The sequence below is a fragment of the Gossypium arboreum genome, chromosome 7 (assembly GCF_025698485.1).
Source record: "Gossypium arboreum isolate Shixiya-1 chromosome 7, ASM2569848v2, whole genome shotgun sequence".
In the NCBI taxonomy this organism is placed as follows: domain Eukaryota; kingdom Viridiplantae; phylum Streptophyta; class Magnoliopsida; order Malvales; family Malvaceae; genus Gossypium; species Gossypium arboreum.
In genome coordinates this window covers 105,726,298-105,798,386 of record NC_069076.1, presented here as the reverse complement: position 1 = coordinate 105,798,386, position 72,089 = coordinate 105,726,298, and the positions used below count along the sequence as shown (strand labels likewise).

The window sequence follows — 72,089 nt, the reverse complement described above, 5'->3', positions numbered from 1 at the left end:
GAAAATTGACATCAAACCACTCATAAATAAAAAGAATTATAAATGAATATATGATAAAATTGCACTTTGACCTCTAAAATGAAAAAAAATTAATCCCTTTAAAATAATAAAATTATAAATTAATAAATAATAAAATTACATTTTGACCTTTCAAAATTTATAATTTAATTTTAATCTCCCTAAAAGAATAATTTCTAGATTCGCTTGTATATAAATAGTATATTAATCTTAGTATTTTACATTAAACTAGCCCTATAAAATTATAAATATGTATACACATATAGTAGACCTGGCATTGATCCCACTTGTATATCGATTAGCTATTAAGTATCCAAGGCAATGCAACTTTGTTTATTGGTTTCGAAAGTTGCATAATTGCGCTATAATGGAGTGCATGGAATTCAGCAGAGAGAAAAGAAATATCATACATATTTGACTCTTAAGGAAGGAATATATCTGTAATGTGATTAAATTAAGGGGAAAAAAAGGGTTAAAAGAAAAAAAACCCTGGGAATCTTCTGCTACTAACTTTAATGAAAGTGGTTAGGAAGGTAACAAATATTCTCTCCCAAATTACAACATGTTTTCTCTGCAAACTTAGGGATATTATGACAAGGAGCATCACTTGAAAACGATAACAAATGGCTTTTTTTTTTTTAAACATTACATGAAAGTAAAAAAAAAAAAAAAGACAAGCTCATGTCATGTGTTGTGAGAGACGACTGCATCGAATTCCCTTAATGATGGGTATTGCTCTCTTTCTAAAAGAACCCCCAAAAATTAATATCTAGAAGCAACATCTCTTCTGGTACAAGACTCCAATCCATGCCCTTTTTTTCTCTTATCTGCACTGCACATTCCCCCACCTCTTTTAGTCTTTTAATTTCACTCTGATTTTTTTTTATTAAAAAAAGCAAAGCGTAGAGGAAAGAAGATTCTCCTTGTGACACGTGTTTTTCATATTCTTTCATATCCTCTCGTTTTGAATATTCCTTTTTGTTATACTTTTATTTTAAGTTCCATTCATGTTAGAATACATGGGAAGTTTAGAAGACACTTAAACAGAAAATCTGTCACCAGCATATCAGAAAATCACTTGTAAAATCATCCTCTCTAGAAGATTACCACTTAAACAACGGATGGTGTAGACCTCGTTTAAAATACGAAGTCATTTACTAAATATCATGTGAGTTCAATTGTTTTATCCCATCAAAGGTAAAATGAATAGTGAGATCTGTCATGTTACAAATATCCTTGTCCCATCAAAAATATTCCTCCAACGTACTCTATAATGATGGCTAGATAACAAGTTTAATACGTTAACACTTGTTATGTTACATCATGTACTCCGTAATGATCGCTTGGTAATAATGTATAATGATATAAATTGTAATGAACCTTAATTTAATAAAATAATTTTAATAGGGTTAATAATTGGACTTAAATTTTGAAATATAAAAATAGAGACTAAATTCTGAAATAAAAGTATAAAGATTAAATTTCAAATTTGTAATTTAACTTTTTAGTATTTTATTTAGCGCTCTAAATGACTATTTGGATTATACTGATTTTAAATTTAAGATAATTTCAAGTGAAAAAAATTTAATACGAACTTATTTTGAGATTATTGTGTTTAAGTTGATCAAATTTATTAATCAAGATATGCAAATATTGATAGGTAGTTTAGTGGAATTGTTGTGTGTAGAAGCACTCGATTGCTATCCATTAATTGTGGATATTTAAAAGCCTAAAATGTTGAATTAATTGAGGCTTTTCCATTGAATTATCAACAATCCCTTTCGAGGTTTGACCATATATGAGAATATATAGAGGGACAGTGGAGAATGTCTTTGTCGGCCTCTTACCAAAAACAGAAAAAGCAGGGAATTAGAGTGTGAAGGAAGACAGGAATTTTTGGTTTCATTTTATTATGTAATTTTGTTTATCTTTGTCAACGGAAAGTACACTTTTTAATTATTATCCTACTTCTATGTTACCTCCTAAGTATATGCTGTACTAATACCAAAATTATCTACTGCTACTACGCACCAAGTAGAGTCAATTAAGCTTTCCTATAGCTTACACCCTTTTTCATCTTTCATACATGAGTTCACACCTCATCCAAATATCCCATCACACCCTTTTTCTAGTGAATTCACTAGATTCATCATACATATATAGAAAAGTCTCTTCAAATTAATTCTAATAATATTGATATTTATCATTTACCGGTATCTTTGTGATTAGAGAACTCAATGAATATCGAACTATCTATCAATCTCCCTCTATAAATAGTTCTAAGCACAAAGGCAAATGAAGATATACAAGTAGCCCATATAATTTATATTCTCTTAAAACTCAAGCCTAACTTTTCATACCACCATCTATAGTGTGAACCTCCACCTCCTCTATTCTAGCAGCCTTTTGCATTCTTTATGATGCGACCCACCTTGTTATATCGTTTTCATTTTGGTGCAACTTAATTGTTACAATAATTTTATTAATAAATCAAATAATATAGTTTTATTTTTTTTTTAAATTGAAACATTGGTACACGAACCATAAATCATATAAATATATACATTCCATGAAACATAGTTGTAATAAAGACAAGAAATTTGTTAATGTAGTTCGAATTCATCAATTTTACTTTGTCGAGCCTTACTTAGTGAATGAGTTTATTCAACAATCAATCCAATAACTTATTGGCCTAAGCAATGTAGTTGGCTCTACACCGGTTCCAGTTGCACTGGCACCATTCCAGTATTAAGCCAGAACGAACACTTTTCTTTTCCGCACCAGTGTAAATTTTAGTCCGTACCGATTGCACTGGCTCGTTTCGGTCAATTCCGGTTGTACCAACCAGAATTTTGCACACTGATCAATGCATGAATAATGTTAAAAAATAGATAATATTATTTTTTTCCCAACTTTAAAATTTTTTATTAACCAAATTTAACATTTTTATTAGAGCTAAAATGTAAATTTACCATTTTAATAGCTTACTTTTTTTAGTTTTTAAAGAACTAAATCAAAATGTTATGGTTTTGGTGTGCAAAGTATAATTTTACCATATACTAACTTAAAATTTCATAAATTTTAAAGGGACAAAAATGAGATTTCTCATTTGGGGGTGCCAACCCCTTGTGTCCGTTTGACAGCATATAGAGACTAATTTTTTTGGGGTTTATAGTTGTCCCTTCTAATAATGTCGTATTTAAAGTTTGAACTCGAGTTATTCCCTTAGAGTGTAATATTCTTTAAAATTGAATCCAATACTCATTCGAGGAAATCTGTTTTTGGTCCAACTCCTTAGTGGAATTTAACATATAAAAGGTTATAATCTTGAAATATTGATATCTTAATCTTGAAATATTGACATCTTAACTTGTATGGAACTATAGTTAAAGTTCTGGATATTCAAAAGATAAATAATCTCACATTCATTATTGATTAATTCAGATTGTTACGAGTATTTCATAAACGGTTTCGTAGTTAAAGTCTGTTGAAAGTAGTAACGGTTATCTGTTAGCTGTTAAAGATCAGTTATAGGCTGCATGTATTAAATACGTGAGGATTCCTCTCTCTTATTCAAAAAGAAAGAAAGAAGTTGTTTGTTAAGTTTATTCTATACTTCAACATAAACAGGACAAACAAAGGATAATATTAGAAATGCTGTAATAATGCAAACGACATATCTGCTTACCCTTTGGAGACTTCTATGCTTCTGGTGTTTCTTGTTCTGCTGTATGTACACTATAATTGCACATAAAACAGGAGCAGCAACCGGAGAAAGGGTTAGACTTGTTGAGCTTAAACTTGAGAAATCAAATCTTCCCACTCTGGTATATATAGTAGGATCCATTAAGTAGTCAAAATAGAGCACAAGCAACCTTACTGTGGTTAATCCAAGGTAATAGCCTTCCCTCAAGCACTTAACAGGCATTGCCATCAGTCTATTGCTAATAATCTGAGGAAGCAGAAAGAAATCTTGAAAAACATAAACAAGATACACCATTACATCCATCCAAATCTGCCATACATGCCCATTTTGTTTATCAACAGCAACAAGCAAAATAAGAACTCCATAAGCGTATATGGCCATGGCCATGGTAGTCAACATAACCCTTTTCTCTCTAGGAGCATCAGACATGGTCTTGCTTCTAGATTCTACTACCATATGGACAAGTCTTGCAATAAGTAGTAACATGACCAGCAAAAGAGCCTGTTCAAAACTTTGAACAAATTTCAACATTCCATTTGCTGGAGGAGGCCATTCATAATCTTTAGGTACCATTGATTTCAACACGACTTTGGCATTACAGATCAGTGGAAGGCTATATCCAAGGAACTGAAAAGCAAGCATGGTAGTAGATATGTATGGAACAATGTCTGCATTTACCTTCATGTATAACAGCTGGTTCCATATGATTGCAATCGACATGGTGAGCACTAGACTGCCTAAGATTGCCTCGAAGTATGCTCGTTGAGTATCTGCTTCGAAATAATCTAGATAATAACTCAAATGAACATGAATGTTGATCAAGTTAAAGTAGAGGGGATCACCGACTTTCCTTTGGCTGTTGATGGTGATCTTAGCAGTTGGTTTTTTCCACAATTGTAAATTCAGTGGTGGATACTGAATTTTCACTGATATAAGACAATCTTGGCCTCGTTCTATGCCCATACTCCCGACCAAAGCCTTCCTACATCCGACCAAATGCATCTCACCCAAACTAGGATCATATACGCCTTCCAGGGACAATTCTGAAACATCTTTATATATTGTTTTCTTGAGTTCTTCCTCGGTTTTGAATGCGAGATGCATCGATACATTCCAGAACCGGCAGCTAGTAAGCTCATCTTTTGTAATGACTGTTTTGTTTCTAAGATTTCCGTCCATTAATAATGGACCTAAAGAAAGCACCTTGATCTGAACGAGGGCTCGAGATTTCGGTCCAGCAATCAACTGATCATCTGGAACTACTACAGAGCCATCTGAAGCAAGTTTTCTGGTCAGTTGGTTTAACTGAGCAAGTGGTTCTTCTGCATCCTTTAGAGCTGGATACTTGAAGAGCCATTGCTTGGCAATGCTTAAAACTTGATAAGGTATTGTTCTCCTCTCAAATGCATTGACCAACTTGATCATGGAATAATTATAAGATAAATATTCAGTGAAATCTCCGGTGTTTATGCCTCGCATTGCATTAAAATATAAAGGATTGTCCAAACCTGTATCCTTTTTCACGTTGGATATGGTTCCAAACAGGAAGCTTCTCTGCTTAATGGAAAGTGAACGTGGGAAGTACATTGAGATCACATAATCACATCCTTCGGGTCCGGAGTCCACCGTCCCTTGACATCCAACCATGGAAAGCTGTCCAGAAGAAGAATTCCATATACCCTCAACAGCTAATGTCGACCCTGAAAGGCCAGTTCGTAATCTTTCCAAGTGTTGGAAACTTGTTTTGGCAACTGATCTCAGCACTGCAGTCACCTTTGCACTGCCGGTTCTGTTTGTATCTTGCTCGCATTTGACATGCTGGAAAATGAGCTTAACCTCATCAATACTCAAAATACCAGTAGCCTGCATCTCCTTCTCGATAACGAAAGGGCCGAATTTGCCATGGATCTGGTTCTTATCGCTGCTGTTGAACCTGTAATTTGGAGCAATGCTTAAACATATTTCTCGATACTCATGGTGAAGTACTCGGCAGAACTCTCTACCAGTAAGCATAAGGACACCATCTTCCATCAACTCATCTTGGTAAGGGGGTGGATCAAAAGTTGTGGATTGGACCAATTCCGAACTAAATTGATATTTCGAGTGGCCACTCAACTGAGAAGATATATGAACTTTACTGAAGTACCTTTGCCCTCCTTGTTCATTTAGACTTGTCATTTCTCCATAGATTGCTCTTTGTGTCAAGTTGAAGCTTTTAGGATAGCGTAAAACAAGCAAAACTTGATCATCTTGTAAGAAACGAATATGGCGGTGATTATAAGTGGGAACATCGCCGGTTTGAAGCGCCCAGAACACATCATTGTCACATGTGTCGGTACAAGGCAAGGTTGAAGTTGAACTTCCTACCAAGCACATCAAACGTTCTTCTCCATCATCTTCTACCTCCATATAAACCCCTTCGAAAACAATCTTCACGACCGATGAGCCTGGATTCATATTAGGCTCTATGCCACCATAAGAAAATGACCAGTCTTTGGATATGCCTACAGATAGAACCCCTCCAAGACTTACTGTGTTTTGAAGTTGCTGGATGGAGTTGACATCCCTTACCTCAAAGGAAGCTAACTTAAATAGGGAAGTTGGAGGTTGACTGCTCTCAAGGTTGCCATTGTCATCAAATTGTATCAATGGTGCCTCATCAGTTTCCTGCTCCCAATCACCAAGATAGAAGGAGAGTTCATTCTTGAGCCTACTTCCCCTGTTGACATCAGGTTTTAGTTCAGAAGCTAAGGTTAGAAAAGAGCTGCAATGCTTTTCGATATCGGTAGACCGGTTGTATGCAATGATGACCGAAGAATCAGGCAGGGTCGGTTCGGATTCGTAAGGTGGCATAAAACTAGTTATTAACACAGGCAATTCAACAAATATCCAGAGGAGAAGAACAACAAAGAGTTGAACCTTCATTGTAGGATATTTCATTAGCACTGCACCCCAAGGTACCCCTTAGTATGCTTAAATAATGGTGCCAATTTCCAAAAGTCAAATGTTAGAAATAAATTGTTTAATGCATCAGTTATGGATGGTACTGACAAGCTACCAGCAAATGTTATCAAAGAAGAGTCGAAATGTTCAAAGGAAGCATCTTTTATGGTGGCAAGTTTGAATATAATACATAACAGCTTACATGGCCATGTTGTTTTGGTAAGAGACAATCCCAAAGTCAACATTGGTATTAAGCCATATTAGCTGGTAAATAATCTAATAATTGCAAACTACATTGGGTTATCTAAAAAACTATGAAAAGGCAAGGAAAACTGTTATTTTTTTAGAAGCAAGTTTAGTTAGCCACACCAACCTGCTGATAAAACCAAACACAGGCACAAGCCTGTCTACCTATGGGCAACCAACCATTAGATATGCCTTGCAATGTTACAAATGCATCCATAGTTATATAAACACAAATGAAAGATGAAAAGGAGAAATAAAAACGTTTATTGGGTCGAGTGATAAGAAATTCAATGCTTTTTAAATAAAATTTTGAGTTTAAATATTGTGAATAAAGAAAATAGTGCTGAAAGAATTTTGTCCACTATTTAAAATTTAATTCAATTTAATTTCAAATTTAACTGAATATAATATAATTATTGAATACTAAAAATTTTCAACCATATTTTTAAAAATTTGAAATTATAGCATTTTTAGAGAAAAATAAATAAAAGGAATACCATCATGTAAAAGGTTTTAGCCGTTATTTATGCCATACATACATAGTCTATAAATGAGCTTACTATTTGATATGGGCCACAATCCCTAGACCACCTATTAGGGCCAATAGTCTACTGCTATATTTGATGGAATGCAGTGAATCAATTTTTTAATTTTAAAAACTTTTAATATAATTATATTAATTAAATTATATTATATTATTTATTTACTAAAATTGTTGTAACAATTAAATTATAATAATAAAAAACACGAATAGAGTGGTTGACATCATAAAAAATGTGAAAAGCTACTAAAGTAAAAGTGGTCGATACGGTAGATGATATGGAAAACCGTTAAAATGATGGTTTGGGAAGTCAAGCCTGAGTTTTAGCAAAATAGAGACAATGTGGGCTACTTGTATATCCTCATTTGCCCTAGTGCCGAGAATAGTATTTATAAAGATAGGCCTACTGGGTGTAGGTCCCTATTATTCAGCTCTCTATCCATAAGTATAGTGGTAAAGTAACAGATGTCAATTAAAGGTATTATTGAAGTTAATTTGAAGGCACTAGCTATACTATGTGTTTGTCATATTAAAGGCATGATGTATTAACTATTGCTGTCAATAACTCTTTCTCATATATCTTTGTGAATCGTGTGAGTTCACTTGATGTTTGAGTAAAGCATGCTACTCTTTTGATCATGTATGAAGTTAATTTGTATTAGATATTATGAGAACAGTAAAATCAGCTTTTGGTAGGAAAAGAAAGAAAGAATATGAAGAGAAAAAGGGTCCAAGCTATAGGAAAGCTTAATTAATTGGCTCTGCTGAATCGAGTCTACTTGGTACGTAGTAGTAGTAGATAATTTTGGTATCAATACAGCATCTACTTACGAGGTAACATAGAATTAAGGTACGGAAATTTTTTTTTTTATACTTAAGAGTGTACTTTCCGTTGACAATTATAAATTTATAATATAACACAAAACAGCTCAAACTTTTCTAAGGCTTTAGCTACTTTCCTAGTTAATTAATAATACAGTGCCGATGGCCATCTATCACTCACCTAAATATATAATATGATTAGCATCTGTCAATGGTTGCTAAAGTACCAACATATAAATCTGCCGTTTGGGGCCACTTATGCATATACATACATAATACGTAGAGATATTACTCGATCCGTAGCAGAACTAGCTGCAAAAGTTTTGGGAATACCCCCGGTATAGGGTTTTGATGATTGCTTAGAATAGCTTATCTCATCATGCAGCTGGAGCATAGTCATAGTCTCCATCACCATCATCACCATTTCCTTCTATGAATGACGTTGCTGGAGCAAGACCATACCCATCATCATCATCATCTGCATGTTTCTTGTACCATGAGACAACAACTTTGGAAACAGGAGACATTTTGTCGAATTGTCAGCTGATCTAACTGTGGCTTTGTTTTGCGATAGAATCAGTGAACATGGAATATGAATAAATAGAGGGAGATGTCAGATGTTGATATAGAGTTGGTGGAATTGGATAGCCATTATATACCACAAGGCAAGCACGGGGAGAGCGTGAGTTTGAAAACATATCCATGATGACGATGTGCTTCATCATCATTATCATGCATGATGGTCTATTTTTTAATAATAATACTATTAATATTATTATCACCACCATGCATGGTGATACGTGAGTTTGAGCGGCTCATGATTGGAAGGTGGTAAGTGTGAAAAGTTTTTTACTCTTGTCGTTGGCTTGAAGGGGAAGACAAGTAATAAAATTAGGAGGTTTTGGTTTAGTTGAGGAAATTTAATAAGAAAGGATGAGGATTTATATTGGGATAAAAACATGTGGAGGGTCGCGGGTGATCGTGTGAAGCTTGTGACCAAAATGTGCCACGTAATATCCTATATCAAGAATATTATTATGTTTTGAATAAAGCACAACAAAAGGATAGTTGTGTTTTCGGTTTTTTATTATTGTTGTTGATTTAGTGAAAGCCACTTGATGTTTTTAGTCTCTAAATATTCTTTAGGGTAGTGGTGGGGGAATGGTGCCTAACAACTATATATTTGTGAATCCAAATTTGCCCTAATTTTTCTTCAATTTCATTGCAAGTAATTCTAAAAGAAAATTATATTCCATACAATAGTTCTATATACACTAATGTGAAGTAGTCATTAACATATTATTTAAAAATTAAATTTAGTAGTACAAAGACAAAACAATTATAATAAATATAAAATTACAAATATATACCCAATCAACTATAATAGAAAATACACGACGAATCAAATATCAAACAAAAACCAACCTAATCGAATTAGGCCCAACTACTACACTCTTTCTTGGATGAAGAAATAAATTTTTGGGTTGAATTCAGGCTTGCATCTTAAATCATTCTTGGCCCATTTTTAGCCTAACTATTACACTACCCAAATTTTGAAACTTTTGAAAATACAGATTATACCACAATTACATAAAAATATATTTATTAAAAATTAAATAAAATTTTGATTGAAATAGTAAAATTAAACATCTAAAAATCATGGTGTTTTAAGTATAAAAGTATCCTCATAATAATATATCTTATTTTATAAATCACTCTTTATAACAACTAAATTTATTGTACAATTTTTTATGTTTTATTTTTGTCACTTATAATAGGGTCTCTTATTCGAATTTGGAAAAATATTTTATACACCACTTATGAGCCTAGAAAACTCCACAAGTAGATTAAGGGTGTGACAAGTGTATTGTAGGGTGTAATAAAAAAACCTATTAATCATATTTTGTTATATGAAAATATTTTTTATAAATAAAATTTTATTTGTAAATTATATTTAAGATATTATCTTAACTCATTGAGTAATAATATTATTAATTTATTTTAGTTTTTAATTTGAAAATTTAAAAAAATCACATATAATTTAAATCTCAAATGTTATTATAAGTGTATAATATGCACCTCTTTATAACATCCAAAATTTTAACAAACAAATAAGGCTATTAGTAGAAGTTTGATTATATAAAAAAATATTTATCCCATTAATAAAATGTGACATTATAATTATCCATAGTATAAAAATCACCCATCAATAATTATATTTATATTCGATTAAATCTGAAATTAAGTTGAATTAGATTTTTTATAGAGGGAGAAAATTGTTTCAACACTATATTCTCTATTCATAATATCTAAATTCAAAACTTTATTCAAAAAATTATTGAATTCATTATCACTCAACTCAATAAGCATATTCATTTCTCCCTTTCATTTGTATTTATATAACTATGGGTGCATTTGTAACATTGCAAGGCATATCGAATGGTTGGTTGCCCAAAGGTAGACAGGTTTTTGCTTGTGTTTTGTTTTATCAGCATGTTGGTGTGGCTAACAACACTTGCTTCTAAAAAAATAATAGTTGCCCTTGCCTTTCCATAGTTCTTGAGATAACCCAATGTAGTTTGCAATTATTAGATTATTTACCAGCGAATATGGCTTAATACCAATGTTGACTTCGGGATTGTCTCTTACCAACAACATGGCCATGCAAGCTGTTATGTATTATATTCAAACTTGCCACCATAAAAGATGCTTCCTTTGAATATTTCGACTCTTCCTTGATAACATTTGCTGGTAGCTTGTCAGTACCATCCATAACTAATGCATTAAACAAATTGGCACCATTATTTAAGCATACTAAGGGGTACCTTGGGGTGCAGTGCTAATGAAATATCCTACAATGAAGGTTCAACTCTTTGTTGTTCTTCTCCTCTGGATATTTGTTGAATTGCCTGTGTTAATAACTAGTTTTATGCCACCTTACGAATTCGACCCGACCCTACCGGATTCTTCAATCGTCATTGCATACAACCGGTCTACCGATATCGAAAAGCATTGCAGCTCTTTTCTAACCTTAGCTCTGAACTAAAACCTGATGTCAACAGGGGAAGTAGGCTCAAGAATGAACTCTCCTTCTATCTTAGTGATTGGGAGCAGGAAACTGATAAGGCACCATTGATACAATTTGATGACAATGGCAACCTTGAAAGCAGTCAACCTCCAACTTCCCTACTTAAGTTAGCTTCCTTTGAGGTAAAGGATGCCAACTCCATCCAGCAACTTCAAAACACAGTAAATCTTGGAGGAGCTCTATCTGTAGGCATATCCAAGGACTGGTCATTTTCTTATGGTGGAATAGAGTATAATATGAATCCAGGCTCATCGGTCGTGAAGATTGTTTTCGAAGGGGTTTATATGGAGATAGAAGATAATGGAGAAGAACGTTTGATGTGCTTGGTAGGAAGTTTAACTTCAACCTTGCCTTGTACTGACACATGTGACAACGATGTGTTCTGGGCGCTTCAAACTGGCCATGTTCCCATTTATAATCACCGCAATATTTGTTTCTTGCAAGATGATCAAGTTTTGCTTGTTTTACGCTATCCTAAAATCTTCAACTTGACACAAAAAGCAATCTATGGAGAAATGACAAGTCTAAATGAACAAGGAGGGCAAAGGTAGTTCAGTAAAGTTCATATATCTTCTCAGTTGAGTGGCCGCTCGAAATATCAATTTAGTTCGGAATTGGTCCAATCCACAACTTTTGATCTACCCCGTTACCAAGATGAATTGATGGAAGATGGTGTCCATATGCTTACTGGTAGAGAGTTCTGCTGAGTACTTCACCATGAGTATTGAGAAATATGTTTAAGCATTGCTCTAAATTACAGGTTCAACAGTAGCGATAAGAACCAGATCCATGGCAAATTAGGCTCTTTCGTTCTCGAGAAGGAGATGCAGGCTACTGGTAATTAGAGTCTTGATGAGGTTAAGCTCATTTTCCAGCATGTCAAATGCAAGCAAGATACAAACAGAACCGGCAGTGCAAAGGTGACTGCAGTGCTGAGATCAGTTACCAAAACAAGTTCCCGAAAATTAGAAATTTTACGAATTGGCTTTCAGGGTCGACTTTAGCTGTTGAGGGTATATGGAATTCTTCTTCTGGACAGCTTTCCATGGTTGGATGTCAAGAGACGGTCGACTCAAGACTCGAAGGATGTAATTATATGATCTCAATGTACTTCCCATGTTCATTTTCCATTAAGCAGAGAAGCTTCCTGTTTGGAACCATATCCAATGTGAAAAAAGATACAGGTTTGGACAATCCTTTATATTTTAGTGCAATGCAGAGGATAAACACCAGAGATTTCATTAAATATTTATCTTATAATTATTCCATGATCAAGTTGGTCGATACATTTTAGAGGAGAACAATACCTCATCAAATTTTAAACATTGCCAAGTGTTAATTTGTTTGAATTGGTTATGTCTGATGTGTGGGGCCCGACTGTGGTTCCATATGAAGGGAATTTGTATTACGTTTCTTTCGTTGATATGACTAGTCGATTTACTTGGGTGTATCTAATAAATCACAAATCTTAGGCTGTAGAATGTTTCGGTCAATTTCAGAAGATGGTTTGCACTCAGTTCGGGAAGTGTATTAAGAAATTTCAAAGCGATTGGGGCGTTGAGTTTCGCATTTTTTCTTCGGTGCTAGCTCGTCAAGGAATTCTTTATCGTGTTTCCTATCCTTACACGTCTGAGCAGAATGGTGTCGCTGAGCGTAAACATAGACATATTGTGGAGACTGGTATTGCTCTTCTAGCCTAGGCTAATCTACCTATGAAGTACTAGGGTTATGCGTTCTGTAGTGTCGTCCATCTTATCAATCGTTTGCCTACTCCCGTCTTGGCTAGACAATCTCCGTATCAACATTTGTTTGGTCATGAACCTATTTATGATCATCTCAGAGTGTTTGGTTGTTATTTTTTTCCACATTTACGCCCGTTTGGTAAACACAAGCTTAAGTTTCTGTCCCAACCATCTACATTTCTGGGGTATAGTGCACATCATAAAGGTTATTTTTGTCTAACACCTGATGATAAGGTTATTGTTTCTCGGCATGTTGTGTTTGATGAAACTCGATTTCTGTTTTCGCCCCCGTCTCCTACTAGTGCTCAGCCGTCCCCAGGTAATCCTACGTATTTCCTATTGTTCGATCATTTACTACTACGGACACTGGTTTGCCTTCTACACCTCCACCGGAGGGTGCTCTAGGAAGTCCTGCTAGTAACTCTGCTGTGCGTGATTCTTCTGCTCTATATGATGCTTCTCCTCATAGTTCTGTAAATTTGCTAGATGATTCAGTGACTGCTGTTCAAGAAGCGGCTCCTTCAGGGACTGGTGTTCGAGACGAGGCTACCGCTACTTCAGTTGTTTCTGCTGAGCGTGTTTCTCTTCTTTCTGTTTCTACTACCAATACCCATGGTATGATTTCTCGGTCTAAAGCTGGTATTTTTAAACCCAAAGCTTTGTGTGCCGATAATATTAACCTTGAGCCAAGTTCTGTTGAGGAGGCTCTTGTTCATCCAGATTGGCGGTCGGCTGTTCAAGCTGAATATGATGTTTTGATAGCTAACTCTACGTGAGAGCTTTGTTCTCTCCCTCCTGATCGAAAGGCGATTGGTTGTAAGTGGTTGTTTAAAATAAAAAAAAATTTCGATGGCACAATTAATCGCCGTAAGGCGCGATTAGTGGCCAAAGGCTGTTCACAGGTGCCTGGCTGTGGTTTTACAGAAACATTTAGTTCGGTGGTCAAACCTGCTACCATTCGTGTTATTCTCTCTGTTGCTGTAACCAAGGGCTGGCCACTCTGGCAAGTCGATGTCAATAATGCCTTTCTGAATGGTGATCTAGTTGATGACGTGTACATACAGCAGCCTCCCGATTTTGTGCAACATGGCTCTAGTGGTGAGACGCTGGTGTGTCATCTGACTAAAGCTTTATATAGTTTACAACAAGCTCCTCGTGCCTGGTTTGAGAAGTTAAAACAGTTTTTTGTTTCTACTGGTTTTACATTGTCCAAATCAAATGCCTCGTTGTTTGTTCGTTCTGCCTCTGATTACACTTTGTATGTGCTTGTCTATGTGGATGATATTGTTATTACTGGTAGTTCATCTGATGGAATAGATTGTTTTGTCCAGGAGCCACACAACAAGTTCGCTCTAAAGGATATGGGTGACCTTCATTATTTTTTGAGGCTTGAGGTCAGTCGATCTTCCTCTGGTAGTCTTCACTTATGTCAGCGCAAATACATTCGAGAGTTTCTTGCCCGGAGTTCTATGTCTACTGCCAAAAGTGTTCATACCCCGATGGTCAACTATTCCATGTTATCAAAGGATGAGGGTGATTATATTGCTAATCCAACTGAATATCATAGTTTAGCTGGTGCTCTTCAGTATATTGTGTTAACTCGGCCTAATATTGCCTATGCTGTTAATAGGGTGTGTCAATTAATGCATGCTCCCACTAATCTCCACATGGTGGCATTAAAACTTATTCTTCGGTATTTGAGTGGTACTCTTTCTTATGGCTTACTTTTTCGGAGGTCTGAGCAACTTTCGTTGGTCGATTATGCCGATGCTAATTGGGGGCTTGATTTTGATGATCGTCGATCCACTACGGGATTCTGTGTGTACTATGGTCATACATCTATATCTTGGTGTTCCAAGAAACAACAAGTTATCTCTCGGTCTACTGCCGAGGCTGAATATCGTAGTTTAGCTGCTGCCACTAGTGATGTTGCTTGGCTGACTTCTCTCTTAACAGAGTTAAAACTAAGTTTTGTTGATCCTCCGACAGTATGGTGTGATAATTCTAGTGCCGTTGCTGTTGCAGCCGATCTAGTTCTGCACTCCAAGTTTAAACATGTTGAACTTGATCTGTTTTTTGTCCGGGAAAAGGTGGCTAGTGGAGAGTTGGTTGTTGGTGAAGTTCCTGCCTGTGACCAAGTGGCCGATATTCTCACTAAACCATTATCTATGTCGTTCTTTACTCGATTTCGTAATTCTCTTCGGGTCGTCCCACTTGAGGAAGTTGGATGAATGTTATAGTATCAAATACACATGTGATTAGTATGTAAATAGCTTAGTGGTTAGGCAGACTGTTACAAAGCTGGTATTTGTTATATTTCTGTTAGTAGCAGTTTAGACTTCATTTTTCTATATAAGCTTGTATTGTAAACAGATTAAAGCAGAGTTAAAATTCTTTACCTTGAGAATATTTCTTCTTCTTTTCTATAGTTCTATCTTGCTATTCTCCAGTATTCTATCACCAAGCAATGGCTTTTCAAGTATCCAGCTCTAAAAGATGCAGAAGAGCCACTCTCTCAGTTATACCAACTGGCCAGTAATCTTGCTTTATATGGCTCTGTAGTCCCTGATGATCAACTGATTGTAGGACCAGAATCTCGAGTCCTTATTCATATCGAGGTGCTTTCTTTAGGTCCATTATCTGGATGGTCTGAACCCAATTTAGTGAAGGGAAATCTCAGCCACAAACCAGTCATTACAAAAGATGAGTCACAAGTTACCGGTTATGGAACGTATCGATGCATCTCGCATTCAAAACTAAGAAAGAACACAAGCAAACAACATATAAAGATGTTTCAGAATTGTCCTTAGAAGGTGTATATAATCCTAGCTTCGGTGAGATGCATTTGGTCGGATGTAGGAAGGCTTTAGTCAAGAGTATCGACATAGAACGAGGCCAAGATTGTCTTATATCAGTGAAAATTCAGTATCCACCACTGAATTTACAATGGTGGAAAAAATCAATTACTAAGATTACCATCAACAGCCAAAGGAAAGTAGATGATCCCCTCTACTTTAACTTGATCAACATTCATGTTCATTCGAGTTATTATCTAGATTATTTCGAAGCAGATACTCAACGAGTATACTTCGAGACGATCATAGACAGTTTACTGTTCACCATGTCAATTGCAATCATATGGAACCAGCTGTTTTACATGAAGGTAAATTCAGACATTGTTCCTTACATTTCTACTACTATGCTTGCTTCTCAGTTCCTTGGATATAGCCTTCCATTGATCTGTAATGCCAAAGTAATGTTGAAATCAATGGGATCTTAATATTATGATTTACCTACTAAACATCCATCATATGGAATGTTGAAACTTGTTCAAAGTTTCGAAAAGGCTCTTTTACTGGTCATGTTACTACTTATTACAAGACTTGTCTATATGGTAATAGAATCTAGAAGCAAGACCATGTCTGAAGGGTCATCTAAACTAAGATATGTTCCTAGAGAGAAAAGGGTTATGTCGACTTCCATGGCCATATAGGCTTCTGGATTTCTTATTTTGCTTGTTGGACATGAGTGGCAAACTTGGATGGCTGTGATGGTCGATCTTGTTTATTTCCTACAAGACTTCTTTTTGGCTCCTCAGATTATTAGCAATGGACTTATAGCAAGTGCTTGAAAGAAGGCTATTACCTTGGATTGACTTCAGTAAAGCTGTTTGTGCTCTATTTTGACTACATAATGGATCTCAAAGTAGAAAGATTTGATTTTTCAAGTTTAAGCTCAATATATGCAAGGTTTTCCCTAGTGGCTAGTCTGGTTATATTTGCAATTACTGTGTATATACAGCAGAACAAGAAACACCAGAAGCATAAGTAAGTCTCCAAATTTTAAGTTGATATGTAGTTTGTATTATTAAAGCATTTAATATTATTCATTAGCTGTCTTGTTTATCTAACTTCATGTCAGAATCAATAATGATTGTGAGATTTTTCATCTTTTGAATCTGCTTATAACCTTTTTGTTTTTTTAAAGTTGGGTAAATTACATTCAAGGTCACCACACTATTAATAAGTTTACGTTTTGGTTACTCAACTTCAAAATGTTGGAGAATTAACAATCCTAAAAAAAAAAATTACCACTCACCAACATTCCAACTTTATAACTCTTTATACGTCAAATTCCACTAACAAGTATAGAGTGTAACGGTAAGGTATATTAGACTCTCAATGGAAGAATTCGAGTTCATATCTTGAAGGTAACATTATTGAAAAGGGTAACCATGAATTCCGAAAAAATTAGTCTCCATAAATGATAAAACAAACATAGAGGATAACTTGGTTCTACAAAAAATAAAATTGTACTAGATCCAAATTGAATTTAAATAATTTTACTTCTTTATAACCTTTAAATAAAAGGATAATACGTGACACACATCTTAATTGTTGCAAGTGTCAATTGAACTAAAATTTTGTCTGTAATTGAAAGTCAATTTTGATTTATAATTGAATAATTTAATTTCATTCATATTTTCTCAATTTTTACATATATTTAAGATAAAAAAGGTCTTGTTTATAATTTACAAATATGTGTTACTTAAAAAGCAATTGTCTTGTTAAGAAGTGTTGTATTTAGTGGTAAGATACATTAATGCACTTTTAAGGAAAAATGTAGGTTACAAATATGTCTCTATACATTAGATCAAAAAGTGAATTAGTCCATTCTATTAAAATTTTAATTTATTTATACAATTAAAAATTGGCGTGCCAGACGGAATAATCAAACAGTGACATGTGATGTGTCACATGTACATTATGTTAACATACAAAGACTAGTTTCAAACAGTAAAAATAGATGAAATTTTTAACAGCATTTTGATCTAATGTACAGAGACTAATTTTTCTATTTTTAGTAAAATGGACAAAATAACATCTGACTCCTATTACAAGAATCTCCATACTACTTTTACGTAATATAAATATAAAATTTTATATAAAAAAATTAAAAATAAATGCATATATATTTTTAATAAAGTGAAGTAAAAATATGTAAGTAAGAACAAATTTACATATTATGGATGAATCAAATTACAAAAGTGGATACAGCTAAGACAAAGCAGCTTGTAATAAATGATGTAATCCGAACAAGATTTTCTGAAATCACAAAATTCATCCCCTTAATACTAAAAATTGGACAAAAGTATGCAGGGAGGTAATTAAGTTCAACCAACCCTAAAGTTTTCATTAAGAGAAATATCTACATATTAACAAAAGCATCTAGATTTAATACATGCATCCATGTCAACAATATTTTAGTATTTTTAAATTTTAAAATAGAAATATCACTTCAATATTAGCTTGGTTGGTTGAAGATTTTTTACGCCTAATATTTACTAAATTTTTGGCAATATGTTTATTTTGTAAGGGCTCAAATCTCATTAATTATTATCGAAATTTTTATAATTTTGTAAATGAAATCTTTTGCTTAGAGTTAAAGTGCAATTGAAAAGAATACTTTTCAAGATAATTTTTTTACAGTAAATGTTAACTCTATTATAATTTGGACTTATTTGAATCTTTTTAATAGATATAGAGACTAAATTGAACCATTTAATAACAGGGAGATTAGTTTGATCTAGTCTTAAAAATACAGAGACCTCACAGGTAATTTAACCAAATAATTTTGCAACTGAATTGATGCACAAGCGTTAGGATTTTTAAGGTAAGTTAATAAAAAATTGTATTTGGAAAAAAAGGAAATGAATAAAAGTGGTACAAAATTACCAAAGAAAGTTCATGCAAAGGATATATAACAAATGCATAAAAGCGGCACAAAATCCATGCTGTAATTAAATGCAGATACTCTTTTTTCTTTCAAACAAAACACATCCCAAAATCTCCATATACGAACTTTTTTTTTCTTTTAATTCCTCCTTATAGCGGAGAAAATTAGAACAAAAAGTAACGTATATGTTGACAACGAGATCCTTTTGTCTTGGTTTCATCTATTTGTGTTTTTAGGACGGACAGAGAGAAATATGTCGATGGAAATAGGACATTACAGGACATGTTCGACCATGTCAGGCAGCAGAGTGCAAGAAGAAGACGATGAAGAAGCACTGAAATGGGCAGCTCTCGAACGACTCCCCACCTACGACCGTGCTCGGAAAGGAGTTTTGCATGGGGTTTTGGGTGACTTGAAAGAGATTGATCTTCGAAAACTTGGGTTCCAAGAAAGTAAAGAGTTGCTTAATAGGTTTATAAAGGATGCTGATAAACATGAAGAGTTCTTGAAGAACATCAAACAACGAATCGACAGGTTACCATTCTAACACCCCTTTTCTTACATTTTTTTTCCGGGTCTAGGGTCAAAGCATATCACCAGCTTCTTAGACGCTGAAAATGGTACTTATAAATCACTTGTGAAATGTGAGACTTGGATCTTAGTACTTACTGAAATACGAATGAATATTCAACTCGACCCATATTGACCCATTTTCTTCCTATTAAATACGCTTAAAAATATTTTTTTTAAATCGGATGAATTAGGGTTTCTTTGAATTTGCCAACAATAGAAGTTCGATTCGAAGACATAAACGTACAAGGAGAAGCCTATGTCGGTAGTAGGGCTTTGCCAACAATCTCCAACTCACTTTTCAATATTATAGAGGTATACCGAGCATGTTTATATATTTATATATAATCTCTTCTTTTTTTTTTTCTTTTAAGATACACTTTCCATGTATGCAAGAATATATATATATATATCATTCATATAACAGTTCATATTTGTCGATGATGGTATTATGATAAGGAAAAAAAACTATGGTTTATTTGTACGTGGTATAGGGTGTTGGGCATTACCTTCATATACTCTCAAGTCACAAGAAAAAGTTCTCAATTTTACGAGATGTGAGTGGGATTATCAAGCCAGGCAGGTAATTAAATTGATTTTTGGTTTTAGTTTTGGGTTAATATTTGTTTAATAGAGTTTATATTGTTTAAAAATTTTATTATTCTACAGATAACATTAAATGATAATTTTGTTATATTAGTCTTTTTTATTCTTTTATTAGTTTATAATAAAGAGTGAAATGATTGTATGAATCAAAGATATCATCTATTTCTAATACTTTAATGCCTCGACAGTAATTTCATCTTGAATTTCAGGACTTTCATTTGAATTTAATTTTTTTCAGGATGAAAATACTTATGTGCATTTAAACTATTGGAAACAGAATACAGATGACATAGTATTACTATTTCATACTTTAACCTATCATAGTGATTTTTTTTTTCTGAAATGAATTCTTTAAAGTATTGTGATTAAACCTCGAATTTGAATATAGTAGAAGGACCAAAACCAACATTAGACCAAGTTAATACAGATTTTATTTTATTTTAATTTATTTTCAGGTTAACTCTACTTTTAGGCCCACCAGGTTCAGGAAAGACCACCCTACTTCAAGCATTGACCGGTAAACTTGACCCACTAGTCAAGGTAACTGCAACATTCTTTCTTTGTTTATATTATTTTTCATTTATTGACTTAGAATCAGTTATATTGACTATGAGTTTGTGTTTTTTTTTTTTTTTTTGAATACTATAGTTTTCTGGGAAAGTAACGTATAATGGTCACGAAATGCATGAATTTGTTCCCCAAAGAACATCAGCTTATATCAGCCAATATGATATCCATTTACCTCAACTGACTGTTAGAGAAACTATGGCTTTCTCTGCCAAATGTCAAGGCGTTGGCACTGGTTATGGTAAGTAATTCATATATATACACATAAACATATATTATATAATTTTGGTATATGATATTCATTTGGGTGCTTGTTTTGGCATTGTTCAGATATGCTTACTGAGCTCCTTAGAAGAGAAAAGGAGTTGAATATTAGACCAGATCCTTATATCGATGCCTTAATGAAGGTGAAATTAATGAAAACTGTCAAAGTAGAGGGATCAAAAGCGAATTTGACCAACATTTTATGCATCTTTTGTCATGCAGGCATCAGTTCTGAAAGGACATAAGGAAGAAATTGTTACAGACTATGCTCTCAAGGTAGTATCAAGCTATCTTTATATTATAATGTAAACTACACTTAATGTATCTAAATTAGTTTATGTTTTTTTCATTTAACTTAAAAGAGTTACAAAACGGTAAGTGATGAAAATTTTTCATTTAAGCAACTAGGCGGTTAAGGTTTTTCTTTTTAAAAGTTCAGCAAATGAACACTAAGCGATGATTCAAATATCAGTACGATAAATTAGTATCCATCAATAAATAGAAGAACATGCCTGACAGTTGTCAGAAATTTGAGAAGAAAACTGATTGAATTTTTATTCTTAAATTTGTGACGTTTAAAGCTGTTTTATGAAAAAAAAAACTTAACTATCAAAGAAAAAGTGAAAAAAAAAATTTATTTTGTAGGTGGTGCAAACAAATAAGCCCATATAACAGCAATTTAAACAAATAATTGGCTTAAATGAACATTTTTTAATAGTTTAGTAATTATTTTGTAACTTTTTGAAGTTAAGTGACCAAAACGTAAATTTACTAATAGTTTAGTAACCTCGGGTATAATTTACCCTATATTATATAACCAAATTTTATTCATTAAAAGTTTGCTAAATTTTCATTTTCTTTTTGTTTTGCCCCAACAGATTTTAGGACTGGAAGTTTGTGCTGACACCATAGTAGGTGATGCAATGATGAGAGGTGTTTCTGGTGGACAAAAGAAACGTGTAACTACAGGTATAAATGCAAACTTATAACATGTTTTAAAGGTAAAAATACTGTGGAAGTCACCAGAAGTTGAATTGCATTTTGTTTTTTTTATTTAAAATAAATAGGTAAAATAGTTCTTGTAAGTTAGAACAAAGAGTAAATTGATCATTTTTGTTAAGTTATCCATTTTCTCAGTAGAGAAGGTAAAATATAATCTAACTCTTAGTACAGGGCCTCTGTGATACTTTTAACTGTTTTAAAACATGATAAAGATTCAATGTTGGTGATTTGAATGTTTGTGTCACTGGCAGGGGAGATGCTTGTTGGTCCTGTAGGAGCACTTTTTATGGACAATATATCAACAGGTCTTGATAGTTCCACAACTTACCAAATTGTCAACTGTATCAAACAATCAATCCACATTTTCAACAAAACTGCTATAATCTCACTTCTTCAGCCCCCACCTGAAACTTTTGAGCTTTTTGATGACATTATCCTTCTTTCAGAAGGACGAATAGTTTACCAGGGCCCTCGAGAATACGTTCTTAATTTCTTCGAATCCATGGGGTTCAAATGTCCTGAAAGAAAAGGCGTTGCGGATTACTTACAAGAAGTAAGTACATGTTATGAATCATGTTTTGTTTTATATTCATTCCATTGAAATAACTATAAACCAACCCTGTTAACAGGTTACATCAAGAAAAGATCAAGGACAATACTGGTTTCGTCACGAAACACCGTATCGTTTTGTTTCGGTTAATGAATTTGCTGAAGCCTTCGAGTCGTTTCATATTGGATTAGACATCAAAAACCAGCTTGCTGTTCCATTTGACAGGTCAAAGAATCACCCTGCAGCTTTGACAAAAACTAGATATGGAGCTAACAAAATGGAATTGATGAAAGCTTGTTTGTCAAGAGAAGTTATTTTGATGAAAAGAAATGTGTTCTTACATGGTTTCAAGATATTTCAGTTGGAACTCGGTGCAGTTATCGTTGCTACCGTTTTCGTTGAAGCTAGAAAGCATCATAGTACAATTGCAGATGGAACAGTTTACTTAGGGGCTCTCTTTTTTGTCCTAAACACGATTAACTTCACCGGGTTTTTTGAACTTCCATTAACGATCGATAAGCTTCCGGTCTTTTACAAACAAAGAGACCGTCTGTTTTATCCATCATGGGCATTTTCATTACCAACAGCAGTTCTTGGTATCTTTATATCAATGTTTGAAGTTGCTGTTTGGATTGCTATAACTTACTACGTAATAGGATTTGATCCCAACATTACAAGGTCAGTATCAAACAAAATATCACTACTCATTTCTTACATTTACTTTCTTAACCCCTTCATATTTGTGTTGCCACAGGATGTTAAAACAATATCTTGTCCTTGTCATGAGTGGACAAATGTCTTATGCACTGTTTAGATGCCTTGCTGCATTAACTAGAGATCACGTTGTTGCTAACACAGCTGGTTGTCTTTCAGTGATGTGGCTTTTAATATTTGGTGGATTTATTTTATCAAGAGGTATTATTAACAGATCTGATATATACAGTGTGACATATATGGCTTTTAATATGAGCCTCCACCTTGCAGAAAATATGCCCAACTGGTTGATATGGGGATATTGGACATCGCCTCTTATGTATGTTCAAACTGCCATTTCAGTAAATGAATTCCTAGGCCATGCTTGGAATAAAGTAAGTTTCGCTTTTATCTTAAGTTTTGAGCTTCAAAGTGTATATATAAAAATGTGAATGTGGACATGAATACAGGCACTTAACGGAACAAAAGAGACGGTTGGAGTAGCGGTCTTGAAAGCTCGTGGGGTATTCACTAATCCAAATTGGTATTGGATTAGTATTGTTGCATTGATTGGCTTTATATTCCTCTTCAATGCCATATCCGCTCTGGCTTTTGCTTACCTTGATGGTAATGTAACCTCACTTTTTAAATCACTTTTTTCCCCCGTTTTTCGAGTAACATTTTCATTTTCGATGAATGCCTGCAGAATATGGGAAATCGCAGGCAGTGTTTTTGAGTGAAGAATCTACTAAAGAAGACACTACCATGGCAAGTGAAGGTGACGGAACATTGTTAAACAAAAGCAACTCAAAGACTAAGAGAGCATCTAGAAGTAAGCCCTTTAAGAGCTCTCATTTTCTATATGTATTGCCTCAGATTCAACCTCATTGACAAGTACATGCACTTGCAGATGCCGTGGCGGTTCATAATTATCAAGAGAAAGGAATGCTTCTTCCTTTTACACCACTCTCAGTTACCTTCGAGAACATCACGTATTCGGTTGATATGCCAAAGGTAATTAATCAACATACAATGCTTGAGATGTTCTTGAAATCCTATCACATGACATGAAGTTACCATTTTTTTAGGGAATGAGATCCCAAGGCGTGTTGGATGATAGATTGATGCTTTTAAATCAAGTGAGTGGAGCATTCAGACCAGGTGTTTTAACAGCTTTAATGGGTGTTAGTGGAGCTGGTAAGACTACACTGCTTGATGTGTTAGCAGGGAGGAAAAACAGTGGATATACAGAAGGAAACATCACTGTTTCAGGCTATCAAAAGAAACAAGATACTTTTGCTCGAGTTACCGGTTATTGCGAGCAAAACGACATTCATTCTCCTCTTGTAACTGTCTATGAAACTTTACTATACTCGGCGTGGCTTCGGTTGCCTCATGACATTGATCCTGAAAGTAGAGAGCTTTTTGTTGAGGAAGTTATGGAATTGATTGAGTTGAAGTCATTGAGAGATGCATTGGTTGGATTTCCTAACGTGAACGGACTATCCATCGAGCAGCGTAAACGGTTAACCATTGCAGTCGAGCTTGTTGCTAACCCTTCAATAATTTTCATGGATGAACCAACCTCAGGTCTTGATGCAAGAGCAGCAGCTATTGTGATGAGAACCGTGAGAAACACGGTGGATACGGGAAGAACCGTGGTATGCACAATTCACCAACCCAGTATCGATATATTCGAATCTTTTGATGAGGTAAGAGATTTTAAAAACTTACTCTTATATGTCTTTTTGAGAAAACTTTAGTGCCAAGAAATCTCTAATGTCATCTATATAGCTCTTCCTATTAACACGCGGAGGTGAAGAAATATATTTCGGTCCTCTAGGCCGTATGTCAAGCCATTTGATCAAGTACTTTGAGGATATCAATGGAGTAAGCAAGATAAAAGAAGGCTATAACCCGGCAACCTGGGTGTTGGAAGTGACAACACGACCTCAAGAAGAGATTCTAGGAGTAAAATTTGCCGACGTGTACAAAAGATCCGATCTTTATAGGTTGATTATCTCATATATATATAATGTAATCATAATCTTTGCTACTTCTTAAAACTTATACTCTAAGCTAATATTGCAGAAGAAACAAGGCCTTGATTTCGGAGTTGAGCACTCCACCTCCTGGTTCACACGATCTCCATTTTCCGACCAAGTATGCACAACCCTACCTTACACAATTCATAGCTTGTTTATGGAAACAACACAGATCATATTGGAGGAACACATCATACAATGCAGTGAGGATTTATTTCAGTACTGCAATGAGCATTATTTTCGGAGTTTTATTCTGGAACCTTGGAAGCAAAAGGTAAACATTTTAAGCTCAAGCTTGAATCGAAGAAAAGATACTAACTTTGATTATTACAGGGGAACAAAACAGGATCTTTTCAACGCAATGGGTGCAATGTACACTGCAATTACATTCATGGGAACACAAAGTGCTGCTTCAGTGAGACCTGTTATAATAGCTGAAAGAACAGTTTTTTACAGAGAAAGAGCTGCTGGATTTTATTCTGCATTGCCTTATGCTTTTGCACAGGTACGTAATTAATCTTTACCATTTGGTTTGCCTTGCTCACCAAGTAACAATTTTTTTCCCCATTTTCAGGTTGCTATTGAAATCCCATATACCATAGCTCAAGTTGCTATATATGGGATTATAGTTTATGCAATGATGGGGTTTCAATGGACAGCATCCAAGTTCTTCTTAAACACATTCATCATGTTCATCACAGTTCTTCTCTACATATACTATGGAATCATGGTTGTATCTGCAAGTCCTAATCAACCAACTGCTGCTGTACTTTCTGGTATCTTTTATACAATGTGGAGTCTCTTCTCCGGTTTCATAATTCCGCGACCGGTAAGCTCTACTTTCATCTCTTTCCATCTTTTTTTTATTAAGATTCTCTATATATATATATATATACATGATGATTGTATGGAATTTTTACAAATTTGTAGAGGATTGTTGTGTGGTGGAGATGGTATGCTTGGGTGTGTCCGGTTTCATGGTCCATGTGGGGAATGACAACTTCACAGTATGGTGACTTGCAGAACAAGTTAGAGACAGGAGAAACAGTGGCTCAGTTCGTGGAAGATTACTTTGGCTTCAGACATGACTGGTTATGGATAGTCTGTCTTGTCCTAATTGGGTTTACTTTGTTGTTTGCTTCTGTATTTGCTTTCTCCATGAAATTCTTCAACTTCCAAAAGAGATGAACATTTTTCATTTTATTATAACTATGATGTAATCCGATTTAATTGTAAGACATTAGTTTTTAAAATTTATTAATTTGTTTATAAATTATATACAAATTTGGTGGTTAGGGGTTTAACTCCTTCCAGAAAAATTTCTAAAGTATCATTTGTTAGGCGATTGATAAATGCATAATTTCTCAATTTATTTGTAATATTTCTTCTATTAAATTATGTTATTTATGTTCTTAATTATATTATTTATATTAATATTATTTGATTTAAAGAATAATTGGTGAAAAGTGAGCTTAAAGTTTATTTTGACAAATTTTTGTATTTCAACATGGTGCAGTTTTAATATACCAATTCGAAAGGAACTAAAAAATCTAAATAAAGTTATTTCACAACTCAAGCCCATACACATAAGGATAGCTTCCAAAGATGGCCTAAAAGTCTGATGGGAAAATTGTCAAAATATCTTGAAAATTTCTGCTTTATGTACTTTAGGACACTTTTGAATTTTCTTTTTAATATATTATTTTTGCCACATTGATTTTATTTTATTTTATTTTACTTTACAGCCTCTTTTTACTTTGTTTTAATTTTAATTTAAGCCCCTTTATTATTATTAATGAAATAAAATTATAAGTGGTTTCTATAAATGTAACCTTATTTGTTCTTATCTATTAATCTTATATATTCAAGTAGGTTTTTATTTTTATCAGTCTCGACAATAAATCCTTAACAATCGAAAGTATTGTCCTAAGCCTGAGATGTTTTAGGTTTATCTCCTAACTCCGCAAAGAGCCCTAATAGTTCACAGAGTGAGAGCACCTCGATTGTTGGAGGAAGTACATAACTAAAGAATGTACAAATAATTAACTATAAAAATTACGTACACTACGGATCAAACTATCAACCAAGATATAAATAGCCTTTTTAATGAGACGTGGTACCACTTCACTAGCTCAAGTAACAAGTAATTATTAAGAGAAACAATAGCTTCTCGAAGAGGTAAAATCAACGAAGGGATTAGAGTTACAGTCTTGCCGGGCTAAAGACACTTGCTCCAGCCAAGAACAAATGTAAGAGACAATTTAAAAATAGATTAAAAACAATAGGTAGAAAAGTAGTATCCAATCGCACATAAACTGTATTAATTAAAATTAAAATTCCTATTCACTAAAATATTATAATTTTCTGATATTATTAAACATATATATTCAATTATTTACATTTAATAATATAATAAATTATTTAAAATTACAATTTTATTTTAATAATAAATTTTAAATAATATTATTCATATATTATTATTTAATATTAATATTTTAATAATAAATATATATATTATAATTATAAATATATTAATAAATTTTTTTAGTATAAAGGTTAAAATATGCCATAAGTCCATATATTCTTCACAAATTTGACTTTCAGTCCCTCTATTTTTATATTTGAAAATCAAGTCCAATTGTTAATAGTGTTAAAAAAATTTGACAATTTTGTTTTTGTCATATTTTTAGATAAAAATACTCACTTAGTAATCATGTAATTAAAAAACGATATTGTAATGAACTTGAATTTAATAAAATATATTTAATAGTTCTAACAATTTGAACTTGAATTTTAATATTTAAAAAGTACAACTAAATTCCCAAAAGTAGAATTACAATAACTAAATTTCAAATTTACAAAGAGTATAAAGACTTATGACATATTCTAACCTAGTATGAAATTAATTATATAAATATGAGTATTTGTTTAAATAATGCTTAGTTTCATTTATCCCTTACAACTCTAATGTGTCAACATGTACTCTCATATATGATATCAATTATTACAAAATATTATCTTATTATATTAATTGTCAAAAAGAAATTGTACTACAATATTTTATAACAAATATATTTTAGGTTGTGTTTGTTTCACAAAGCACAACTTTTAGAAATTTATTTTAAGAAAATTCATCAAACAACATAAAATATTTTATATAAAATCATCTAAACATCAGAAAATATCAACTATTCTAAAAATCAATCCATTTTCTAAAAATCTATTTTCTAGAAATTGAAAGAAAAAATTAAAAAAACTTTTAAGGTGGATATAGATAATGGATTTTTAAAATATATTGCATAACATGTATTATAATATAATATACAAAACTATCCATTAAACTGACTATATTTAGGTTGTTAAGTCAATTGGTCATTTCTACTCCATTGCCTCCACCATCTTCCAAAATCAATTCAAAATCCCCCTAATCTAATTGCAAAATTATATTATGATATGCAAATAAACTCAAAGAAACGAAATAAAAATTAAAAATAACAAAATAAGACACAAACACAAATTTGAGGCAATTCTTCTTCCTTCACATTATGCTTTTAAGGTGTGGCGGATGTAGGTGGAGTCCTTGATTCGGTAGGCGGAGTATTAGCATCAGATGGCTGTGGTAATCCGTCATCGATTTCAGCTCTATTCAGATCTTCAATCATGCGTACCACATCTACCATGGCAGGTCTTTGATCAGGTACCACCGATACACAAGTCATTGCAATCTGTAACAGTTGCACCATTTCCTCCTCAATATTGTGATATCTCATCAACTCCGCGTCGAAAACCTCAGCTGTCCATTCCTCACGAACCACCGATTGGACCCAACGAGGAAGATCAATCCCTTCTTCCCCTAATGATGCTTGGCTAGGTGATTTACCTGTTAACAACTCTAGCAACAAAACTCCAAAACTATAAACATCTGACTTGAACGTAACATTACGTGTTTCAAGCACTTCAGGTGCTCGGTAGCCCGTAACACGACTAGGCGGAGTGGTGTTGCCAAAGAGCGGGTTAAGACCGTAGTCGGAGATGCAAGCTTCGCGGTTTGGTCCAAGAAGGATATTGGACGACTTGATGTTGCCGTGAGCGACCTCAGAAAGATGGAGGTATGATAGACCCTTAGCGGTGCTTAATGCTATCTTAATCCGATTGCCCCAATCCAACGGTGTATGGCCCGCGCCTCTACTACCTGCAATATAATTCCATGTATGTAAATTTGATGAAAACATGTTTTACTGATGTGACATACCATTAAACATGGTGGGAGAAGAAGTGCATAATGCAATGGTAGTGGCAGAAATAAGAACAAAAATACCAAAAAGAAAAGACAAATATTACTTTTGTTTTAAACTTAAAATTCAAAGAAAGTTGAGGAATGATGCAAATGAATCCATTCCCCCAAAGGGAAAAAAATGTCTTAAATGATTTATCAATTCTTCTTCCACCATGAAATCCCCCACTATAACCTAAACAAATTAACATAATATCATCCATAAATATTAATGTAGAAAAAGGGAAAAGAAACATAAATGTAACAAGTGGAGACCCATTGTTGTCAATATCGACTTTTCAATTTGACCAAAAAGGGAAACCCAACTTGACAAGTCATATTCAAACCAACATATATTTTATTATTCATGACTTCTAAAATATTATGTATAAAACATGTTATCAAATTTTAAAATTAAATTCTATATTGTTAAATGGTCATTTTAATACTTTATATTTTTATAACTTTTATGAGACTAAATAAAATTTTATAAATTATGAAGGGTTTAAAGGTATTTTTCCTTCTAGTAGGGCTATGGGTAGAAGATGATATTGTATGTAGGTTGAAGCTCTTCAAACAATAGATATAGATGCATTTAAAATTTAATCCACGTCTATTCCATGTCAGAACTGAATTAACATTTAACATTCTAATTTACGGCTACACTAAAAAAAATACCTAATTGATACAATATATAATTTCAAGACTCGATTAAAATGTTTTGAAGTTTAAAGATTGATTTAAAATTTAAATTATAAATGAAGGACCTCTAATGCAATTAACCCTAATAATGTAAGCCAATTTTTGCATGCTTATGAATTCAAATAAAAAAGATAACTCACCGTGAAGCAGAGCAGACAAGCTACCGTTAGGCATGAACTCGTAAACAAGCAATTTTTCATCTTTGGAGTAGTAAAACGCCCTCAAAGGAACCACTTTTTCATGCTTGATTTTACCCAACTTTTCCATTTGCATTTCGAATTCCCTTTTACTAGCCGCCACGTCTTTCAACCGTTTCACTACCACCGCCGTCCCTTCTTCCAGCACCGCCTTGTACGACGTTCCTACGCTGCCTTTTCCCAACACTTCAGCTGAAGCCCTCAACAAGTCCTCCAAGTCGAAGCTGTAAACCCCACTTTCAAAAAACACCAGCTTATTCCTTTCCCTTTCAATTGACCCACCGGTCACTTCATCTTTAGAAGACGAAGTCCCCGCTTCCGCCGGCGGAGCTGCCCGTGTCTCTTCCGTAACTGGCTTCTCCTTTTTATCCGGCCGTCTTTGCTGTTTACGAAGAAAAAGAATGAGGCATAGTAGGAACAATAATGCAACGAGTACAGACCCAAGGACGATGGCAACAATGGCGCCGGTGGAAAGCCCGGAACTTTTACGGTAAGTTGGGTTACATGCCCGGAGTGGAGCCCCACAAAGTCCGATATTTCCGGCGAATGAAGATGCCGGGAATTTAGATAAGGTATAGGGAATTGAACCGGTAAGGTTGTTATTAGAAACATCGAAATCGTCTAAACCGTCAGAGTTGATAGCCGGAATAGAACCGGAAAACGTGTTGTTTTGCAAGAAAAGACCAGTCAAATGAGTCAAATTGTTGACTCCGACAGGAATTGGACCGGTGAAATTGTTAGAAGAAAGATCAAGCCGTACCAAACGAATTAAACGAGTCAAGCTAGACGGAAACGAACCGGTGAACCGATTCTCTTGCAAATAAAGACTCCGCAACAGAGTCAAATTGGAAAAATCGGCGGGAACAGTACCGGATAAACGGTTCGCCCTTAAACTTAAGACCCGGAGTCGGTTCAAAAGACCGATGGTTTTAGGTGGAATGGAACCGATGAGTCCCACACCAGGTAACCGGAGAGTGAAAACAAAAGACCGTGTAGCATCACATTCGACACCGACCCAATCACAAGCTGAAGTTGATGAGTTCCATTGAACCCGGTTCTCATGTTTGACCATTGAAAGGAACGTAAGTAAAGCTTGCTTGTCTTGAACCGGTTCTGAGTTGACTCCATAACTCAGTATTAAAACTGAAACTAAAATTACAGAGCTGAAACTTAACACCATTGTGGGATTTACAGATGAGAAACGAAACACAAAGAAATAATTGTCGGCGGCTCGTAAGAAGTGATTAAGACAGCAAAAAACAAATGTCTGGTAAGAATCCATAAATAAATAAGTAAAAAGAAAAAGAGAGGTATCTCGATGTTCGAAAAAAGTGCAAAAAAAAAAAAAAAAAAAGCAGAGTTAAAACGGATGGAGAGCGGGTGTAGCAATGGCAATAATTATAATGGGGGATGCGTTTTTTCTTTCTTTCTTTTGGTCAATATAGAGGAACCGTTTTTTTTTTTTCTTTTTCTTTGGGTTAATTTCACCCCACTTTAATTTTTAAATTCATCACAAATTTCGTATAAATTAGGTCCTCTCTACAATTTAGTCCTTACCTTACACCTTATATGTTACCTTAAATATCTATAACATATGAATCAAATTGTAAACATCAACTTAACTTGTTAAAAATTAACCCTTTAAACAATTGTGGATGTGGCATTACATTTTGGGGTCTAATTAATTTTTTTAAATTGGGATGTACAATTAAATTTTCAAAAAATAGGGGTTTAATTAAACTTTTAGGAAATATTTTGAAAATTTTAGACAATTCAATTAAAAAGTTTTAAATATTTGAAGGCGTTAAGGATTTTTTTTTTTTAGGGGCAAGGCCCCTCTAGCTTTTTCTAAGTTCTGTCCTTACTCTTAATTTATTGAGAGTTTCCCCAAACATGCCAAATTCTAATTATTCACACATTAAATATACCTTTTAAATTTGAACCGAAATTTAACACCTAGTTAATAATTAAACTAATAGAAGGATTTGATTGATATAATATTCTTACTATATTTTGATACTCAATTAAAACATTTTAAATTTTAAAACCAATTTAAAATTTAAGTGATAAACTAATACATTTTGTGCAATTAACCCTTTTTTTTCATTAAAACAAGGCTTAATTGAATAAGCAACCCTCAAATTATAATGCTTTTTAGAGTTAAGCACCTAAACTTTTTTTTGTTGAATCAAATACTTAAACTATAATTTTGTAACCGTTATATTGGTCCCTATCATTATCTCCATTAAAGAAAAAATTCAATTAGTAAAAACCTACCACGTGTCATTTTTTTTTGTCTACATCATCATTTACATGAAATTAAAAATATATATTAAAATTGTTTATGTGCTTGAGGTCTTATGTTCAAATCCCTCTCCTTAAACTTTTATTATTTTTGTCTCAACCCTTAACTTCAACATCTAACTTATCTTTAAATTCTGGAAATTTGCTGACAAAAATGAATATGTTAGTTTAGTGGTAAGGATTCAATCCAATTTTGAGAAATCTTATAATGGTTAGTTAAGGGATTTAGTGAGATATGGGTAGTTTTCTTTTTCTTTTTTTTTTTTTTTGGGGGTGGGAATTATCCCAAAAAAAGATCTCTCCCCAAAACTTTCCCAATTCTTCTATGCGATGTTGTCCAACGTGTAGAGTATATTTTATTTTTTTGGTGAATTATAATAATAGAGCAAAGCCCGAGCAATCAATGCGATTAGCATGACTCGAACTCAGGCCACACTTAAAGTTGTGAACACCTTTAACCATCAGGACATCACATAAGATTCCGAGTAGAGTGTATTTCAATCTTGGTGTAAGTACTGATGTACATTTTCTTTAATAAGGTTTTAACTCTTTCTCTTGAGCAAGGTAAGTATTTTTAATTGCGTTTAAATTCTCGCCTTTAATCGTTTTGGGTTTTTCTAAGTGATGATTGTGGGATTTCAAATTCCCTGGAGGTTTAAGTGCTATTAAAAGTTGCTGTTTTGTCAAGGGTAAGTATTCAATACTAATTTAGGGGTTATTCTTGTTAAGTGCGTAAATGTCGAATTGAAGTTTCGATTTTGGTTTTTTTGTGCTAAATGGGTTGGTTGTGGTTAGTCATTTTTAGGTACTAAATTTGTTGTTGTGTTGATGTCGAAAATTAGTAAGGTGTGTACCTTTTGTCTCGAAAAATAACAAACGTGTGAAACTGACAAATTTACTGTCGACGCCACACAACCGTCTACCAAATCATGTGAGTCACACGCTTGTGTGTCAGGCCATGTGAGCCACACAAGCTAGGTCAAGTAGGCCATGTGAGTCACACAAGCGTGTGGATCCATTTTCAGTAAAATTCAGTAGAGCTGTGTTTGATGCGCGCTTTGAGGTTAGCTACTTCGTAAGATTTACTTTGTGATATGTGTGACATATATATAAATAAAATTTGATATTCCATTTTTATATGTACGATTTCTGAAAGCATATTAGTATGTTCTGATATGCATAGCATGTATGATTTGTGTGCATCTAGATATATGATTAGTGATTGCATGTGCATTGGAGTGAGATAATTATGTGATAGACGAAGTGTTGACAATTTAATGATTTGTCTTATCTAATGATTTAACCACATATCTATTCTAGTAGCTTGACTGCAATTTTGGTGGATTGACTACACTTATCTAATTCTGACAGATTACCGTATGGCAATTTCAAATTAAAATATTTTTATTTTCATTCTCTGTCTTCTCCACTCTACTTCTTCAAACCACGTATAATTTTCTTTTGTTTATTTCTTTCCCTATTTTTCATGTTCTTTTTTCATTGTTTCTTTTTGTTTTCTACTGTTCCTCACCCCACCCCCACAAAATTTTCACATTCTTCTTTTCTTTTTATTTTTCTTTAAATTTGGGGTTTTTCACATTTTTCTTCCCCACAATTTTTTTTCTTTTTCCATTTTTTCTGCTGGGGAGATAGAAAGGTGACAAAGAGAAATAACATTAAATAATAATTTACTTTAATATAATTTTTATACTATTTAAAATGTATGTTACATGCCAACTTTTGATTGAATGAAAGTTTTTTTTTTTTTAAATAGAGATAACAGTAAAGGTCAATAATGGTTGCAGAATTATAAGTTAGGTCAAAAAAAGGGTATAGCTTAAGGATTGGCCAGTGAAGTAAGCCTAACAGCAACAACAATGCTTTTCCTAGTTGACAGCAAAACTCAATGAAGGAAACACATGCTTGTTTGCTTAGACTTGTCTGCTTCAATTGTACTCATTTTTTAACCTTTTCTGTACCTAAACTATTATATTGGCTCCAGTTTAATTGAAAAATAAAAAGCAACATAACTAATTTTTAGTATAAAAGGAAACAAAATTATAGTTTAGGTATTAAAGTATAAACAAGAGTCAAATCTACAAGTATAATCAATTCTCAATTTGTAACTTAACCATTTAACATAATAATAAATTTATATTTTTTTCAATTTCACCTTTATTCTTTTTTAACTAAATTTTACCTTCAACTTCTTAAAATAAAATTCAAATGTGACTATCTACTTCTCAAAAGAGTAAAACGTTAATTTTTAACGAAAATATTAATTAAAATATTAATTTTTTAAAATGGAAACATTCGTGGCAATAATGTGTACTTCATGGGTTTTTTTTAAATTTTGTGGATTTTCTTTTAAATTTTTAATTTATTTGTTGATGCAATATACAAGACAAACAGTGTCATGTCAGAAGTACACTTAGACTATCTTACGGGTTGCCACGCCAACATTGTTAACAAAATTAATACTTTAGTCAACATTTCTGTCAAAAAGCAATTTGTATCTTTTTTAAAAGGTTCGTAGTCAATTTTAGCTCCAAAAAAATTATAATTTAATTAACAAAAGATATAAATGTTGAAGGATAAGTTTATTTTATGATTTTTTTAAAAAAAAACCAATGTATAATTGTATATTCCATTTTCATTCTTTTTTTTTTTTTAGGTTCATCGGTCACTACTCTTAACAAAAAGATTTGAACTTAAATTCTTTCTTTGAAAATATAATGTTTCGTATTACTAAGTCTAACAATTGTTTTTTTTTTCTCTAGAATATTTTGGGATTGTGAGAGTGATGTGATAAAACTGAGAATTGGGGTTTAAGAACTTCCTTGTTTCAGTATCATTAATGTTGATAAAGAATTAGGAGAATAATTGGAAATGGTGAATAGGTGTGGGGATCCAGGCTCCTCTTCTTTTAACATGTGCTATACCATCATTATTATTCTAACGGACAGCTCTACCTTTTTCTCTATTGTGTTGGCAATGGCAATGCATCAGAATCATAATCTATTTTTCTTCATTTTCTGCTGAAACAAATGGGGAAGAATAAAACCAAGGCATATAAGTCCTTTATTCCAATGGAATGTTTAATTTCAAACTTCAACTCCCATGTGTGAGTTATGTTCTACATTTTAATGATTTTTTATTTCATGTTTAGATGATTATACCTTTCAATAATGTAGTCTTTTAAGATTCAAATCTATATTCTCCATTTGAGAGTACAATGTTTCTTATCATTACACCCTACATTTATCAATAAATTTCAAAATATAATTAACTTAATGATTTGATTCTAATTATAAGTAACTTAAATGTGTATTATTTGTGATTTTAATTCTAAATGTGTTTTTAACTAAAAATTTGTATTAGATGGAAGGCATGCATGTAAATTTTAAAATAGGTTAAAATATGTTATATATACTACTCTTCACAAATTTAGAATTTGATTCCTATTTTTTATTTGTATAAAATTAGACTTAGAATTTAAAATCCAAGTCCAATTAACACTATTAATTTTATTTTATTTTTGGATAAATTTGTTGGTGATATTTTTAAATAAAAAAATCACTTGGTTTCAATGTAATTAAAAGAAATGATGATGTAATGAATCTGAATTTAACAAAATAATCTAACAATATTAACAGTTGGGCTTGAATTTTGAAATTTGAAAAGTAAAGAGACCAAATTCCTAGAAATAAAAGTATAAAGACTAAATTCTAAATTTATGAAAAGTAAAGGGACTTATGGCATATTTTAATTTTTGTTGAGATAGTTTAAGGACCTAAACAAGGAAAAAGGGCTTGAGCCCATTACCCCGTATTAGCCCTAAAACCCAAAAAGGCCCATATCCATAGCCATTATATAACAAATCTTTCCACCATTTTCTTCCAACCAATTTCTCTTTCTCCCCTACCAAACAAAGGTTATTAAATTATAAAACTAATCTTTTTATTTTTTAACTTTTTAATTCAATCATTAAAATATCAATATCCTTTTGTCAACCTACTTATTAGCTTAGAGATTAAGTGGTAGCATAAAGTATACATCAATACTTGGATAAAATTTTCAACATATTTATACCTATCTTTAGATTTGATATATTAAAAAAAAAAAATAGTCCTCTTCTTTAACAATCAACCATGAACTAGGTTTCATGTGTTTTTTATTGCAGAGTTTCCATGACGCTTGTTTTAAAAAGGTCTTGTCACGTTTTATTTGATTGATTCTATGCTCCTCCTTCTATTAACAAGAAAAAAAAATCATAGCTCTCTTAAGTTTTAATATACTTTTTTTTTAACCCCTTTTAAGGTGCTTTACTTTCAAAAGTACATTATCTTTTTAATATATTAAATTTAAGTTATTTATGCAATTAAGTATACAAATTTAAAATTTAATTTATCTATTTTAATATACCTCACATCATATTCGAGCTAGCATTTAATATCCAAACTAATAGTATACTAATGAGAAGATCTAATTGATATAATATTGAAACGTTGATAATTCAATTGAGAACATGTTGAAGCTTATAAATTAAATTAGATTTAAAAAACCAACAAGTGATTAAAAAAGGTGAATGTGAAATTCTTACTTAAATATTTAGACCAAATTTGAACCTTAAAAGCCTTCATTGATAGTAAGATTTTACTTCAATACTATCCAGCTTCAACAAGAATGGTCTCTTATGATTATAAAATAAAAACAATAAGACCTTGGATTCTTGAATGAAATGCCAAAATGATACAGACGGTGACAAATTAAAGATTTTGATTTAAAGTATAGTAGATAATAGAAGTGTCGTAACCATTTTTTGAAAAAACGGGTATCGACTTGGAGAAGAAAAAAAAATGAAAACAGGAGTCGCCACCAATCTTTTTAGGTGTGATCGGATCACCTTAAGTTAATCATTTTAATAAAAGTTAAGATTTACTAAAACGATAATTTTTGGTCTACGAAAATCAGAAAATGAGTTCGGGAGTCGGTTACGCACGAGGAAGGATTAGCACCCTCGATACGCCCAAAATTGGTACCTAGTTGATTAATTAGTGTCTTAGTGTCGAAAATTTGAAAACTTGAAAGAATTTAAAATACGATCCCTCTTTGTAAAGAAAATGCTCAAATGTTAAGGACCTTCTCGTCTCACAATATAAAATGTCACATCCAGTAAGTTAGGACACGACATCTTGAATTTTCGAGAACGAGCTTGCCTTTTATATAAAAATTCGTGTATTTCAAAAGGTTATTCAGTTAGTTAAGGTGAACGAGGAAAATCGAAACCCAGTAAGTTAGGGCACGTTTCCTCGAATTCCCAAACACCGAATATTGCCTTTACTTGCAAAAATCTTATTTCGAGGTAACAAAATACCATACCCAGAAGTTAGGGCACAACACCTCGTATCTTCGAGAATAAGTATTTTCAAAACTCATGTCGCGATTTAAAAGAGTATTCCGTTATTTAGGTTAAAGGAGAAAAATCGAAACCCAATAAGTTAGGGCACGATTGTCTCAATTACCAAATACGGAATATTACTTTATGAAAGAATTATTATTGGGTTGGATATAATGATAATAAGAATAATATTAAAGTAAAGTAAACAATAATACTATATATAAATATATATATATGTATATAATAGAAATACACACTACTATATAATAATAATAATAAATATAGAAATACAAAAAGCAAATATAATAAAAATATTAAATTAAAGTAATAAAAACAATACTATATATAAATATATATATATACATAAAATATACACTAATATATAATAGTAATAGTGATAGCAAAAATAATGAAAATATGAGTAATATTAATAATATATTAGAATACAAAAGTAAAGTAATAACAATAGGGTGATAATAATAATAATGATACAAACAATAATACATATATATATAATAATAGTAGTTAGAAATAAAAATAATAAAAGTAACAATAATGATAGTAATAATATAAATAAATATGAAGAGGGCATATATAATATAATAATAATATAAATAATAATATATACATGAGGAATAATAATAACATAAATAACAGTAAAAATAATAAAATAATAAAACAAAGCTCTCAACTCTCTTTCTCCTCTTTTCTAAATCCGTTGGTCCGCTTTACTTCAGTCATGGACCCCACGGTCGCCATCGCCACCGTACACGACGGCCGAACCTCAAAAAAAAACTTTTTTGGTAATGAAAATATGGGTAAGCTTCTTACTTTTATTTTTACTTTCGTATAAAAAAAACAAAATAAAATTGAAAGGAAAACAATAAACAAACAAAGAACTAAAGATAAGAATAGACAAAAGAAACCTCTTTTGCTTTGATCTTTGATTAATCTCCAAAAACTAGCCTTTCCAAGAAACAAAAATAACCTTCTTTCCAAAAAAACAAAAAAAAACCTCCTCCAAAACAAAGAACAATCCTTCTCCAAAAAACCAAAAACCCACCCTCTTAAAACAAAGTCTTGAATGGCTTTTATAGCCAAATTTTACAAGTGGAGTGGTTGGGATGGTTTAAGTGGCCAAGGGTGGTGGAGTTGGTGGCCAAGGTGGGTGGCCAACAAAGGTGGTGGAGTAGGTGGCCAAGGTTTTTATTTATTTATTTATTTTTTTTTTGTGTTTGGGTTGGGATTAGGTTGGGCCAAAATTGGGTTTGGGCTTGTAACTGGATAATAGGCTAGGTTTAATTCGGGTTTGGTTTTATTGGGTCCCAGGCAAAATTTGGGTCTTATAATTGCTCCTCTTTGCTCATTATCGTAACGAGAATGGAGCAAAGACTACAAAAGACCAATTTTGCGTGGCTCACGAAGTCTTGAGTTCTTGATCTTCTTTAAAATGGCCTCTTGACGGCTTCAATCGCTTCATCGCAACTCGGAAGGCGATATCCGCTATCTTTGATCCGCTTCACTATAAGCATGTGAATGTCGATTTGCTATCTTCGATCCGTTCCCTATAAGCACAGGGGATGCCAAATCTGCTGTTTTCAACTTGTTCCCTATAAGCACGTGGATGTCATCTGAAATCTTCGATCTACTTCAATCGTAAGCACGTGAATGTCGATCTCGCTATCTTCGATCTGTTCCTATAAGCAGGGATGCCAAATCTGTTGTTTTCAACTTGTTCCCTATAGCAGTGGATGCCAAATGTTGTTTTCAACTTGTTCCCTATAAGCACAAGGATGCCGTCGATGTTTTCAACTTGTTCCCTATAAGCACGTGGATGTCATCTTTGAAATCTTTGATCCGCTTCATTGTAAGCACAGGAATGTCGATCTGCTATTTTCGATCCATTCCTATAAGCAGTGGATGCCAAATCGATGTTTTCAACTTGTTCCCTATAAGCACGGGGATGCCATGTTGAAATCTTTGATCCGCTTCACCGTAAGCAGGAATGTCGATCTGCTATCTTCGATTTGTTCCCTATAAGCAGGTGGATGCCAAATCGATGTTTTCAACTTGTTCCCTATAAGCACGGGGATGCCATGCTGAAATCTTTGATCCGCTTCTTCGTAAGCACAGGAATGTCAGATCTGCTATCTTCGATTTGTTCCCTATAAGCACAGGGATGCCAAATCTGCTGTTTTCAACTTGTTCCCTATAAGCACAGGGATGCCATGCTGAAATCTTCGATCTGCTTCACTGTAAGCACAGGAATGTCAGATCTGCTATCTTCGATCTGTTCCCTATAAGCATAGGGATGCCAAATCTGCTATTTTCAACTTGTTCCCTATAAGCACAGGGATGCCATGCTGAAATCTTCGATCTACTTCACTGTAAGCACAGGAATGTCAGATCTGCTATCTTCGATCCGTTCCCTATAAGCACAGGGATGCCAAATCTGTTGATTTCAACTTGTTCCCTATAAGCACAGGGATGCCAAATCTGATGTTTTCAACTTGTTCCCTATAAGCACAGGGATGCCATGCTGAAATCTTTGATCTGCTTCGCTATAAGCACAAGAATGTCGATCTGCTATCTTCGATCCGTTCCTATAAGCAGGGATGCCGTCGATGTTTTCAACTTGTTCCTATAAGCACGGGGATGCCATGCTGAAATCTTTGATCCGCTTCACTTTGTAAGCACAGAATGTCGATCCGCTATCTTCGATCCGTTTCCTATAAGCATGTGGATGCCAATCGATGTTTTCAACTTGTTCCCTATAAGCACAGGGATGCCATGCTGAAATCTTGGATCTGCTTCACTGTAAGCACAGGAATGTCAGATCTGCTATCTTCGGTCTGCTCCTCTGTAACTTTAGGGAGATAAGACTTGTTTTAATCTTCTTCCACTGAAACTTCAAGGAGATCTGCTGTGGCTTTTAGTCGCTCCAATGCCATTTCTGGAAGAAGAGGTTTGCTGAAACTTCAAGGAGATCTGTTGTGGCTTTTAGCCGCTCCAACGCCATTTCAGGAAGAAAAGATCCTTTGAAACTTCAAGGAGATCTGCTGTGGCTTTTAGTTGCTCCAATGCCATTTCCGGGAAAAAGAAATTTGTAATTTCCAGCCTGTTACCCTACTACTTAAGGGTTTAAGGCCCATCATCTTCGATCTATTTCTCAACTACTTAAGGGGTTAAGATCTGTAAATCTTCAGCCTGTTACCCTACTGCTTAGGGGGTTAAGGCTTGTAAATTTGGCTTGTTACCCTACTGTTTAGGGGGTTAAAGCCCATCATCTTCGATCTGTTTCCCTCACCGCTTAGAGGGTTAAGATCTGTAAATCTTGACTGTTACCCTACTGCTTAGGGGTTTAAGGCTTGTAAATTCGGCTTGTTACTCTACTGCTTAGGGGGTTAAAGCCCATCATCTTCGATCTGTTTCCCTACCGCTTAGGGGATAAGATCGTAATTCGATCCGTTACCCTACCGATTAGGGTTTAAGACCTTCGTCTTCGATCCGTTTCCCTACTCGCTAGGGGTTAAGATCAGTAAATCTTCACTGTTACCCTACCGCTTGGGGTTTAAGGCTTGTAAATTCAGCTTGTTACCCTACTGCTTAGGGGGTTAAAGCCCATCATCTTCGATCTGTTTCCCTACTGCTTAGGGGGATAAGATCTGCAATTCGGTCTGTTACCCTACCGATTAGGGGTTTAAGACCCTTCGTCTTCGATCTGTTTCCCTACTGCTTAGGGGGTTAAGATCTGTAAATCTTCAGCCTGTTACCCTACTGCTTAGGGGTTTAAGGCTTGTAAATTCAGCTTGTTACCCTACTGCTTAGGGGGTTAAAGCCCATCATCTTCGATCTGTTTCCCTACTGCTTAGGGAGATAAGATCTACAATTCGGTCTGTTACCCTACCGATTAGGGGTTTAAGACCCTTCGTCTTCGATCTGTTTCCCTACTGCTTAGGGGGTTAAGATCTGTAAATCTTCAGCCTGTTACCCTACTGCTTAGGGGTTTAAGGCTTGTAAATTCACTGATTCTAGGGACATCACCTGTAAAATCAGTTCCATATATCTATGCTTATGTCAAATGATTAGGATGCTATGATCGAAATGAATCAAATGCTCCTAACCAGATATGTTATGAATGTGTCAAATAATTAGGATGCTATGATTGAAATGAATCAAATGCTCCTAACTAGATGTGTTATTATATGAATGTAGAAATGTCATGAGCCCTTTTTAAAAAGGCTTAAGGTATCATCGTGCGTTGTTCATTAGGACATTATCGCTGACGTATTACGCTGGCATCTTGTTCGGCTGGTATTCTTGATAGAAAAGTTAAAGAAACAATCACATTTTGCTCGGAAAGCTTGCCCCACTGTAATTTCAGAGTCCCTTCCACTGTACCTTTTGGGACATAAAGTTTGTGCCTCCTACTGCAATTTCAGAGGAATAACATTCGGTTTCTTCCATCCATTCCGCTGCAACTCAAAGGTATAGTATTTGTATCATCTTCAATCAGTTTGATCTGTTACACTATTCCCTGGGTGTAATGACCAAATGTACATGAATGCAAAGTATCATTTCTTTTCTCGAGAATGACCCTCTTTTACACTTAGGTTGACATTACTCGTCATTTGTCGAGGTTATATCACTGACGAAATGTCTTGTCTTTTGGTTCAATCAATAAAGAGTCCAAAGAGATAATATTTCCAACCCTTAGGCTTGGTGAGTTCTAAACAATAGTCCTGTTTCAGGTTCTTGTGTTATTTAGAAACTTCCAGAGTAATATGTAAAACTTCTTTTGTGAAAGTGTTATTAGTCCATTAATCGTTATTTCAATGCAAAATGTTTGAAAAAGATCAAAACAATTAAAAGAAGGAAATTGATTATGAGCATAGCTCGAAATGGATAAATTAATCAAAGATTGCAAATGCAATAAGAATGAAATCAACTCAAAACGAATGATTTAATCAAAGATAGCAATGCAATAAGAAGAAAATTTATTTGGACATATCTTGAGAAGAATCAAAGATAACTAATTCAAAATGGGCAAAATGGAAGCTAGATGCCCCAGATATCGCAGCCTGAGCTTCTCTGTACCAACTTCTTGAGGACCTTTCTGAGTTTAATATGTGTTTAGGGGATCCGAAGTACTTTGTCGATGCCCCAAGACGTATCATACTTCTTCATTGTTAATTTAGGCATAGCAAGACTAATGTATGCCCTACTTTGATCCAAATTTGAGCTGCTCTTTCTGGGTTTTCAACTCGAATCCCTTTTGGTCTCAAAGTGCCCTTTGCGGGTTTTCACTTTGGCCTCTTCTTTTTTTTCTTTTTCTTTTTTCTTTTTTTCTTTTTTTGGTCTTAAAGCGCCCTTCGCGGGTTTCTACTTTAGTCTCTCACCTTCTAGGTAGAATACACTCCTTGATTGGATTTGAATTCACTGATTTGGGCAAATCTTTGCCATCCATTTCGGTTAATATCAATGCCCCTCCAGAATAGGCCTTCTTTACTACATAAGGTCTTTCTCAGTTCGGCATCCACTTTTCTCTGAAGTTCTTTCGTATAGAGAGGATCTTTTCGTTATCAAGTTCCCCTCGTGGAATTCTCTAGGATGAACCTCTTCATTGTAAGCTCACATCGTTCAATGGACCATGACGGAAGGCTTTCAACCTCCTTTCTTCAAATTCAACTGATCGTATTGGGATTGGATCTATTTTGCCTTGTCCAACTTCAGCTCTGACAAGACTCATAGATAAAGAAGCTCTTCTAATAAAATATGTTACCCCGGTGAAGGTCTTGGCCAACGTTCGATGAGTATAGAGGGTAAATGGTGACTTATTATGCCAATCTTTACAAGTCTCGGTCATCTTCCCCATGATCTTTAATTTGTTGTTGGGTCTTTTTTTTTTTTGCTATATAGCGCCTAATCTTTGAACAGACTGCAACCTTTTGAGATTGTACAGCTGTGTTAGACATGATTTTCTGGCACTCTTTGTTGGCACCTTTTTTTTTATAGAATTTGATGATTGTCGACCTAGTGACATTGGCATATGAAACAACTTTTACCCTTTCCGCAGAGTAATCGACGACCCCAAAGGCGAATCATTATTGGTTAGAAGCTTTCAAAGAGATCGGCTTATAACCTCCATGCCCCACATAGAGAAAGTCGAAAGAATGAAGGGGCACATGAATTTTCTCTCTATAAATTTGGCATTTACAGCATACTGATGCAATCCCTTTCTATGGTGGGCCAGCAGAACCCAAATCTCATGATTAGCCTGGCCATCGTAAAACCATTAGCATATGTCATTCAAAACCCTGCAACATCCTCCTTTCTTAGTAGCCAGGCATATCTTGATATGATCGTGCAAAAAATCTTTAAATTCTAGGAAGTGACTCAATGACGTCTCGCTTTGCCTTTGTGGTAATGCAGACTCCGATGTTTGCCTTTTTCTCTTGTCCTAGGCCTACTGTCTACTGCCTTTTTGTAAGAGAGGATCTGTTTTCATCTTACTTTACCATCCTTAAAAAATCGGAGAGTAATCTACATCTCTGTCATCTTCAAAGTGTTGAGATCCCTTTAGGCCCATATTTCGCTCAAAAGGAGACTCGGAGTTAATGACAGCGTTACTCACATCATTGATATCTGGAGACCCGCTGAAGGCAGATTCCAAAGAATAAATGATTCTAAGGATGATTATTTGTATGGTATGATTATGAATAAATGAATATTTGAAATAAGTTCCAAAGAACAAAAGAATCTAAGAACAATTATTCGTATAGTATGAAATGAAACAAGAGAATATTTGCTCACAAAGATGCATTTATTGAAACAAAGATTTAGGACACAAGCCTATTTTACAAAAGGACTTTTGTTGCTTCTAGGTTTAAAGCAACAAGCGTGTTTTGAATATTACTCTAGATTAGCTCTAAAAATACAGGGATCTCTTCCACAGTCCCATTGTTCAAGACACTCCCAAATATGCAAAAGTTTGGAGACTTTTATTCCTCAGTTCCCTTTTCAGATATATCATTGAAATTCATCGATATTCCTTTCAGGCTTTTGACTTGTTCAAGGCATTGCAACTCTTTGTTCATTGTCGTGTAATGTAAAGATGCCTAGTCATTTGACTTTTGTCAGTTTCCAAGTTAACTGAGATAATTTTACCTAATTAGGGTCCTTTTAGGAAAAGTCTAATGCAAAATAATGCAATGCAATGCAAATGCATGAAATGAACACAAAAGAAAGGAAGGTGTTGATTCTAAATTCAATTCTATTAGAACAATTTTTCTAGAAAACATATTTTTTTACATGAAAATAGATTACATATGTGGTCTTGCCCTTCATAGTCCAAGTAAAGGCTGATCTTTTCTTCATGGTCGAATCCTGTAAATTCTCTAAAAGATGCATTTACTAGTTCCTTGCTGCTTAATCTGAGCCTCGATCTATTGCTCACTTATCTCCATGATACTCATCAAAAGTGCCGGCTCTTGGATAATCTTCGTTGGCAATTAAATCAAGTCAAGTATTCCTTCGTGGACTTAGGCTTTCTCGTCATGCCTTTGTTGGCTTGAATCTCGCAATTACATCATGTATTCCTCCATGAACTACCACTTTCTCTCATCGTGTTTACTTGGACTATATTCAGCGATCGACTATAATCTACTTTATCAAGAAATTCGTTTCCTTATGACAATCTATTCTATTTAGGAATCGAATTTCGAATCAACACATTCTTTTCTTTGATGTAATGTAATACAAATGCATGAATGCAAAAAAAAAAGGAAGGCATTGATTCTAAATTTAATTTCATTAGAACAACTTTTCTAGAAAGCAAATTCCTTTACATAAAACGGACTACATATACGGCTTTTCTCTCATATTCCAAGTGAAGACACCTATCTTCCTCTTCATATCTGAATCTTATGGTCGAGTCTGACGAATTCTCCAAGAGATGTCTATATTAACTCTTTTTTTGCTCGATCCAGGCTGCGACTCGTTGCTCACTTATTACTGTGATACTTGTCAGCTCCTTTAAGAAGGTCAAGACGTGACGTCTCTCGAATAGTCTTTGTCAGTTTCTGTCTTCAGGCAATGAAGCAAAGTCTTGTATTTCTTCACAAGCTATCAGTCTTCTTTCATGTGTTCACTTGGATCATATTTAGACAACCGTATTATAATCCACTTTATCAAAAAATTCATTTTCTTATGACAAACTGTTCTATTTAGCAATCAAATATGAATCAACACCTCCTTCCTAGGATGATGTAATGTAATGCAATTATAAACAAAACAAAAATAAAACACGTTAGTGCAGGATAAATAAATAACAAATAAAGCAATTCGGGTGACCACTAGGGGTTCGGAGTGGCTCTACCTAGGGTGGGCTCCTAGGTCTCTCTATATGTGGTTTGGTTCTAGAGTAAGGGTACCTGAACCAGCAGATTCCTTGATCATCACCCATTATAGGCTCATTTGAATCGAGTTCAATTCAGGAGAATACATTTCCCTATGGCTACACGGAGATGAAAATCTCACGAAACCATAGGTACGGATGTATTCCGAAAGTGATCCACTATCCTGCACGGAGGTGAAAACCTCACGGCGTAGTTTCTCACTCCCACTTAAGGGTGTGACCACAACGGTCATGCAATGCAATGCGAGAAAATATATGCATAAAAACTTGAAACGATTAAAGAAAACAGGAATAAAATGATGAAAACAGTACGAAAAACGAGTGAAACGCAATGAAGTGATCGATATCAAAACCAAATTCTCAATTTTCAAAAAGACAAAAGTTAATCAACTTGTAGCTTGACTCTCTTATAAAAGTCCCGATGGAGTCGCTAAGTCGTCGTAACCATTTTTGAAAAAACGGTATCGACTTGGAGAAGAAAAAAAATGAAAAGCAGAGTCGCCACCAATCTTTTTAGGTGTGATCGGATCACCTTCGTTAATCATTTTAATAAAAGTTAAGATTTACTAAAACGATAATTTTGGTCTACGAAAATCGAAAATGAGTTTGGGAGTCGATTCACATACGAGGAAGGATTAGCACCCTCGACACGCCCAAAATTGGTACCTAGTTGATTAATTAGTGTCTTAGTGTCGAAAATTTGAAAACTTGAAAGAATTTAAAATACGATCCTCTTTGTAAAGAAAATGCTCAAATGTTAAGGACCTTCTCGTCTCACAATATAAAATGTCACATCCGGTAAGTTAGGACACGACATCTTGAATTTTCGAGAACGAGCTTGCCTTTTATATAAAAATTCGTGTATTTCAAAAGGTTATTCAGTTAGTTAAGGTGAACGAGGAAAATCGAAACCCAAGAAGTTAGGGCACGTTTCCTCGAATTCCCAAACACCGAATATTGCCTTTACTTGCAAAAATCTTATTTCGAGGTAACAAAATACCATACCCAGAAGTTAGGGCACAACACCTCGTATCTTCGAGAATAAGTATTTTCAAAACTCATGTCGCGATTTAAAAGAGTATTCCGTTATTTAGGTTAAAGGAGAAAATCGAAACCCAATAAGTTAGGCACGATTGTCTCGAATTACCAAATACTGAATATTACTTTATGAAAGAATTATTATTGGGTTGGATATAATGATAATAAGAATAATATTAAAGTAAAGTAAACAATAATACTATATATAAATATATATATATGTATATAATAGAAATACACACTACTATATAATAATAATAATAAATATAGAAATACAAAAAGCAAATATAATAAAAATATTAAATTAAAGTAATAAAAACAATACTATATATAAATATATATATATATACATAAAAATATACACTAATATATAATAGTAATAGTGATAGCAAAAGTAATGAAAATATGAGTAATATTAATAATATATTAGAATACAAAAGTAAAGTAATAACAATAGGGTGATAATAATAATAATGATACAAACAATAATACATATATATAATAATAGTAGTTAGAAATAAAAATAATAAAAGTAACAATAATGATAGTAATAATATAAATAAATATGAAGAGGGCATATATAATATAATAATAATATAAATAATAATATATACATGAGGAATAATAATAATATAAATAATAGTAAAAATAATAAAATAATAAAACAAAGCTCTCAACTCTCTTTCTCCTCTTTTCTAAATCCGCCGTTGGTCCGGCTTTACTTGGTCATGGACCCCACGGTCACATCTACGCCATCGACACTATGCCGAACCTCAAAAAAACTTTTTGGTAATGAAAATATGGGTAAGCTTCTTACTTTTATTTTTACTTTCGTATAAAAAACAAAATAAAATTGAAAGGAAAACAATAAACAAACAAAGAACTAAAGATAAGAATAGACAAAAGAAACCTCTTTTGCTTTGATCTTTGATTAATCTCCAAAAACTAGCCTTTCCAAGAAACAAAAATAACCTTCTTTCCAAAAAAACAAAAAAAACTTCCTCCAAAACAAAGAACAATCCTTCTCCAAAAAACCAAAAACCCACCCCCCTAAAACAAAGTCTTGAATGGCTTTTATAGCCAAATTTTACAAGTGAAGTGGTTGGGATGGTTTAAGTGGCCAAGGGTGGTGGAGTTAGTGGCCAAGGTGGGTGGCCAACAAAGGTGGTGGAGTAGGTGGCCAAGGTTTTTATTTATTTATTTTTTTTTTTGTGTTTGGGTTGGGATTAGGTTGGGCCAAAATTGGGCTTGAGCTTGTAACTGGATAATAGGCTAGGTTTAATTTAGGTTTAGTTTTATTGGATCCCGAGCAAAATTTGGGTCTTACAAGAAGCATTCCTCGTATACAAAAATGGTACCATTTCACATGGCTTCCAATTTTGAAAACCTCTATCTCGACAAATATCTCGACAAATAGCCAATTAGCTTGTCGGCCAACCGACAAGGTTTTCAGAAACAGCAAGGATAACTGGATAAGGCAAAGAACTTAATTACACCGAACCTTACAACTTTTTATTTCTCAATGAAGACGAATCAAAAGGAATATATAATATTATTTATATATAAAAAAGAAGCATATATATATATATCCATAGAACACATGATTAGATTCTACATAAATCATTGTGACACACGGCAATCGGACTACTGCCCCACTTCGGTCACAATAAGAGAAATTTTGGGATTTTTTCCTTCTATGCACTTTCTGCTGGAATTTGACCCACATTACCAAAACTTTTGGCATACTTGGGCCTCCATTGAGTTCTCCCTCTCACAATCTCGGACCCTTCCTCGAGTTGCAGCAAGTGCTGGCACTCGATTTCACCCACATTCACCAAGTCTCCTACACTGGAGTCGGACACGGTTGTTAGCGACTGCAGTTTGCTCTCCCTCCCACACTCCCTCCTATACTCCAGTGTCATGGAAGAAAGCTCGTGAGTTTCCAACACCGGCAATGGAGCACTCTGCAACCAAGTATTACTTTGCGGTTAAAACGTATGGAATCGAAAGAAAATTGGGGGTAATGTTTTACTGGATCAAGTCTACCTCGAGGATCCAGCCAATGTACTTCACGTTATTGACATGTTGGTTGACATCCAAGTCACTCCATCTAGGCTGTAAATTAAAACATAAAGTTTAAATAAGACTGCAACAAGTTATAAGACACTTATGAGTACCAACAGAAGGGTAAGCAAGGACTTACAGTTAAACCTTTACGCACGTGCTCAGCCATGCTTTTATCGAGCTTCACTAATTTCCGGCTATCTTCTGCCACAACAGGATCAGAATTCATAAAAAAAGGTTCTATTTCTCCTCGGACCTCCTCAGGAATTTTAGATAGCCTTCTAGTCAATTTATTCATCATCACCCACACACTGCAGATCACCAAAACCGGCACCAAAACACCATTCAATAATGTACAAGCACGAGTAACAGGATCTCGGGAACTAAACTATTAATTCATTCATCTAATGAAAACATTTTCTTGTGATGAACAAACTGGTGCAGATTATATCATGAAAGAATACAAATGATTGTTATCCTCACGTAAAGGTGTCATAAGATCATCTCATCATTTGTCCATAAGGTAAGAGTTAAACACAGCCATAAGCACGAGAAGAAACTTTTGAAACAATGCCCTACCTTGAGGCTCTTGTTAAAACTTCACCAGTTTTACTATCACTGACAAGCCAATCTCTTCGCATGCCATTCTTTCCTGATGCACTGACCCAAGTGTCTACTTGAACAACATCACCCCTGCAAAGCAGACATAACTAAGTCCAAGCGAAAAATAAGCGGATTTGAAGAACTCAACTAGTCAATAGCAAAAGACATGCCTTACATATCAACAGAGCATCATGATGATACACATAAAACCATAACCATATGAGGATAGCTAAAGTGCCGTATCATGAATTGTTGCTATAAGAGCAAACCATGAGCTTGAAAGTATGTCTTACCAAGTAGGATATCGATCAAACACAACTTGCATCCGAGCGACCACCCAAATTAGGTTCTTCTTGCACATCTCAGGGGTAGCACCAAAACCTTCTCCAAGCAGTCCAGCACTTTTACAATGATTAATCGCGGTTTCCTGCAGGTATATTAATTTCTTTATAAAAAAAAGATGCTTATGCAATATATTCAAACATTCTAGCCAAAGAACTGTTGGTGAACCTGTAAATGATTCATTAGCGTCTCTATGGATGCCGTACGGTCAGCACCTATCTCATAAGACCTAATCGAGAAGTTTTGACGGAAAACAAGACCATCTTGAACAATCCTCCCTATACCGAAAGGATCAATGAGCATGTCAGGCCGCCTTGGCTTCCAATCAAGCATCATCCATTGCTTCTCAGCAGCCAGGAAAATGGTTGTGATAGCGGCAAGAAGCATGCTCCAATCAGGTAACTGATTGATAAATGTCCGAGGATGAGGGGAACCTGCACCATCTTCGTTCTTGAAACCTTCAACCGAAGAAGTCACAACAGTGGTACCATTTATCTTTGGAGGGGCTTGAGCATTTGCCTTGACTTGCAAACTTCCAGAAGAAGCAGACGGTTTCGGCTTGATGCCTCCGAGGTTAGTAGATCCACTTCCAAGCTTCTTGTTTTTCGAGTCAGAGGAGTCAGGGGAAGAAGTTACGGGAAAGAATGAGGATGTAGCAGCAGTGGCAACCATGATTTTGAGAATTAAAAAGAACTTCTATTATCCACTAAAATTCCCTCTTTTGGAAACAATCTTTTAGAAAGGCAGCTGAAGCATTCTCCAACTGTAACATACATCATATATGATAATAAAAAATTCAGAATAATTCCAACAAAAAACAAATACATTAGCAAATTCAGATAACACAAAATCTACTTTTTAGTTTTCTCCGTAATTGAACCAGAAACAGAAAAAAAAATCAAAGAAATCATTTATTTCTGGAAATCTGGTTAGAAATGAAGGATTTAACAGAGGCTCAAAAGAAACTATAATGTTTCAATCATCATTGGAAAAACATAGTAAATTAACAGAGAAATCATTGAAAATACAACACACAGACTCCTAACTAGTGCGAAAACAATATGTCGCAAAAAGGAAGCTGAATGGGGGGAAAACGAAGCAGATCTAAGTAATAAAAGTTTCAAACAACAAACCAAAGAAAAAATTTTGAAAAGAAATTGAGAGAAAAACAGCAAACAATTCATAAACACGTTTTAACTTTACTATAAACAACAGAACATTCCATTGACGATCTTTTATATTTCCCGGCTCCATTTCATGAGAAAATTAAAATTAGCAACACCTAACACAGAAACAATTTCAAGATGCATTTTCTTGCTCAGAAAATGAAAGAAAAAGAATCTTAGATCTCTCATGGCTTCCACCATTACTCAACAGTTAACACAAAATAAAAACAAAGAAACATCCATTTTTTTTCCTCTTTTTTCTCTCAAACCAAATAGAGCAGCATCATTTCAACTATATATATATATATATATATATATAGATCAAACAGAAAATGCGAGCCTCCACGTCCGTACCTCAAGCGAAAATAGAAACGAATCAATGAAGGTAAAAAATTTCCTCCCGAAAATTACAGCATGATTTAAGATCTGCAAATCCTTCTTTGTTTACTTCTACGGCTTACGATCTACACACGAATTTTCTCTTCGTCTCGTTCTCTTGCTCTCCTAGCGTTTTTGAAATTTCGTTTCGGGCTTTCAAAAATATCAAAGTAGAAATAAAAAAAAATTTAAAAAAATTTATTTTAGTTTTGATGAGAGAAAAGAGTTTTTAGGGGATGCCAGCGGTTTAGTGCGTTGTAGAAAAGTAGAGTCCAGCGATTCCCTTTTATAGTGTACATCTGTCTGTCTCTCCCGCCTCTCCCTTGTTTCATTTTTTTGGGTTTTGTAAATGGTATTTTCTGTTATTTACTCTTTTACCCTAAATTAATGTTTTCTTTCAATTATTGATTAAATTTATTGCTCACAAAAATTGTTGAGAAATTGGAACTTTCATGGTAAAATTACTCTAGGCCCTTCTACAAAAAATCTTATTGCATTTTGTTCCTTGTACTGAAAAATGGATAAATTAATCTCTATACATGAAATCAAAAAGCAACTTAATCATTTCTATTAAAAATTTCATTCATTTGTACTGTAAAAATTGGTACGATTGACTGAATAATCATATAGTAATATGTAACATGCCGCATGTACCTCATGATAAAGTACAATGAGCCATTTTTAACAATAGAAATTGATGAAATTTTTAACAGAAGGGCTTATTTGCTCTTTTATCTAACATGGCTAATTTTTAACAATAGAAATAGATAAAATTTTTAACAGAAAGGTTAATTTGCTCTTTTATCTAACATACTTAGTTTCCTATTTTTTAGTAGAAGGAGCAAAATACAAACTAGCTACTAGTATAAATACCTCTATAATATTTTTACTGATGCTTCATATAAATGTGATCCATTTCATACATGTAAAAAAAGTAAAAATAAATAAGTTTTATTTTTATAGTTACAATATATTCATGTATAATTAAATTAATACAAACTACAACAAATAAAGATGTGAATAAAATTTATTCATGACTAAAACTAACATATCACAATTATATCACGTTATTTTTGAACAAATTAAACATCCATAAACTTGAGTTTTAGCTATAAATAGTTTGGGTATTATGATTTTCAATAGATTCATAATATTGTAATATTCAACAATAAATAATTAAAAATAATATAAAATAGTTGGTAAGTATTACTGAAAATGAAATAAAGATATAAGATTAACGCGATAAATTTATTGAACCTATCCACGTATTTTGAAAAGAATGTTAGGTGTCCATTTATGTATGGGAATTAGGATTTTAGAATTTAGATTTGAATTTGTAAAATAGTGTAAATTAAATAGTACATAATTTAAAAATGTAATATTCATGTATGTTAGAATTTAAAATTTGAGATTGTTTAAAAAATAATATCTATTTAATATTCATGTTTTTTTTTTTTTGGTTGAAAAAAAGGATTTGCTACATGACTAAAGCGCTAATAAAGCTAGAGTCCAAATGACGCAATTTGCATCAAGTAGTCAATATCCTCCTCCAGAAACCTTCGTCATGTTTTTATCCTTTTTATCATATATTGTATTGAATCTTAATTCATTTATTTATAATATATGCATATTATTCTTATCATTAACAAAATAAATAAAATTTAAAATTTGAATTCTAAGTTCCTAAATAAAGCTAATATAATTGAAGGATAAAAACATGGATATTGTAGGTACATAATTATAGAAAAGGAAATTATTAATATAATATAAGGGTATTGTAATATTGTAAGATTTTCAAAATACAATATATATAAATGCATAAGAATGAGAAACGAAAATGATACTTGAGGAGATAATAATAAAAGGATATTGTAACACTGCTACAATAATGCTTATTAATAATTGTATATGTACATTACAAATAGAGTTGGTATCTACTAAAATTTAGGGAACCAATCTTATAATATTTTATCATAATTTATCCATATCTAATTTAATTTATTACAAATCAAAATTTTTGAATAATTTAGCACATGTGGTTGAAAGGTCCTTTATATATTTGTAGATATTGTTGTTTTATCATTTCTTCACTTTCATATGTAGTTTCTTCTTTTTCTTCGTAATATTCTGATATGCTTGTTCCTTAAATCTTTTATTTCTCTTGTTAGTTTTGTTACTACTCTTTCTCATATGTTAAATTTGGTTATAACTCAATCCATATAACATGCGAAGCATTTTACTATATCTTCTTAATAGCAAAACATGAAAAAAAAAAATTGTCTAACACCTCGTATCTAGTCTAGATGTTACAGCTGAATTCTGATGAATTACATACGTTCGTTTCGAAACCAAAAACTTACAAATCGAAAATATTTTGTGAATTGATACTTGATAAAGGTATTTCCAGTTTTAAGGAAAAATTCCTTATTTGATTAATTCATTTTAATTTCAAAAAAACATTTATAAGATTATTTAATTTTTGTAGCGAAAATCTTAAGCTAAACAGAGTTTTGGAAAATCATAATTTGGTATTGAAATTCAACAAATCACAATTCGAATTAAAAAAAAATCTAAAACATTAAAGCAATTAAAAAAGAGAAATAAAATCCAAAATATAAAACAATCCCCAAAAGTCGAAAAAAACAGTCTAATTGAAATCAATGCTTAAACTTAATCAAAAAGTATGGTTAACAAATTTTAAATCAAACTCTTGTTGCATCGATCCGTCTTAAGTTTGCTAATTACCTGAGAAGAAAACAAATAGAAAGTGAGCTTATGAGCTCAATGTGTAACATATCTCAATCAACAAATCAGATATAAATGATTTAACAAATGGTATTCCAAATATATGCTCAGATACGAAATCAAATGCACTTCATAAACATATTCAGATACAGATGCATAAACAGATCCTACCCCCATCTATTACACGCCATCTTCATCCATCCCTACACATCAAATAGGGTATTAAGTACTCATCTAACCCCACACACCAATAAGTGAGCATATGTCACTTTTAAGAAGTAGGGCAAACAAGCTACCAGATAATAATATACGCTAACCCGCCAGAAATATATATACGTGGCTGGGCAACCAAAACATAAATATGTGGCTTTAAACCACCAGATAAGGCAGATAATTAGACTGCCAACACTTTCTCCGTCATATCATATCTCAACCGAATGCACATGTACATACTAACAGATATTCTATATAAAGATGTCATGTATGCTCTTCAAATGTAGTCAAGCTTTCCAAATTATCAAGACACAGATCATACTTGTATAATTTACATACCTTAGTCATATCACACACAGAGGCATATTAACAGGTATCATGTTTCCAAGTCTTATTTAAGCAGTATGGACCCTACGAGGAATCCAAATACGAATCACAGATCAAAATGGCCCAAACTGACAATTTCCAAAAAATGGGACCACACGGCCCAACTGGCACAGCCTGTGTGGCCCACATGACCCAAACAACCCAGACTATGTCAACTACACAATTTGGCACACAACTATGTGACGCCAACAGTAGGAGTTTTTGGCTTTTTATCGTACTATTTTTACGAAATCGAGTCACACACCTAAGTACTTTTTTATGCAAATTCAACCATGAGATTTCCAGAACCTAAATCGACATTCCAGAACGTAAGAATTACCAATCATGTACTTAAATTCAAGTCACAAAACAAACGCAAATGTCAAACCTAAACCTAACAAAATGAAATAGCCCTTAATTCGAAACGTTAATCACTTACCCTTGCAAAGCAGCAACCTAAAAAAGTGTCTAAATCACTTGAGAACCACCAAACGTTTCTAGATCTTCTCATAGCAGCGCATAAAGCAATTAAATTAAAAACCAAAAGTACTTGCAAATCCACTTCTTCAACATAAAACTTTATACACAAAATATCCCATCACTTACAAAATTTCATAACCTTACTGAACTATACAATCACGCACGACCACCAACATAAGGCTCAAAATCAATAGAATGAAAAAAAAAAGGATAGCGAAATTGTGAAGAGGGAGCAATAGATTCAAGAACTGCAGAATAAACAAAAAGATAAAATAAAATAAAATTGGGAAAAATGGAAAAGTGACCAGCAAAAGAGAGAAAGAAAGTGACGTGAGAAGGGGGTGAGGGAAACGTGAGAAAATTTTTCAGGGATAATTATTTTAAAATTAGAATCTCACTGAATCCCAACTAACCACTTATCATATTTTAGAATTCAAATTCAACCCTAATTCCACCATGTGGACGGCACAAGCAGGAAATAAAAATGATTCCCACTTGCTCACGCAGGGATTCAAACACATTACCAGCTTACCACTAAACCAATAGGCTCATTCTATCAATACTTGCACAAGATTTAAATTTAAATCAGATGTTCAGAGATATTCTATATACAGATGTCATGCACATGTGCAAGTACATACTAACAGATATTCTTTATACAGATGTCATGCATGCTCTTCAAGTGTAGTCATGCTTTCAAAATTATTAGGACACAAATCATATATGTATAATTCACATACCTTAGTCATATCACACACAGAGGCATACTAACAGATATCATGTTTCCAAGTCTTATTTAAGTAGTATGGGCCCTACGAAAAATCTAAATACAAATCACAAATCAAAATGGCCCTAGGTGACAATTTTCAAAAAATGGGCCCACACAGCTAACACATGTCCATGTAGCCCACACAACCCAAACAACCCCACACGATCTGGCACATGGTCACGTGATGCCGACAGTGGGGGTTTTTAGCTTTCTTCCGTTTACTATTTTCATGAAATCGAGTCACACACCTGAGTACTTTCTGATGCAAATTAAACCACGATATTTCCAGAACCTAAATCGACATCCCAGAATGTAAGAATTACCAACCACGCACATATATCCAAGTCCAAAAACAAATGCAAATGTCGAAATTAAACCTAACCAAATGAAATACCCCTCCGAAATGTTAATCACTTACCCTTGCAAAGCAACAACTTAAAACAATGCCTAAATCACTGGAGAATCGCCAAACGTCTCTCGATCTTCTCCCAACAGCGCATAAAATGATTAAATTAAAAACCAAAACCACTTGAAAATCCACTTCCTCAACATATTTATAAACAAGATACCCTATCACTTACAAAATTTCATAACCTTACTGGACTATACAATCATGCTTGACCACCAACACAAGGTTCGAAATCAATACAACAACAAAAAAAAAAAACAGAAAATGAAATTGTGAATAGAAGGCAATATATTCAAGAATGGTAGTGAACAAAAAAATAAAGGAAAAGAAAAATGGGAAAATTGGAGACGTGACCAACAAAAGGGAAAAAAGAAAGTGATGTGAAAAGGGGCTAAGGGAAACGCAAGAGAATTTTTTTAAGGATATGTGAAAAGGGGGCAAGGAAAATGTGAGAGAATTTTTTTTAGAGATAATTATTCTAAAATTAGAATCCCACTAAATCCCAACTAACCACTTATCAGATTCCAGAATTCAAATTCAAGCTCAATCATACCACGTGGACGACACAAGTAGGAAATAAAAATTATTCCCACTTACTCGTAGAAGGATTCAAACACGTGATTAAAGGATAAACTAACACCTTATCATTAAATCAGTAGGCTCATTCTGTTAATACTTGCACAAGATTTAAATTTAAGCCAGATGTTTAGAGATAAAGATAGAGACAAAATAGCAAAAAATTCAAAGAGAGAGATTCAAACCCAAAACCTCACACATAAAAGCAATACTCTTAACCACTAAACCAAATTAATTCACTTGACAAATTTAACAAATCAAAACCTTAAAATTTTTGGGTGTTACAAATTGTGAATTTTGATCGATTCTGGTGATGATGCTAATATATAGGCAACCAGACTCATAGGTTTAAGGATTTCATATGAACTAATAAACCAAGGACTTATCCATTTTTAATCAAAGTTGAGAACTTTCTTTCATGAAAAAACTTTGAAAAATACTTTGTGTCCCACTTCATATTCAACGTATCTTCTTTTTCAAATCAACATATGACTTTTATTTAGTAGTGGTTGCTTTTTATTTTCGATACTAACTAGTGGTTTCTTTTTTAAAAAATTGATCACTTTAACCTTCTCCTTTGTTTGTTTAATCAAATTGGTTCCATCGATTACTTTTCATCCAATTCTGTCCAACGAAGGGGAGTTTTGCATCTGTGGCCACATGATGCTTTATAGGGTGCCATGTTTATGCTTGTCTGATCTATTGTTATAAGTAAACTCAATTAATGGAAGATGTTTATCTCAATTCCCTTCAAATTTAATCACACAAGTTCTTAACATATCTTCAAGTATTTATTTTTATTGACCAATCAAAATTGCCTCCTAGGATCTATAATTGTCTCAAGAAGTCCAATATACATACATTATTGGACCTTCTGAATAACAGTCGAGAAGACCTTATGAAAACTGAACACTTTAGCATAAAAGATGAAAATAAATATTGGGCATTCTAGAAAAGAAGTAGAAAAAGCATTTTGAAATTGATTTACCAAAATTTTTAATCCAATTGATTTTGAACCTTTAGCACAATCCATTGATTCGGACTAGAATTGAATAAATGTATCTAGGGAGAATTCGCTTTGACTTTGAAGTGACTACTCCATAGATTCAAGTGCATTCAATTGGATTGTTTCCTTATTCAATGAAGGAATTTTTAAGTTAAACCAACCTATTTTCAAAATATGAAGTGGACAAATAAAAATTTTGAGAGAGTCCTTCATTTGTCCCTCATTATAGACAACACCATCCATATTATCTATGGAATTCAAACTCGAACTCTATTTATAATTCCTTATTTCTATCTCATTAGCCTTGTGTCAATTTCATTTTATATTTTATTTTAGCATATTGATTTTTTTTTTTACTTTACGTCCAACCTCTCCCTCCTTTTTCATCTATATTCCTTTTTCTTTTTTCATTTTAGGGCCAAATTACGCCTGTTTTCATGTATTATCCTTTCTAACTGTCCATCAATTTGAGGATGAAATGATGTGTTAAAATTAAATCGCATATTTAAAACTCCTTGTAAACTACCTTAAAATATTAAGGTGAACCTTGGATATTGATCAAATATGATGAAATTTGGCACATCATATAAGCAAACTATTTCATTGACATAAAGTTGTACAAACTTGTCAAACGAGTAATCAAATCTAACAAGTAGGAAATATGCTTAGTGAGTCAATTAACAATCACTCAAATAGCATCATGCTTTTCTTGCGGCATGTTGTAGTACCGTATTAAGGTACGAGATGTGAAATTGCCTTTAAAGTATTGTATACACCACCTTTAAAGTACAAATTATGACATTACCTTTAAAATTTTGTAGGCATCATCTTTAAAATATCATGACATTGCTTCAAAGAAGGTGTTTATAATTTAAATCCATCTTAAATTTTAATTTGAATCTAAACTTAGTTGCGTCAACTTCCACTATCATCATCACTTCACAATATTTCTATCAATCCAATATACTAAATTTTCCATTAGCACAATCTATTAAAACAATAATTTCGTTAATCCAATATACTCAAAATATAAGTTGATAGTATTCTCCACACCACTTCATATAATTTAAACTTCACTCCAATGTCATACTTCTCATTTCACATCATGTACATATTTAATCAAGTCATGCTTCAAAATTCGCACCATATTCCTATGTACGTAACAATCTTATTTATAAGCAATAAAAGTAATAATGAATTTACTAACCAAATATATATATTAATGATGATTAGGTATTACTACTTAATTTCCTTCTTTTAATTATGTTAAAACAAATTCGATAACCCATACTCGTTTTTACTAATACTACTTGTAGTAATATTTTATGCTATATAAATAAATAAATAATAGTTATTTTTAGGAATTACAATAACTCACATTTCCCAAAATGCTTGTGATGTGTCCATTATACAAGCTCTTATGTATATTTATGAAGTAATTAAAAAATAAAATTTGTCCTTGCAAAACAAACAATACTAATTATTCAAATAAATGTAACTCTCAACAACTATAATCAAATGTGATGTGATATTAATTTATTGATTATGATTAATCCAAGTAACGTGAAATTAATTAATTTCAATTTTATACATATAAAAAGCAAGCGGAACATGGGAAGAGCTAAATCTTTATTTTGTCTCAATTAGACCATAATCTATTCTAAAATAAAATACCCAAAATTTAGGAGTGTTTTTTTTTTAATCTAAGCTTCATTTATAAATATTAGATGTCACCTCAAACATGAATCCACAATGAAGCTTATCTTATAATAATCTAGCTATATAAATATCCCCATTTCTTTATATCTAAAAATAAATAAATAAATAAACCCCACTCTCAATTATAAATTTATTTTATTTTGTGATTACTTGAGCAGTTTGTGTTATAATTATTTAATATTTGTATATTTAATATTTATTAGTGAATAATTTGTATGATTTTTTTTAGGCGATGAGTTCAAGGAAATAAATGTATATAACTTGTGGAACATAATTTGTTTTCATGTAGAAGAAGAAATGAATAAAAATATATGATTTTACTTTTCTCATAACTTCAACAAAACTATATAGTAACGTTAGGTACATAAATCATATTCAAATTTGATCTTTGAATTTTGTCCCTAATATGGTTAAATTTGACTAAGAAAATAATAATAATAATAATAATAATAATAATAATAATAATAATAATAATAATAATAATAATATATTGGGAAGAGTAGTTCAACAACATGAAACTGAAATGCATGATGAATACGTAAATTTCATTTTCATAAGCAATTATCTCATAGTTAAGAGTTGCTAAGCATTAAATAAAATGATGTTTGAACCCTAAATAACCTGCATGCCTTTCCTTTTATAAGATTATACATGAATTAAAATTAATGCTATCAATTTAAATTTAAAAATATTTTTATATTGGAATTAACTGCTTGGTCATTGAAAATGTGTTTTGATAAAATGTTGAAAATTTAAATTAATATTTTTAATCCTTATTTTTAAAATATGTTTGATAATCTAAAATAAAAATAATTAAATAGAATTTTTTTCTATAAAATGTGAAAAATGATAAGAGTATGTTTGATAAACCATTGAAAATAAAAAAGTTTCAACATTTAGTTTTTTAATTGTATTTGATAAATATATTAACAAATTACTTAAAATAACGATAGTTCTAGAAATTATGTGAATATATATATATATATATATATATATATATATATATATATATAAGATTATTATCCTATCCATGAAGTAAAAATATCTCTACAAGTAAGTCTAGGTTGATGTCATTTGTTTTTAGAGTGTATTAAAATAATTAAGAAAGACATTTGACAGTAACTTAAACCCGCTTGTGGTGTTTTTTTTACTCTGCTGGTAGCGGATAACATAATTATTCATATGTGGATCATTATCATGTTTTTGTAATAGCGTGAAAAAAATTACACAAATGGATTTAAAATGATGCCATAGATTTTAAAATTATTTTATTCAATTTAAGCGTAGATTCAAATTCAAATATTATTTTTATTTTAACTTTAAAATTTAAAATTTTAAAAATATATATAATATGAAACAACATTAAATTTAACAAGATACAAAACAATGATGAATTCAAACCTGAAATTCAATCTGTTTTAAACTCATTAAAACCATTTTTATATTTGATATCTTTTTAAAAATTTAACTTTAAAAACAAAGTCAAAAGGATACACAAAGAGGGAAAAAAATATATTGAAGACAAAAGAGAAGAGTGGAAATTATATATTTATTTAAATTAAAAATTAACCAATAACGTGAAAGAAGTTAGATTGTGTTGAAGGGCAGGATGGTGAACTAATATATATATATTTTTTTAATATGGGAAAAAGGCTTTATTGTTATTATTTATTTTTTTCTTTTAAGGATAAATATTTTCTAAAATATGCATAAAATTTATTCCTTTCATTTTTAAATCTAGTAATTTAGAACTCTACTTTTTAATTTCAAAATTTAAGTCAACTTGTTAACACTAATTTTTTAGTGTGACATTTTGAAATATAGTTATATAATTGTAGCAACGTAAAAATTAGCTTTAGCTTCGGTCGCTAATTGTGGCGATTAAAAACTTGGAAATTAAAGTTTGATTTAAAATAAACCGAGTCGCCACGATCCTTTTTCTAGGTGTGATCGGACACCTATTAGATTTCTTTTTAAAAACGAGAAAAGGCCGAGTTAAGGTCTACGTTAAAAGCCGAGAAAAATTAGGGTTCGGGAGTCGGTTACGCGCGAGGAAGGTATTAGCACCCTCGCGACGCCCAAAAATTGGTATCTCATAAACAAGTGTTGTCTTGATTTTCAAAAATATGAGTTCAAAGTAATATTCAATCGTGATCCGATTCAAAACACGAAAACTTTCAATTTTGATTTCCTTTTTTGAGAAGGGTATACCGATTAAACACGAACCGACAAATTCCACTCAACATAGCAATGGAACCGTCGACTTGGTATTAAACCGATATGTTGCCTTTGATTATCGAAATTAATTTAGAAACAAAAACGTGATTTTTAAAACGTGTAAGACAAAACGAATACAGAAATAAATAAACAAATGAAAGGACTAGGTATACATATTTAAGCAGATGACAAACATAACAAAAAATATTAAAACAATAACCGTGCATGCAAGATTAAATATGATATAGTATTGAATACAAGAACACAAAAGAATACGATGAATATACACATGAAAATAATTAAGAGTATATATGTAAAATATGTATATGTAAATATTAATGGTATTAGCAAGATGTATAAGATAATAAAATATATAACTAGTGATGTTAAATATATATTCATAATATTTACGTATGTACACAAAATAAATATCGAGGAACACATGCATCTAAAGAACATATATACCAATATATATAACGATATTATGAAAGGAACGAAACAAATAATGCATAAGGTTAAAACGAGGTTTTGAATAAAATTATTACCTATATACATATATAATAATAAAAATGGATACATGAAATGACATGAGAAATATAATTATGAATTTAGTATACAAGACTAACAATTGAATAGAATCATACACATGCACAATATTAGAATGTATATACATACATAATAATAATGTTAGAACACCTATTAATAATATTACGTAGATATATGCATATATGTATAATAATGATGAAAATAATAATAATAATAGTGAAAATAGGATAATAATAAATATAATAGTAAAAAGATAATACTATATGAAATGTGTATATATATATAATAACACACATATGCTAATATGAATAACGATAATAATACTACTAATAATAATAAAATACGAAGAAGTATATATAATATAATAATAATATTAAAATACAATAATTAAAAATAATATTATATATGAATATATACAATATTCACATGTAAAAACGATACTAATACATAGTAATAATAATAACAATAATAATAATAATACTAATAATAATAATAAATAAGAAAAATGACAAAAATGAACTAAAACAAAGCTTTGGGGCTAATTTTAAAAAATAAAAGGAAGGACCTATTTGAATGCGCTTGGAACGACAGGGGCTTACAGTATAATTTTCCAGCGCATTTAAACGGTGCGTATCATAGGGGACCAAATTGCGAACGCAACAATCAACGGGCCAATTTTAAAAAATATAAACTAAATTGTAAACGCCTAAAAGCGGAAGGGTCATTCGCGAATTAGACCCTTCCGCAAAAACACGCGGATCCTAACCTCGAGCGGATCGGGTCGACCGACCCGTCTCAAACAGCGTCGTTTTGTGTTCAAATCCGTACCAAAACAGTACTGTTTATTGGGCTATAAATAGCCTAAAAATCAAAAAAAATCATTTGTGAGGTGGGAAAGAAAAAAAGAAAGAGAGAAAGGAGAGAAAAGAAAGGGGAGAGGAGGAGCTCGGTGGGACTCGGCCAGGTCCGTCCACCGGACGGTCATCGACCAAATCACCGTGCGGCCTTGGCCACACCACGCATGCGATGGTAGGAGAGGTAAAATATTTTTTCTTTTTGTATTTTATTTTATGTTTTAAAATATTATTATCTATTTATTTATATGTATTTATGGGTGTAAAAAATTAAATCAAGATAGAAATAGAAAAACAATCACCTTAGGGTTTTGATTTCTAATTTTGCCTTGTTGATTTCTTGGTTTTGGGTATTGAATCTCGCCTTTTGATGTTAAAACGTAGTATCAATTGTTTTTTGTTAAGAAAGCGAAAAAAGAAAAAGAAAGGAGAAAAAGACCCCCTTTTACATTATTGTTCGCCTTTTATAGCCTATTTTTGTCACACTTTTATTATTCTTTTTGCTATCGCTACGCTTTTTCATTGTTTTTGCAGGCATGGAGGACCGGGGCGTGCATGGAGGCATGGGGCGTGCGTGGGGAGTGGTGTACCAGGGTATGGGGCTAGTGTCAGAGGAGAGTGGGGCGTGGTGGCCGTGCACATGGGACAACGGCGCTAGAAACCCTAGGGTTTCTGGCTTTCCAAATTTTTTAGAGTTTGGGCCTATCGGGCTTTACTGTTTTGGGTTGGCTGATGTATTAATTGGGCTTGGTGGGTATTGGGTTGTTTAAGTTAGGGTAGGTTAGTGGGTTTAGTTAGGTTTAATGGGTTTTGGGTTTGTAAGGGTTTAGGGGTTTGGCCCAAAATTGGCCTGTACAATAATTAAAAAAATGACGTTTTAATCAATCGTAATAAAAAAAAAAATAGAACTAACTGTTGGACTTAAATTTTGAAATCTAAAAAAATAAAGAGATTAACTTACTAAAAATAAAAGAATAGGAACTAAATTCTAAAATTTTGAAAAATACAGACACTTATAGCAATTTTTAAAACTTTTTTCTGGTTAAGGGTTAACGTAAAACCTTGATTCTGGGGGCTTCTAATTGCACTGTCAGATGTTCTATTTGTTGTTGTTTTCTGATAGAGACTAGTGTCGTTATTATCAAAGGTAAAGAAGGACAGCATCGTAAAATGACAAACAGTTGAGGGACAGAGTCGTTAACGAGGGATTTGGATAAGTTAAAAATTCGGGTACTTTTTACGGTGCTAGTGGTTCCCCGTTCCGTTGCCCGTTGGTCCACTCGTTTTGTAGCCTTTAGGAGAGGGTGGTCCTTGCCCCTCATATTACAATTTACAGCCTGTAAATTTATTACATTGAATTTTTGTTTTTATGTTATCTTGAATTTAAAGCCATATTATGATTTATTGGTGGCGGATTAAATTTAGAAGTGATTAATCTAGAACAATCAATTAAATTATTTGTTTAAGATAATTATATTATGTCTTATTTTACTACTTAAGCTTTGTTTTATCCTAATTTAGTTTTTCCACTAATCCAATAAGAATATGCCCTGATGTTCTATATTCTTGTTCGCAATTTCTTTATTTTAAAATAATTCAGAAAACAAAATATTAAAATGAGGTAATTCATAAATTAATAAAAGATGGACCCATAATGATTCAAAGTCGTGGGAAGCAATAATTATTTGCAATTTCCCCCTATCACATCTCAATTTAGTTTTTCCCAAAAGCTATTATAATAGTACAAAAAGGTTGGTCGAACACTTAGCAAGTACTCCCCTTCCCTCCTATATCTTATATCATTTTCAATTTATTTTAGACTTACTTCGTTAATCTAAACTTTTTATGGTAATTAAAATCCAAAGTCCAACTCTAAAATGATAATATTTTTTTTATTATTGAGAATTTTGATTAGATAACATTTTGAAAAATTCTTTCAAACACAAAAGTTCATTTTAAATAGAGTGAAATTTTTAACGATTATGATAATTGTTTATCACACCCCGTCCTGTTCTATTTTATGCAATTATCATTTTATCATTGCATATGTAATTATTAAAATAATAAAAAATAAAAATATGTTATAAAAACTTTTATGTATTTTATACTTAAATATTTACTTACATTTAAAATCATTGAAAATATAAAAAATATTAATAAAATTAAATTAAATTAAAGTAATAAGTAAAAAAATTAAATTAAAGTGAAGTGAAGATTCATTTAAGATCCACGAATATGATAATAATTTTTAACTCAAATAGGATAAGTAGATTATGTATATATGTCTTGGTTGGAATCTCATTCGCATAAAAATCACCTCCGTAATTAATCTTACTTGATACATCACACCCCAGAAACATTCAAACCTCGAATAACTTGTGGCCATGAATGTTTTTGTTTAAACCCTGTTATCACAGCCGGCCTTATAAGCTCAACTGCAGCGATCAACGTGTTGTAGAGTTGCAAACTGACCAGAAAAACTTTCACTCATAATTTCATTAACAGCCCATCATTGCAAGTGGCCTGTGGGCGCTGTCGGTTTTCGAGGAACAACCTCGTTTAGCCACTGGTTTTGTACCATGGAGGTATGTGCATGGTTTGTACTCTGCCTGAGAGTAAGAGCTAGCAGAAGAAGATAACAAAGCCCCCGGCAGATTGGCTTAGTTGGCAAAAAGAACCAGCTGCTGTTTTCTTTCACATTGTAGCATCAGTTTTCAGTAGTGTCTGTCGTCAGTTATGTAAAACTTTGCACACGTGTTTCTAATTCTAACATTGCCATGGAATCTTTTTGTCTCTGCCGCCGATATCTGGTTTTGATGTAATTGGTAACAGGTTTATGGTACAAGTGTCATCGCTCAGTTTCTTATCTTTTAAAACCCTTAGATATCTTGCACTTACATTAAACACATAATAAACGCAGTGTCCAATCAAGTCAAAATCAAGAAAAAAAATATATATCATTAATTTTTATTTGCAATAATTAAATTTATAAAATTCAAATATATGTTGTAAATTCTTTTATAATTAAAAATATAAAAATAGTTATAAAATAAATAAACATTTCCATAAATATATTAGAGGGTTGGTGCAAATTTTATTTAAACTTATCCCAAATAAATCAGAATATTTTAATAAATAAAGACATCGATTCAATTTTTTTACCATCCTATACATTTGTATATCAAATTAATTAGGCCTCAATTCAATTAAAAAATTATAAAAATAATTTTTCATATTATATTATTCGAATGTATTTAAATTTTTATTTCAAAAAAAACTTATAATGGGATTTGAACTATATCAATGTTTAAAATCTTAAATTTATCATTTTGAATTTTTATAATCCAACTTATGCAGGAATATATAATATTTTTGGGATAAAGCAACATTTAGCCCATGAACTTGAAAATATTTTTCAACTTAGTCCCTAAATTTTTTTATCCACAATTTTGATCCATGTGATGATGTATCATTATGATATCAATGCATATATTGATAACTTACCAAAAACACCAGCCTGAACCATTAAAATAGAATGAGTTTATAAGGGTTTAATTGCAAAGGTATGTACATAATTAATTCTATGATGAAATGAGAAAGAATATAGTCTTTTAAGTGATTCATATATGGGATACTAAAAATTAGGTAATGGTTGCATTAACTCAAAACAGTTGGTGGTTCCCAAAAATTCGTGGCTTACAAAAAGAGTTAGCGACAAGTTGAAGCTCAACAACTAACTTTGCCTTGTGTAATTAAATCTCATTTCTTCCTTTATTTTTTTTTTTAGGTCAGTGTTTGTTCAACTATAATCTTGGAACCACATTAGATTAGATATGGCTTTAAATTTAAGGTACAAACATATGGATCATTTTAATATTCGCAGTTGTAACGGATAAAGATGATTTTTTAAAAAAAATTACGAGGAATTATAATTAAATTATAAATTTTAAGAGATGAAAATATAATTTTATTATATATTAATTTGTGGTTTTATCTTTTTTAAAAGGATTAAATTTTTTTCAATTTTAGGAGCAAAATTGGATTTATCCTTTATATTTGCCCCGGTAATAGATATTAACCTTTGAATATCTTTTAGCTTAATCCGCTTATTTTTAGGGATAATTAATATGTCTTACATTTTGTAGATTTGGATGTTTTAATTATTATTTAGAGTAGATGCTGTTATTAATCCTCATATCTCTATTACTCGAATTTGTTATATTTTTTGGATAACCGATTAGGATTATGCATTATCCACTTTATTTTTAAAAAGTATAATTTAATTAATATGTAAAAACTACATCGCAAGTTACTTTAAAATAATTTTATTCTTATTTTGACTACTTTAATTTTTTTGTCAATTTAGTCATTTTAATTAAGATGATTACTCAAATTGATAATTATCATTGAAAATTCTATTAATTTACTAATGGATTATTGACATAACATTTTATTACTTTAGACTAAAGCTAGATTTAGTCCAAAACACTTTCGTTTTTGTTATTTGTAATTAACATAAGACTAAAGTTTGTAATTTTTCTCTTTTTCCTTTCTCTTCTTATTTGCTTCTCGAGAAAAGTAATAGAGGGAAATAAAGTTGTTTTTTATTCTTTTAAAATAACCCAAGCCCACTCTCATGGACGACAACTAGTAAATGACGCCATTACTACTCTTATTAGTATTACATGCGCTGGAAAAAATTTAAAATAATAAATTTTAAAATTTTCTTTAATTACTATTTTAACTATAAAAATAAAGAAAAACTCTCTCAATTTATTTTCAACTCTATCAATTTCCTTTTAATTTTCAAATTATTAAAAAAAGTTGAGAATGTGGTTGAAGATCATCTACGTACGGAATTATCATTTACCAATTTTTCCGGCGCTTCTTCTATAGCAACAAACGTTTTAGATGTCAAAACCTCTTATTTTAATGTTATTTTCTCCTTCACCAATCAGTACTTCTTTTTGACAATTTCAATATTTTTTTAAATATAGTAAAATTTTTTATTTGGGTACATTCTATTGCTAAGATGAATTTGATTGTGTAAATATTGATGGATTGTTAAGGCTTGCTTGATTTTCTGGAAAATTAAATTTGTAAGATGAGCTTGATTACCAATGGCTAAGAAGAACCTCATGGCAAACAACAATGCTAGAACCAAGAGAAGAATTTAAAGCAGTTTTTTTATTTTGATATAATGCCTACTTTTACCCATACCTCAAATTCGTAAATTGAAAAAACATACACGCTTAAACATACTTAAATTCACATCTTTAATATCAACTGAACTAAAGGCACAATCATCTTGCATGTTGAAATATGAAATTTACAGAATTTGCAATTTTTTTTTTTACATGTTGCCATTATCAAGTATACCCCTCTCTTCTGCTTCAGCCTTACCCCATGCTCTATGTATCACAAGCCTGAACTTTAACCCGACAAATCGTACTACTTTGGATACAAAAATCGTTTTTAAGTTGCCTAAGTCAATCTAAAACACTTTTATAGTTGTCTTTTAATCTTTGTTTGCTTCCGACAAGCTAGATAGGTTTTGAGTCTTTGCAGATGCATATGCATATAGTCGTATACAGCTCATAATATGTGAAAATACCTTGTTTGTTCGTCCCTTTAGGTAAACCAAGTTGTCTTAAAGTATGAACATGCACCAATATTTTCTCCTTTCTCATAAAGCTACATACCCTCCCTTATATGTCTTTATTTCGGCATTAAATTATAGATGAACCATATTGGGGGCAAAATTATTACCTCCAATGTTGCTTTTAATTTTTTTTAAATCACAATAAATTATTTGATATTACCAGTTTCGATACAAGCATTAAATTAAATAACTCAACAAATAAGTTTATTTATAGTTTTTTTATTCTGATTAAACTTGAACCTAAACACTCGATGGTAAAAGAAGACTAAAGATCAAGATAGATCTAAAGGCCACGAGACAAACAAGGCCCCCTAGGATGGGAAAATTTGTTTTAGACTATTAAAAATTTTATAAAATTTAATACGTGAAAATTATAATTATCCTCTAAAATGATAAATTTTTATTTAATTCTTCTAAAACTATAAACACTATGTCAATACAATGGTGAAATCACATTATAACTCTTATAAAATATATAACTTAACTTCAACTCCTATATTTTTTACTTCATCCCTAAATCAAGGACATAATTAGAGAGATAGGGAACGAACTTTACTCTCTTAACTATGTGATATAATATCAATTTTACCTTTGATCCCAAAATTTTTAAAATTTATTTTGACTTTAATATAGAATTTTAGTTTCACTCTACTTAAAATAACGTTTAGACGAAAATTTTGTTGAATTATTAAATTTTTTTAAAAAAAGCAACAACGTGTATGTGTTATATCAATCACATTCAAATAAGCAACAACAAAATATTCATAGAAAGAAAGGATATGATTTTCATTCCTTGTGATGAAGATGGATTGATGTTTGATGTTACCTAATTTGTAGTTTAAACATTCGTTTTTAATTTCCGAATCTGTATAGCTAACTTGTAAACCACATCAATACTAATTAATTAACCCAAACAATTAGATATAATTATTTTAAATAAAATAATGCAGGAAGAAGTAACAAGTACTGGACCACAGGGAGTTAATTGTTTGGCTAAACTAATTGACATATGGCTATTGCTATACTTAAAAGGAGTTTTAAGTGGAATTATATATACAATTCTAGAATTAAAGTCAATTTAATATAACAATACAACGATTTAAATTTAAAGTTCACATATATGGAACTTAAATTTAGAATGTTCTGAATAAAAATTCATACATAAAATTTGCGTATAATAAGACTCAAATATGATTATTTAACGTTTCAAAATCTCAATTTTAACAACAATTATAATTAATGAGTATTATACGTTTGTTAATAAAAATGAGATAACATTTATGATAATAAAAGGGATGTGAATACGTAGGCTTATTTAAAATAAAGTTATGGGTTTAATTGGTAGGAAAATGTTGATAAGCATGTGACATTGTGAATGTATGGTCTACAAATTCGGTACCAAAGTGTTTTTTGATGAATAATAACTATGTTAGTACAGTACAATGACAGGCTTGGTTGGTGGTGCCAATTTGTTTGGTTATTTTTAGTTAATTTCATTTAATTTATTATTTATTTTTAGTTTAAAAATTTAAAAATCAATTTACTAAAAAAATATAAAGATTGATGATATGTGAATTAATTTCTGAGATTCCGAAATTCATCTTTAAAATATTATTATTATGCGTATGTTTGACGTAATGATAAAAGAAGAAATGCCCATTTTATTAAAAGTCGGTTGTTTTCCAAACAGTGATTTAAGAAGGTGATTGAATAATGATGTAGCTTCCAACTGAAGTTTAAATGCAACCATCATTTATGGTTTTATACAAGGCCAAATGTCCCCTCATTTTTCCTTTTATTTTTATAATTTATTTAACTACCTAATTTCGACTTTAATTTATTAACTGCACGATTTCAATTATAAATGTTTAAAAGATTTAACATATAATTTATTTATTTTTATTTTGTCATTTTCGAAAGTAACGGATTTTTCTTTTTTCTTTTTGTACTTGAATTTTTTTAATTTAGTATTTAAATTTATTTTAACATTTAATTTGATACTCAAATTAAGTGATACTATTGATATAATAAATATTTAATATGTGAGTTTTAATAAAAAGCATAAATATTTAATTGAGACAAAAAATTTAGATACCAAATTGAACATTGAAATTAAACTTAAGTACTTAACTGAAATAAGAAAAATTTAAATACCAAAACTAAACCCAAATATTAAATTGAAAAAAAACTAATATTTGACATTGAATATGAAAATGTTTCAGTCCAAATTAAAGTATTTACATTGAATTATTCAAATAAATTTAATTTTTCATATTAAATAGGTATATGATACAAATAAAATATTTGGAAATTGGACTAGACGAGATAGCATTAGAGGTGTTCATGGGTCAGGTTGGGCTGAACTAAAAATCATGTCCGTTTATTGGGCTTGGGCCTAGCCCAAAAAATAGGACTAAAATTTTGCCCAAGCCCAACCCAGATAAAAAATACTAAAACCCGTGCCCTACCAGCCCGTATTAATTTTTTATATTATTTTTAAATAT

General features: G+C 32.3%; 4 protein-coding genes across 4 annotated transcripts; 1 reads left to right on the top strand and 3 right to left on the bottom strand.

The window, feature by feature from the left end:
- Window positions 1-3,628: 3,628 nt before the first annotated feature.
- LOC108477216 (uncharacterized) lies at window positions 3,629-6,649 on the bottom strand. The gene has a single exon (XM_017779699.1). It carries the CDS (start codon window positions 6,647-6,649, stop codon window positions 3,629-3,631), a length of 3,021 nt encoding a protein of 1,006 aa, XP_017635188.1.
- Window positions 6,650-18,859: 12,210 nt separating this feature from the next.
- LOC108477222 (ABC transporter G family member 38) lies at window positions 18,860-26,644 on the top strand. The gene is made up of 21 exons (XM_017779710.2): window positions 18,860-19,376; window positions 19,607-19,727; window positions 19,907-19,995; window positions 20,474-20,558; window positions 20,667-20,826; window positions 20,916-20,992; window positions 21,072-21,125; window positions 21,728-21,818; window positions 22,103-22,404; window positions 22,481-23,079; window positions 23,156-23,316; window positions 23,386-23,489; window positions 23,565-23,721; window positions 23,801-23,926; window positions 24,005-24,108; window positions 24,183-24,806; window positions 24,889-25,106; window positions 25,186-25,413; window positions 25,473-25,644; window positions 25,714-25,968; window positions 26,070-26,644. The coding sequence occupies exons 1-21, from the start codon at window positions 19,096-19,098 to the stop codon at window positions 26,325-26,327; spliced, it is 4,266 nt and encodes a 1,421-aa protein (XP_017635199.2). The 5' UTR covers window positions 18,860-19,095; the 3' UTR covers window positions 26,328-26,644.
- Window positions 26,645-28,421: 1,777 nt separating this feature from the next.
- Window positions 28,422-31,719, bottom strand: LOC108471324 (probable inactive receptor kinase At2g26730). Its single transcript, XM_017772961.2, has 2 exons — window positions 30,255-31,719; window positions 28,422-29,331 (listed from the first exon to the last, which is right to left on the bottom strand). Exons 1-2 carry the CDS (start codon window positions 31,591-31,593, stop codon window positions 28,691-28,693), a joined length of 1,980 nt encoding a protein of 659 aa, XP_017628450.1. The 5' UTR covers window positions 31,594-31,719; the 3' UTR covers window positions 28,422-28,690.
- A 17,241-nt stretch (window positions 31,720-48,960) lies between these two features.
- On the bottom strand, window positions 48,961-52,365 carry LOC108473564 (palmitoyl-acyl carrier protein thioesterase, chloroplastic-like). The gene is made up of 7 exons (XM_017775258.2): window positions 52,000-52,365; window positions 50,648-51,242; window positions 50,431-50,564; window positions 50,114-50,227; window positions 49,674-49,845; window positions 49,517-49,585; window positions 48,961-49,434 (listed from the first exon to the last, which is right to left on the bottom strand). The coding sequence occupies exons 2-7, from the start codon at window positions 51,149-51,151 to the stop codon at window positions 49,165-49,167; spliced, it is 1,263 nt and encodes a 420-aa protein (XP_017630747.1). The 5' UTR covers window positions 51,152-51,242; window positions 52,000-52,365; the 3' UTR covers window positions 48,961-49,164.
- Window positions 52,366-72,089: the final 19,724 nt, after the last annotated feature.

Excerpts from the sequence above, each read along its gene's own strand:
- LOC108477216 (XM_017779699.1), bottom strand. The coding sequence starts at position 6,649 with ATGAAGGTTCAACTCTTTGTTGTTCTTCTCCTCTGGATATTTGTTGAA.
- LOC108477222 (XM_017779710.2), top strand. The coding sequence starts at position 19,096 with ATGTCGATGGAAATAGGACATTACAGGACATGTTCGACCATGTCAGGC. Across the intron at positions 21,126-21,727 it reads TTACAGACTATGCTCTCAAG|ATTTTAGGACTGGAAGTTTG; the intron begins GTAGTATCAAGC and ends TTGCCCCAACAG. Across the intron at positions 23,080-23,155 it reads TTTGATCCCAACATTACAAG|GATGTTAAAACAATATCTTG; the intron begins GTCAGTATCAAA and ends GTGTTGCCACAG.
- LOC108473564 (XM_017775258.2), bottom strand. The coding sequence starts at position 51,151 with ATGGTTGCCACTGCTGCTACATCCTCATTCTTTCCCGTAACTTCTTCC. Across the intron at positions 50,228-50,430 it reads TTTGATCGATATCCTACTTG|GGGTGATGTTGTTCAAGTAG; the intron begins GTAAGACATACT and ends TCTGCTTTGCAG. Across the intron at positions 49,586-49,673 it reads ACGTGCGTAAAGGTTTAACT|CCTAGATGGAGTGACTTGGA; the intron begins GTAAGTCCTTGC and ends TTTAATTTACAG.
- LOC108471324 (XM_017772961.2), bottom strand. The coding sequence starts at position 31,593 with ATGGATTCTTACCAGACATTTGTTTTTTGCTGTCTTAATCACTTCTTA. Across the intron at positions 29,332-30,254 it reads CTTGTCTGCTCTGCTTCACG|GTAGTAGAGGCGCGGGCCAT; the intron begins GTGAGTTATCTT and ends ATTATATTGCAG.